The 60948-nt window shown below is 41.1% G+C and overlaps 4 protein-coding genes across 4 annotated transcripts; 3 read left to right on the top strand and 1 right to left on the bottom strand.

Moving 5' to 3' along the window:
• Positions 1-206: 206 nt before the first annotated feature.
• On the top strand, positions 207-1634 carry LOC121320160 (ammonium transporter Rh type B-like). Its single transcript, XM_041258418.1, has one exon. The coding sequence runs from the start codon at positions 207-209 to the stop codon at positions 1632-1634; it is 1428 nt and encodes a 475-aa protein (XP_041114352.1).
• Positions 1635-4425: 2791 nt separating this feature from the next.
• On the bottom strand, positions 4426-19621 carry LOC121320159. Its single transcript, XM_041258416.1, has 7 exons — positions 19535-19621; positions 19392-19446; positions 11293-11409; positions 9114-9150; positions 8331-8398; positions 7727-7791; positions 4426-6150 (listed from the first exon to the last, which is right to left on the bottom strand). Exons 1-7 carry the CDS (start codon positions 19619-19621, stop codon positions 5878-5880), a joined length of 702 nt encoding a protein of 233 aa, XP_041114350.1. The 3' UTR covers positions 4426-5877.
• Positions 19622-20507: 886 nt separating this feature from the next.
• Positions 20508-29404, top strand: LOC121319210 (translocon-associated protein subunit alpha-like). The gene is made up of 9 exons (XM_041256411.1): positions 20508-20645; positions 22012-22130; positions 24112-24202; positions 24876-25003; positions 25847-25981; positions 26408-26484; positions 26733-26811; positions 27165-27258; positions 28301-29404. The coding sequence occupies exons 1-9, from the start codon at positions 20573-20575 to the stop codon at positions 28363-28365; spliced, it is 861 nt and encodes a 286-aa protein (XP_041112345.1). The 5' UTR covers positions 20508-20572; the 3' UTR covers positions 28366-29404.
• Positions 29405-38660: 9256 nt separating this feature from the next.
• On the top strand, positions 38661-50934 carry LOC121319209 (neuritin-like). Its single transcript, XM_041256410.1, has 3 exons — positions 38661-39585; positions 44912-45056; positions 47388-50934. Exons 1-3 carry the CDS (start codon positions 39534-39536, stop codon positions 47617-47619), a joined length of 429 nt encoding a protein of 142 aa, XP_041112344.1. The 5' UTR covers positions 38661-39533; the 3' UTR covers positions 47620-50934.
• Positions 50935-60948: the final 10014 nt, after the last annotated feature.

Raw genomic sequence — 60948 nt, 5'->3', positions numbered from 1 at the left:
AAAATGTGTCTGTTATAATGTAAAACAAAAGATACTGTCTAGCTATCCATAAAACACTGAGTAGTACTCAAAGTTCAGAACAGGGTGGGTGTGCTTGTTCCCTGTGCCATTTTAACCAATAACAGCTGTCAAACTTATCAGGAAGGTAACATATTTTGTGAGATAAAGCTCATCTGAGACACATTCCCTATGAAATGGTCAGCAACATGGCCAAGATTTTTTCCAGCAGTTTGCGATGCCGGCTGCCAGTATTGGTGGCGATCTTTGAAGTTCTCCTTCTGGTGTTGTATGCCGTGTTTGTGACTTATGATGACAGCACAAACGCTGCTCTTCAAACCAACCAGACGGATCCTCTCCAGAACTCTGTGTACCACGTGTATCCTTTCTTTGTGGATGTGCAGGTCATGCTCTTCGTAGGATTTGGCTGCCTGCTTGCCTTCATGAAACGCTATGGCTTTGGAGGGATGGTCTTTAATTTCCTGACGGCCACGTTCGCCATCCAGTGGGCCGTCATCGTGCAAGGTTTCTTCCAGTTCTACCATGATGGAAAGATCCACGTGGGTGTCTTCAACCTTCTCAATGCAGAATTTGCATGCGCCGTGGTTCTCATTTCGTTTGGGGCCATCTTAGGTCGTACGAGTCCCATCCAGCTCCTGGTCATGGCTCTCCTAGAAGTCCCGATATTTGCAGTCACAGAATGGACCATCCTGAAATACCTGAAGATCAATGATGCTGGTGGCTCCATCTTGATCCATATCTTCGCTTGCTACTTTGGGCTTGGGGTGAGCGCCATCCTCTACCGGCCATGTCTTAATGAAGGCCATTCCAAAGAAGGCAGCACATATCAATCTGATCTCTTGTCGGTCTTGGGGACTCTCTTTCTGTGGGTCTTCTGGCCCTCCTTTAACTCTTCCCTGACCTTACCTGGAGATGACCAACACAGAGCCATCATCCACACCTTCATAGGACTCAGCTCTTCTACCCTGACAGCCTTCGCTCTTTCTGCACTGCTGAACAGAAGGGGCAAGCTAACCATGGCAGATATCCAGAATGTTACCCTAGCTGGTGGCGTCACAGTTGGAGCTTCTGTAGATATGATGATCAGTCCAGTAGGAGCGTTTGCATTAGGGATGATTGGATGTACAGCATGCATGCTGGGCTACAAATACCTGACACCCTTTATGGCCAAGAAGTTAAGAATCCAGGATCAATGTGGTATCCATAATCTGCATGGCTTGACTGGGTTAATTTCTACTATGGCTGTCATTATCTGCATCCTTATTGCTAGCGAAGATACTTACGGTCCAAGTCTATACCAGACATTCGCTCACCGCGCGCCAGTGGAAGGGGATCCCAGACTAAAGGAGCTGCAGGAGCTCATTCCTGGTTTGAACCCTGGGGAAGGTCGCAGTGCCTCGGAGCAGGCCCTTTATCAAGCCGCAGCACTGGGATTCTCGATTGGAGTGTCCGTTGCGGGGGGGCTACTGACCGGCCTGGTCCTGCGCTTACCTGTCCTTGCCCAGCCTCCTGATGAGTTCTGCTTTGACGACGCCCTTTACTTTGAGGTGCCTGAGGAGTTTGATAACAGTGTGCTGCCGACAAGTAACTATGACTTGGTGGCGATCAAAGACTGACACAGCGACTTTAGGGGAAGACAGTTGTATGATGAAGGTGTTATTTTAGTTTTTCTTACGTTTGATTGTGTTAAGTAACTTCTTACAAATGACAGTGTTGATTTGATCAACCTGTACCCCATCAGGATAAAGTGTGGACTTTTTAGAGCATTTTATAGTACTGGGGAAGCCACCCTGGATAACATCAACTGGCTATCCATAGTTATCCCTAAAAATAAGTGTTTGATGCAATCCAGGTGGATTCCTTGGTGCTGTAAAATGCTCTAATGAAACCCCACTGTGGCATGCTGTGTCGGTTAGTACCTTGAAGATTGACGTCTTTGTATATTGGTTAGAACTCTTGCACTTTGAATATTTTAAAATCTTTAATACTGCCTTTTATTACTATTATTAATACTTTAAAGGAGTTGTAATCAGTAAATATTAATTATTAGCATAATTAATATTACATTAGTTCTATCAGATATTTTTTAATCGATATTAAGAAATGTAAAAAGAAACTTCATGAATTTAATAACAAACATCTATTTTAGTATTTCTAAATTCAGCACTATCGACTCTTTGTTAGTTAAGGATAACTTACCTTTTATTTGCGTTATTAATAGGAGTTCTAAACAATATTTTAAAATGTATTGGCATTATTGATATGTTGTGCTGATAATCTTTCTGTTCTTAAATGTATTGTTGGAATATGCAAATATTTAAAAACAGCGCTAGAGTAAGATTGCAAGGATGTTGCAAATTCAATTTTAGTAATAAACTTAAAAGGGGAAAAAAAGTAAAAAAAAAAAAAAAATAAATAGTACTTTGCACCAGGTTTCATCAAAACTTTATTGCACCAAGTTTATTGCTTACATAGAATTGAATGACCCACACTCAGACTACCTTTGCTCCCTGAAAATCTTAACCTCCCTTAATCTTAACATCGTTTACAAAGGTTGATTTACTAAGAAGCTAAGTGTACTAGCAACTTCACTCAGGCGCCACCTCAGTTATTTTTTAGCTCTTTAAACCTGTTTAAACAATGTTGCTGCATTCTAAATTAAGACTACAGATTGTCCTTGCAGCCTTTTCAAACCCATTAGAAACTCTAAATGAATACTTCAAAAGAGCCGTATTGTGGACCTCAGTGAGCCATAAGTGGGTCAGCAGTGACCCGTTAGACCTTAGAGCAGAAACAGCAGAAGTCATATCATGTTAAAAATTATGATAATACTGTGGGCAGCGTTGGAGAAGTTACTTTTAAAAAGTAATCAATTACAGTTAGAAGTTACTAGAACAAAATTGTTACTAGCTACAGTTACAAATAGTTACTTCTCAGGCACAGTTTACATTTAACAGAGATGTATGTTTTTTGGTGTTGAGAGGCTGAAGCTCGAAAGATTCTGGCTATCCAAGATCCATATCCAACCCCCTTGCTCCTGTGACTGCATGGTCTAGCAAGATTATATGAAAGGGTGTTCCTGTAGGTTTGGCTGTTGAAGCACTTTCTGCTTCTCACGTTATGCATTAGCCATAGTCCCTTTTGTATGTAACTAAAGTAACTCTGACCCAATACAGTTACAGTTACAGGTTCATGCATAATGCAATTGAATAATGCATTATCTATTACTCCACAACACTGACTGTGTATTAAAAAGGGTCTAGTGACTTAGAATGCAGTACAATTGACATTTTATGAAGACCTGCTTATCAGATTAGTTTGGAATCATCATGATTTAGAGATTGATCATGTGCTGTGACATGTGATCCCTGCAGCATATACAGCTCTGGCCACAGGTTTAGCGTCACCCTATAGACTTAACACATGTTGCTTCATAAAGTCGAATGAAACCTGCTGAATAATGTTGCGTTGACATGTTGAATTACACGCCGCTTTGTAGTTCCCATATACTTAACAAAAAAACTGCCAAAAATTAAAAAATGTGGCATTAACAAACCTAACATGAAATCCTCTACTACTATCATAGCTTCCAGTGGATTTTTGCAATTTCATTTTGTAGTTTCTTTGTTTACATGATGTTAAATAAAATATCTAAATTATGTCCATATAGTTGTTGTTTTTTTTTTAAAATTATGTCTCAATCCTAAAATTCTAGATGATTAAACTTTTAGCCAGAGCTGTAAAGCTGCCTCAGTTTACTTAAGCATTGCTGTGGATCAGGCCCTCCTGTACCATGGTGGAGATGGCTGTCCCCATGGTGATAATGCACCCACTCACCTTGTCAGAGTGGCAGGCCAATAGGTTCAGGATCCTGAAAGAGACTTCAGGCACAAGTTCATTCCAAATAGTTAGTATGTTTGGGATGGACTTGAACTTGTCATCACAATCCTCTGTCTTCCTCTCTGCACCAGGGCTGTGTAACAGGAATGACTCAATAGATTAGCATCCCTAAAGACCAGCACCTTGTGGAGTCTATGCCAAGTCAAGGCTTAAATTAGTGTTTTTATTGCATAATACTGACACCGTGTGGTCAAATCTAGTTATGCAGTTTAATTTCACTAGATACTATTATATGCATTGTTTTAGACTTGCTAACAGATTATGATCAGCACTCAGATATTATTTACTTGTTTTGCGGTAGACCAGAAATAAAGGAATATGAAGAGGCAAGAGAGTAAACACAACAACTGCAGCAGAAACAGGTATATGATAGGAAACTGATTCAGTCTGTTTTTGTGATGTAAATCTGGACTCATATTTGATATTAGTTACTGTGTTTGTACAAAATCAAATGAAAACATATCTCTTCTGGCCAATGCAAATCTGATTATTTTGACTCCCCCCAGCACTACCTGATGGTCCCGTATTCTAATATACCGGCAGCACATGATTGGTGTGTGTTTTTTATTTTATTTTTCACTTTATTACTAGTTTTACATTTATATATACATTATTATAACAAGATGTAGGATGATGCTTTTAATGCCTGTATCATCAAATATATAGTGTAATATATGGGACAATAAAGAGCTGCTGCTTTTCATGTATTTATCACCATATTGAAATCCATACTTTTGAAATATATTTTGCAACATACTATATATTGTTTCTTGTATCGTACAATATATCTGGCAATCTCTGTGTACCGGTATGGTGACATCATATCATTTTCAATCTCCAGCATTCTTTTCCATATTAATTAACACTTCATTTTCTCAGGTTATAGTCAGATAACAGCTTTTCCTTTTTCATATTGAAATCAGGACGGGAGATTATGATCAATAATCTGTATGGGCCTCATAATAAAATGAGCTGCAGTTTATTTGCTCAGGTAATATAAGACACCTCAGTCGCCCTCTGCAGTTGAAAGGGTTTTGAAGTCAGTCCTGTTTGTTTCCATTCACGGCAGACAGACCAAGATGAAATTGCTTTGAAGTCTGTCAGTCAGCTAGAAACTCGTAACAGATAACTCTTCTCGGGTCAGTCAATATAAGAGTTGCGTGACTGCAGTCAATCCAGCATATGCTTGCAGCTCATATTCAGAGATTCATAATCATCAAGAAACAGCTTCACAGATTACAGAATATAATATAAAAGATGTATTGTGGCAGTCCATATCTGCAGTATCAGTTCAGTTTAAAAAAATCCAGTTCAGGTATATAAAAAGTGGTCTCAGACTACATGAAGATTGTAATATAAGAGAAGGCTGGTTCAGTTCATATCTACAGTGAGTAGCTGTGATCCATATTCAGCTGAGGTTGGTACTGTCCTCTTCTCTGTCTCACTGATGAATGTAATATAAGAGAAGATTGGTTGCCCTACTGTGGTCTATATTCAGATGTGCTTGACTAGCTGTGGTCAATATTCAGATGTGCTTGACTAGCTGTGGTCCCTATTCAGATGTGTTTGACTAGCTGTGGTCCCTATTCAGGTGTGCTTGACTAACTGTAGTCCATATTCAGATGTATATGACCAGCTGTGGTCCATATTCCGATGTATATGACCAGGTGTGGTCCATATTCAAATTTGCTTGACTAGCTGTGGTTCATATTCCGATGTGTATGACCAGCGGTGGTTCATATTCAGATGTGCTTGACTAGCTGTGGTCCATATTCAGATGTGCTTGACTAGCTGTGGTCCATATTCAGATGTGCTTGACTAGCTATGGTCCATATTCAGATGCGCTTGACTAGCTATGGTCCATATTCAGATGTGCTTGACTAGCTGTGGTCCCTATTCAGGTGTTCTTGACTAACTGTGGTCCATATTCAGATATATATGACCAGCTGTTGTTCATATTCAGATGCGGTTGGCGTAGTCCTTGTTCTCAGAGATGGCTTTGACCCTCTCAGACTCCACTGAGGCGTACAGGTCTGAGTGGAGGGAAGTAGTGTCTTCTGCTGGGTGGGCAGGCTCCTGGTTCTGGCTCCAACCAGACTCTGGGCCCAGTTTGACCCGTGGCAGAGTCATTACGTCAGAGTACTGGATCTGAGGAGAGTTGCGGCCGGACTGCGGTTTTGGAGCCTTCAGCTGCAGGTTGGCATAACAGTCCTGTCTTCTTCTAGAGTCCACCTGAGGAGGGAGAGAAATACGCACCTATTACGGTAAACTTGTTTTTAAAACTACGTCTCTTGACAACCAAACGTAGAGTGTAGTCTCAGCTGGGAATTGAGTATAAAAGCCCTATAATAAATGAGAGGAGTGCTACAGGTGAGCGAGTCTAGTATCAGGGTTAAACAGCGTTCAGATACTGAGGTCAGGCACAGGAAATGGAACAGTGCGGAGAGGGAAAGAGAGTTCTGAGAAACACACAACACCTGCAGCGCTTCTCATTTCCGCAGCATGCCACAGACACAATCCAGATCCTGAACAGACCACAAGCACTTATGTCACAAACACATATTTGTATCTAGGTCTTGAAACCCTCTTATCCAGTTGTGATTAAACTTTGTATGGGCCTCAACATTGAATTTGGTCATTTTTTTTAACAACAATCAACAATCAATTATCCACGGAGGAAATCTTCAAATTTCAGCTCAAAGAAATGTTTAAACCAGGTTTTCTAGTCAAGTTACAGGTGCATTGTTAAAAAAAAACAGCTGTAGACACCCTTAGAAAAGCATGCAGTTGTATGAGGACAAAGTTTAAAAAAGCATAGACAACCCAGAAATGATTTTTCCAAAGATTCAAGACGTGGGCCAAAACCCCCCCCCAAAAAAACTGTCCTCTAATGGGTGTGCGTTCGTTGTATCTACAGACACCGCCCCTCTCCCTCCCTCTCTCTGTCTCTCTCTCTTCCTCTCCCTCTCTGTCTCTCTACACACCTCAAACCCCACCTCAAAGTCGTTCTTTACTTTTTCAGTACCGCCTGCTCCAAAAGGAAATGAAACAGCTTCCTTCAGTGATACGAATTCAAACACAAACATCAAAAAGCCCTGAACATTCAAACGAAAACATCTTGTTGGAGATTGTGAATGAGACAGTCTTCATGTGTCTTCCCAGCACCTCCTCTAGCTCTGGGCTGTCTCTTAATTTACATCTCTGCTTCTCGCTTCGAGAGGCCTTTTTGACATATTTAGCTTAAACCTTCATTTATATAAAAAAAAAAAAAAAGGTAGAAAAAATATTTTACAAAGTTTTCGATATCTTCAGACTTTTAGTTGAAACATTTGTCAAAGTTTTTTTTTTTTTTAAGATTACTTTAGTATTGTTCCATTTTCTCAATGTCTTTCTATTGTAATGCAGTCCAGTGCTGCTTAATTATTAAGCTGTTCGTTACTGTTTGAACTAGTGGTATGTGTTTAGACACCAATGTAGAGGGAGGGAGTTAGAGAAAGTAGGTTGGCTTGGGGTAATATAACTTCAACTCTTTCAACACAGTTTCATAACTCTTTCAGAAACCTATAACTTGTATGGAACATGTCTACAAAAATTATACAGGGACGTGCCTGTCTGCTGTGTTGAGTGCAGTTGTTTTTCCTAGACTACACTAACATTCAGATTTTTCCTAGACCTCTTTAGCAGTCTCCAGTCTTGAAAGTATTACTCCCACTCCACCCTCTCCTCTCTTACCTGTATACAGGTGTAACTTTTTCCAGACAGACAAGTAAATGCTCTTTCCTAACTGAAGCAGGGACAGTGCTCTCACCTGTGGATTGGTTTTCTGCTGTTGTTGGCTATTAGTACTGGAGCTGTTCAGAGGGAATTCAGTCCCTGCAGATCAATAAGAAATAGTTAAGTCAACATGCACACATTCATTTATACAAATACCAGGACTGATGCAGTAGTGTGCAAATTTATAAGAACACCTCAAGATGTGTCATTTACATCCTTTATATACCTACTGGCATGAAAACCAATGGGGGTCAGAATTTCAATTCCCAGTCAGTAATCAATGATATAGAAACAATAGGCACTCATGTGTGAAAATGTTAGACCACTTTTACCATGTGTGGCTCTGTGTTCATTTTATCTTACTATTTTAAATGAATTGCATGTGTGGCCTATTAAAGTCATCAATTAAACAATGGGGTGTTGTAATGCATTTGCATGTGACTGTTTCTGAAAACTCAACACATTAGCCTGTTTTAAAAGTGCCCAGACTCATCACAGGTCTCTCTTTGCTCAACCTGGTTGGTTGCTAGCGATCTTACCTGCCGCAATCCACTACCAGGCAGAAATACTCTAATGATGCTTCTTAATAAACTGTGACAAGGTTATAGAGGTGTAAAGAAGAGCAGGCAGACACTCACGGCCCTGTGTGTAGTTGATGTTGCCATAGATGGGGTTCTCTTCCATGTCCTTCAGCTTCAGACTGAAACTGCAACCACAGCAGCAACATTGAGTAATTAGACAGGATGGGTAATATTCACTTGGGAAAAAATATTTGATTCACAGAGACAGTTGCTCATGATGTGCTCCACATTGTTAACTTCCCATGCTTCCTTTACTATACATTTTCTATAAATCAACAACGTTTTTTTTTGTTTTAATTTAGGCGTTGTCAATGATTTTACCCCATTTTTCTCCCCAATTTAGAATTGCCAATTGTGTTATTATTAATCCCGGTTCACTGCTGCAACCCTCTGGTGACTCGGGGAAATGATGGCTGACACACGTGTCCTCCGAAACGCGTTCCAAGCCGTCTTTTTCACATTGCAGATCCACAGGGAAGCCACTAGACCTATAGTGCCAGAGGACAACACAGATCTGAATGGCTCCACTGCAAACCTGTAGGTGCCCTATCAGCCACAGGGGTTGCTGGTGCATGGTGAACCGTGGATTACCCTGCCGACCTAAGCCCTCCCTACCAGGGCAATGACATAGCCTGGATTCGAACATGCCATCTCCAGGCTATAGGGCGTATCCTGCACTCCATGCGGAGCGCCTTTACTAGATGCGCCACTCGGGAACCCCCAATCAACAACCTTTTGATAGAAATTTTAGACAGTGAAACACTCTTCCTTAAAACAGTATTAGCGTCTTCAGGGAGCAGGGAATCCAAATGATACAGCAATCGATTATTAGGTACTGACCTCCTACGAAACCGAGGTAGGAATGTGTTGCCGCCCCCTAAAATGACAGAGAAAGAGAAAGTGGGCTTTATCACGGTTTATTAGTAGTGCAGTGCAGTGGGTGGAATTCACTGTAAGTGGGTTGCACGACTTGAGCGGTTTTAAAATAGACCCTGCTGTTTCTTTAAGAGATGTGAGCAGTCTGGCAGCACAATTTAGCTTGCATGTGAATCCATATCGGACGGTACTTTTTTATATGACTCCAGTCACGTTCTCTCTATCAAGCAATGACTAGTCAAAGACAGCACCATTACAATGAATACAGCGTTGTGTTTGAAAAATATGAATAACCTGAATCAAAGTGGAAGTTCAATTTGTTGAAAAATACAAATTTTCGTATGGTTATTTCGATTCACTTTTGTCATTTTGTATTTCACATCCTACTGTAGGCATCATTTGAACTTCTAAGGACACCCAGTACAGCAAGCTGCGATCGTTCGCCTGCCCTCCTGCCACACTCTGGTGGATGTAAAGCCTGGCCTACACAAGGAAATATTTTCTGGAGAAACGTTTCTTGGTGTCTGCTGCTTCAAGAAACAAAGAAGCATGTTTCCTGTACGAGACTTTGCATCCACTTTGAGAAACAGGATTCTGTAAACGTTTTGTGATTGACCAATCAGGAGAGACTTTTTGAGCAGAAGATGGCATTATGTGGACAGGTGCTAACTATATATAGATAAATCTTAGATAAATCTAGATAAATCTCCCACGTCCCAGGTCTCTTGCAGGTTTTCCTCCAGGATTTCTCTGTACTTTTCTGCATCCATTTTGCTCTATCTTCACAAGCTCCTGGCCCTGATGCAGAGAAGCATCCCCATAGCATGATGCTGCCACCAGCATGCTTCACGGTAGGGATGGTGTTCTCAGGACGACGTGCGGTATTAGGCTTGTGCCAAACATAGCACTTAGCGTTGAGGCCAAAAAGCTCTATTTTGGTCTCATCAGACCATAGAATCATCTTCTCCTTGGTTTCACATTCTCCCACATGCCTTCTGGCAAACTCTAGCCAAGATTTGATTTGGATTTTTTCAACAATGGCTTTCTTTTTGCCACCCGGGCTATTGTTGCCGTATGCAGTGTCTCCCAGCTCAGCCATGGAAGACTGTAACTCCTTTAGAGTTGCCATCGGCCTCTTGGTGGCCTCCCTGACTAGTGCCCTTCTTGCCCGGATACTAAGTTTTTGAGGACAGCCTGTTGTAGACAGATTCACAGTTGTGCCATATTCTCTCCATTTCTTAATAATGGACTTTACTATGCTCCGGGGGATATTCAGTGCCTTGGAAATGTTCTTATGTTTTACCCCTGATTGGTGCTTTTGAAGAACCTTATTCCGGATTTGCTTTGAATGTTCCTTTGTCTTCATGATGTAGTTTTTGTTCGGAAATGTACTAACCAACTGTGGGACCTCCCAGAGACAGGTGTATTTAACCTGAAAACACCTTAATTGCACACAGGTGGACTCCATTCAACTAATTATGTGACTTCTTAAGACAATTGGTTGCACCAGAGCTTATTTAGGTGTGTCATAGCAAAGGGGGTGAATATTTATGCAATCAATTGTTTTCTGTTTTACATTTGTAATTAATTTAGAACAATTTGTAGATTTTATTTTTCACTTTGACATTATGGACTTTTATTGTGTTGATCAGTGGCAAAAACTCCTAATTAAATCAATTTTGATACCGTGTTATAACACATTAAAATATGGAAAAGTTCAAGGGGGTGAATACGTTTGAGAGCCACTGTAGATAGATAGACAGACAGACAGATAGATAGGAATTGTCTTGCAATGTACACTGAAGGCTCTTCGTGTATGCTGGGCCTAGTGCATACACAAGTAAGAAATACCACATAGAACAGATAAACTTGTATAAAATCAACCATGGGTCTGATTGTGTAATGTTATTATTCGCCCTCAGTGTGACAGATGGACAGACAGGCATAATCAGTGCATAAGGGTCCATGAGGATGCTAAAAACAAGAACTGGAAGTTCTTCAGCACAATGACAGGGGGACTAGCTGTAATATTGCTTGTAATAATGAAGACAGTGGATTTTAAGCCTTGCCTAGGAATTCTTAAATACAAACACACTTGCTTTTGGACTCCTTTTGGTTGGATAATGAGATTGCTTTTCATTACCTGTGGTGCACTGGGAGAGACAGCACAAGATGTTCAAACACAGAGACAGGATTAGAAGACAGCCAATCACAGCTACCACTACCCACAGCTGATAGGATCCCAGGAAAGCCCCGTAACCTGGAGGATGAATCACAGAGTCAGGAATCGGAGAGAGAGCTAATCACACATTCGGGATCAGAAATGCACGTTTGTATTTGGAGTGGCACCAAATAGTCGGCTAGAAAAGTGAGAATTGACCTCAGAAACAGGTAGTGGAACGATCACACATTTCAATTTCAAAACAGCAGCAATGTAGCAAGAGCCAACTTATTACCAACTACAAACTGTGTGTGTGTGTGTTTAGAGTGTACACTAGTAGCAAACCAATAATGTCAATATTTGAATTGTATTCAGAAGTTTGAGTTGAAACAGAAAGTAGTTGTGAAGGGTTCAGATGGATGGACTAAGAATGTAATATATAAATGACAATTTAGCACACTAACAAATAGTTTGAAAGGATTCCATGCAGTTTTCAAAGTGCAGTGCAGTAAAGTGTTATAAAAGACATTCACAAATAGAGCATTATCAAATGCTTGGTTTATTAATATTTGTGAAAGTGACGACTGCTTGAATATTTTTACAAGGGGTTCTCAAGATAAATATAAGTACCGACAGACAGACAGACAAAACAGACAGACTAAAGCAAAATGGTTCTTCGCAAGTTTCATTGCAATTGGGCAAGCAGTTCTCTACATATATACAAAACTTAAATGACACAGAATGGTCAGACAGACTGGGTGACAAACTGACAGAATTATTACCATTGACAAACACAGGAGAACGTTCAAAAAGTACGCAAAAGCTGCACATTTTTCTTGCAATCGTTTTAATTGAATGATGGGGTCTGACTTTAGCGCAATAACAGGAGTCACAAACTGTGCACACTCACAGGCTGTCTGCAAGTCTTATGTGTACTGGAAAGACAACGCATGTTTAAAACTAATATTTAGTTCCTGGCTGAGACAAAAAAAACTGGACCTGTTGGCAGTACCTGATAACCAGAGCAATGCAAAAGCAGAATTTCCATAAAAGCAATCAAGGCTAAATCCAGGGAGTACAAAACACTTTGAATAAATTAGAAACACCCCTGTTTAAAAGATTGAAGTATCATACTTCTGTTTGCAGACCTCTATATATTTTTGTATTATTCTTTTTTTGTGTATATGGTGATGTGAACAGCTATGGAATAGTATTGAGTTCAAGGAAGCTCCAGCCACCGTGACTGAAGCAGACAATGCAGGGCTGCAGATGAGCTCTGTTCTGATCGGGTAGTTTAGCATTTGAAATGTGCACGTTGTCACTGTAGCAAACCCTGTGTAGCTGCTGCAGTTTGGTGTTTTTGCGGCACAAACATCCGGCGTTCATTTGGTAAAACCCTGTTGCTTGGTTGTGTTTTTATTTAAAAACTTGAAGATATGGTTATAAAAACACTTCACTGTAAAAGGAGCACAAGGGGCACACACAAAACTATAGCAAACCCTCTACTGTGAAAACTCTCTATAAAGGCCAGCTGAAGGACCAACCAAATGTGGCCTCAATAGCTGGATGACCTTCATACTGATGGTACAGAGGATTTTTCATAACAAACTTATAATACAACATTTTGATTGGGTAAAGCTTCTTAGTTTGACCATTTATTGAACTGGTGAACACTTTAATGCGGTCTGGTGAAGATATTGTATGCAAGCTGTTCTAATGTTCTAATTCTAGGGCCCTGCAGAACATACTCTACAGTGGGTGGCTCTTGAGTCTTATGAGCTCCATGCAAGGCTCTGAATGGTTTGAAAAGACTACGTGCAATCAGTACTCTGGTAAAAGCAAATACAGTGAAATGCAATGCAATACAGTGACATGCAGTGAAATACAGTGAAATGCACTGCAATGCAGCGAAATACAGTAAAACCAACACGTTTAAGAGGACCCGTTTAATGAGCACAAACGCACTGTCCTGAATATGTGTGTTGGGGTGACTGGAATAAACATCTATTTTGTATCTCTCTCTTTTTTAATTGCTGTTATTCAGTAAGCTATTGAGTTTTTGTAAACTTATTTTATGTCATAGTCCATATTTATATGAAAGTAATCTCTAAATCTCAAGTTACTTCAACACAATTGTAACTAGTTACAGCAACCTTTTATTTAGAAATTTTATTTCATTTGTTACAGTAACAAATAGTTATTTCGCAGCAGCTAGACATATATATATATATATAATTATATATATATAATAGTCATGTGTATATATATTAGAATATATATATATATATATATATATATATAGGGTTTGGTCAGGCTGCAGCTCGAAATATTCTGTGAAGATCCAGCAATCGAACCCCCTTGTTCCTCATCTGACACCCTTTTCCAGCAGGATGATATGAAAAGTGCGTTCGTGTGACATGCAGGGTTTGACTTGCACTGTTGAAGCGCTTTCTGATTTCCGCGTCATGCATTAACCACAGTACTTCTTATAACGTTAACTAAAAGTGACCTCATTACTGTTTTACATAAAATGTAATCTGTTACCACTTCTTGTTACTTGACCGAAAAGGATCCACTACAGTTGTAAGTTACTGGAAAATGTAATCAGATTACAGTAATGCATTACTTCCCAATAGTGAGTGTATTTGAGGGAACAATAGTGTTTTTTGACATTGCTTAATGTATTAAACCAGGGCCCTCTCTTTTACTGAAACAGACACCCTTAATGTTAGATGTTTGATTTGCAGAGCTGTGGTACACAAAGAACAGCCTGCCTTACAGGGATGGAAATAAGACTCCTATTGCATTTCAGTTTTCTCTTCTCAAAAGTATTCAAATTCACTGTTTTATTTTCTAATAGTTTGTTTTGTCTCAATCAAATATTCAAACAGGACAGTTTAAAACAAACAAAATGTTTGGCAGTTTACAGCATGTCGAAGTGTAATTTACCAGATGTTTGCTATGGTTGGGACAGCCCTTCTAAAAGCCCATGGTAAAAGCCCAACAACGTGTAATAAATCATAGATAAACCATAGCAAACCACAGAGGTATGGCAAACCAACACAAAACCATGGGAAAAGCATAATAAGGAAATAAAATTGAAGGTGATTTTACTTTGCCCTCAATAGGAGCAAATGTGGACTATAAATATGCGGCCTCAGTTGTAGTCTTTGGTGGTCTTTGAGATTATACTGTATTTGATTTCTCTTTTTTTGTTTGTTTGTTATTATATAATAGTTAGATTTGTTTTTGGTATCTGTTTATAAATTGCCTTACAAGTTTCTTGTAAAGGATCAACCGCAGGAGATAAAACACAAACAGACTGTTAATAATGTACTTGTCAGTACCATAAAACTCCATGTTCCATTGCACACCCTTTTTACATTTAGTGCTGAAAACGGTGTCAATAGAAATCATCCATGGGGAGCAAGCAAGCTGGATTCATTAAGTGCGGCGGTACTTAGTTCCGCCACTGTTAAGATTATTAAAATAGACCACCTTCGCCACAAGTAACGTTTTCATTACACTTATCCGCTGAAAGAGGATCAGTTGGTTGTTTAATGTTTGCAAATAGAGTTCACTCATCACTTACAGAAAACATTACCCGAGCCCAGGATAAAATAGCAGAAGTTTCACACACTTACCTGGACAGCAAGATGTGCAGTTGTTATTGACACCAGTTGCCATTTCATATACTGGCCCCGAACGATCTCCAAAAAGTTAGCCGGACCTTTTTGTAAAGGAGGCTAGCCACTCATACTTTCCTTAATGAATTGTTTTCAATATTTCAATACATATAGATATACATGTAAACATACAGTTATATAATGTGCTGGCTAAAGCTTTGCTCTACAGTGCTGAGACCCCAGAATGGTGGTGTCTTTTGCAGGTGCAGGCTTGGTTTTTTTTTTTCTTGCTGTCTTGCTCAATACAGTTTGAAGACTGAGCAAAACCAAAAACTGCAGCAAACCGCATCTCTTCCTGAGAGGGAGAGAGAGACAATAGGTTGCGGAAATGGATCATCGTATTGTTTTCTTCTTTCAAAATGCTGGCAGGCACACACTATGTGAACACCCGTTCACACTTCTGTGCACACCTGACCTGAACCACCTCTGCTAGCTACTCACTTCAGCCTGACTATCGTCTGAGTCGGACTGTGTGATGTGGGTTTTGTCCATAGTCTGGTGGGCTAGGTTGAGACCACTACAATTTTCCAGCGGGTCTCCCGAGTTAAAGGGTGTGCAAAATGAACTAATTTTCCCACCTACATTCATGTAATTAGTTTCCAGTTTTCTGTTTATCACATCCTTGAAAGTTTTGTTTGTAAATTTTCAGCTCAGCCTGGTTCATGGCAATTTTTCTCTATTAAAGTTCATCTCAAGATGCTTCCAGTTAGTTCCCCTCAGAGGCTTTTTGCATCATTACTGTGAGTCCCAAAGCACTGTTTAATAATCTAAGAGAGTATTTAGAAAACACACTTTAAAAACAGTCCTTAAGAAAACATTCCTTAAATCAATCTTTAAAGGTTTAATAATAGGGACCATTGTCTATCAATCTACACAGGTAAAACTAAGGAGCTGATTTGTTCATCCTATAGCCTGATTTTATTGGAGCATTGTACAACACTGATTGCATCAACTACCTGTCTGTGATGATTCCTTCGCTGATGTCCACATGGTGATTGTGTCAATATTTTGAACGTTAGTTTATTACCATAACCCTAGTTCCCTGAAAAGAATGACAACGATTACCAAATGAGAAGAGCCCTCTCTGACCGTCAGTCACTGAGCATATATAAAACAGCTGCCCTGTCAGGGCCCTGCTGTGAGGAGGAAGTCCCTCCCACCTCCTGTTGAAGAGGGTCATCCTCACACTAGCATATCACCATTTTCTTTCATTTTTCTTCGAGGTCAGCTGGGGACACAACCTCGATCGGTAATGGTTGTCATTCTCTTTCAGGGAACCAGGGTTATGGTAATAACCGAACACTCCCTTTCAATGGAATGACAACCATTACCAAATGGGAAGCTGTACCAAAGCTGTTGTGGCTTCAGATTACCAACAGTACAGCCTCACGGCAATAGCCACAGAGCCCTCATGATGCCTAAGGGCATGCTGCCTGCAACACCCTACAGCCCAGAGAGGGCCTTGCTCGGTTTGCAACATCAAGGCGGTAAAAACACGCAAATTTTTAACTACCTGTCCATTCAGTAGCATTGCAAAGCTCATCCAAGGAGGCGCCATGAACGAAAGCACACGAAGTCGCTTGGCCCCTGGTAGAATGGGCCGTAATGTCCCTCGGCGGGGGAGTCCATCTGTTCATACGCCAAGCGTTAGACGTTGCTTCATAGGGCCTGACCTCTAGAGCGGGACCCATAGCAGACAAACAGCTGGTTGGACTGTCTTGAGGACGCTGTTCTATCTAGGTAACAGCGCAGAGCCCGGACCGGGCAAAGCGTGTGCTGTCTACGGTCCTCCTCTGACTCGTGCGGGGGAGGTCTGAAAGTTTCCAAAACCACTGGTTGCTTAAACTATGGAATGATGAAACCACCTTTGGATTTGTTCTTAATGTTACCCGCGAGTCCTTCGCAGTGAAAGCCATACATGTGTCATCGATGGACAGCGCATGAAGCTCACTTACTCGTCTGGCAGATGTAATGGCTATTAAAAATGCCAACTTCAATGAAACAGGGCACAATTCTGCTGATGCTCTGGGCTCAAATGGGGGACCCATAAGGATCCGCAGTACCAGTTCCAGATCCCACTTGGGGACCATACTTTTTATGGGAAGACAAAGCCTCCGAGCCCCTTTAAGAAATTGCACTGCCAGGAAGTGTGCTCCAGGGGACACAGAGTCAATTTTATCGTGGCACACTGATATTGCTGCCAGGTATACCTTCAGAGTGGATGCAGATTTTCCCGCATCAAAGAGGTGTTGTAAGAAGGTTAGTATTGTCTCAATAGGGCAGGTTACCAGATTGTGACCTTCAGCAAGGCACCAGTCTTGGAAAACTTTCCATTTATATGTATCCTGGACTCTAGTGCTCGGCGCCCTAGCAGACTGTAGTGTCTCTACCACTGCATCTGGCAAACCTCGTCTGAATAGACGGCTCCATTCAACGGCCAGACCCAGAGTTGCATCTGGGCCATAATAACCCATCTGCTTGGCTCAGATGGTCCTTGTGCAACTGGTGCTGCCACGGTTGACCCAACAACTTGTTGGAGAGAAGAGCAAGCCAGGGGCACCTTGGCCATCTGGGTGCAACCAGCAAAGCCTGTGCTCTCTCCACCCTGATCCTTTCTAGTTTCAGGGGTAATAGTGGTAGCAGAGGAAATGCATACAAGAGCCCCTGTGGCCAGGGGTGAGCTAGCGCATCTACTCCCAGCGGGCCCCCCTCGTCTCTCTCCATGGAGAACCATAGGGGCAATGAGTGGACTCGGCTGTGGTGAAGAGGTCGACTCATGCCGGTCGAAACCTCTCCCAAATCTGTTTCACCACTTGAGGATGCAGTCTCCATTCTGTGCTGTCTGGAGCTCTTATGGACAGGAGGTCTGCTGCCTTGTTGTCCACACTGGGGAGGTGAACTGCCCTGATGGAACACAAGTTTCTGTGCGTCCAGGACAGGAGTCTGTGTGCTGCGTGGTGAAGGCCTGGCGAGTGCAGGCAGCCTTGGTGGTTTATGTAGGCTACCACTGTAGTATTGTCTGTCCAGACCAGCACATGTTTGTGCACTAACATGTTCTGGCGAAAATGAGATAACGCCAGGGCTACTGCCTGCAGCTTTTGGGTATTTATGTGTGCCTGCTGCCAATGTCCCTTCCACTGACCTCTTATTCCCCTCCCATTTCAGACCGCTCCCCAGCCCAGACTGGAGGTGTCCATAGTGACAACTTCCTTTCTGTGAGGGGATCTGAGGCGCAGATTGCCAGGACAGAGCCACCACTCCAGTGTCTTCCAGCATTGTCTGGACACTCGCACCAGCCGGTGTCGATCTGGGTATACCTTGAGTGTATGTATCCAGGGTTGAAGCAGACGTATTCTCAGCAGCCCTAAGGGAAGGATTCTCAAGGCGGCTGCCATCAGCCCCAACAACCTTTGAAATATCTTGACCTGTGGGAGAGCATCCTCTCTGAATAGGGAGAGTGTGACTTCCAACGACCGAATCCTGTCTTCCGACAGTGAGGCAAGCATGCTCACAGAGTTCAGTTTGATCCCCAGGAACACTGTGGACTGAGATGGTACGAAGTTGCTCTTCTGTTGATGCATGGAGACCCTAAACTTTATCAAATGATCTATGACCTGCTTGATGTGCGCCTCTGCGCGTGCTTTGGAACGCGTGCAAACTAGCCAATTGTCCAGATAGTTCAGGATCCGAATACCCCGCAGCCTGAGTGGAACCGGTGCTGCATCCATGCACTTTGAAAATGTGCGGGGCGCCAGCGAGAGGCCAAATGGCAGCAGGCAGAATTTGTATGCATTGCCTTGAAAGGCGAAGTGCAGATACTTTCTGTGCACGGGACAGATTGGAACATGGAAGTAGGCATCTTGCAGGTCGATCAATGTGAACCAGTCACCCAGCTGGACGTTCTAGAGGATACGCTGTGTGGTCAGCATGTTGAACTTCCTTTGTTTGAGGAACATGTTGAGGACCCTGAGGTCCAGAACAGGTCTGGGTGCAGCCTTGCCATGGGTCGTGTCCAGTGTTCAGCCAGCCAGGGAGGGGGAGGGGAGGGGGGGGGGGGGGGTTGTGAGGGGAGGGGAGGGGGGGGGGGGGGGTGGCAGCCGGGCCCCTCCTGGGCAGTCTCCCTTGGGCTTGGGAGGGAGCTCATCTTTCTTAGGCTCTGGCCTTGGTCTCCAGCCTTAGAACAGGTTCCCCCTGGCTGGCGGTGGTCCCTTACCGCCGGCTCTTCCTCTGCCTGCTTGAGTTGGAGGGCGGTGTTCAGGCCCAGTTGCCCCTGCAGGCTGTGAAGGCCACTTTGGGCACTGGTGGTAGGCAGGGAGGCGAGAGAACTTTGAAGCGACCTCTGTGGCCTTGTGGGACCTCTCAAGGCTGACATCAATGGTCATTCCAAAAGTTTGCCCCGGTGATTGGGGGCATCTAATAACGCCACCTTTTCGGTCTCCACAACCTTGGCCTGCATTAGCCATAGGTGTCAATGCCGCTAGAGACCTGCCTGATGCCTGACCTAACTCCCCCATTAGGTCGGTCATTGCCCTTGTTACTGCCTGTAGCTCCCCCGCGTCCATCTCAGTTGCCCATTCCTGCAGCCTCTCAGCCAGCTGCGACTGGTACAGGACCAGTATGGCCATTGCATTGGCCGTCCAGACTGATAATGCCGCTGACGCATATGCTTTCTTGAGCATAGCGTCAGTAGTCCTACAGGGCTTGGATGGGCAACCGCTGTGGCCTGCCCAACTGAAGTGGCGGGGTCAGATATGTCCGCCCTCGACGCTGTAAAATACAGCTTGTCTGGACTTGGGGGTCTGTGTGGGGCCGAGGATGGAGAGCGGGAGCGGGAGTGGGGAAGCTGGGGCTGCCCGGGGGAAGGGGGCAGTGTACCCTGCGACTTTAAGAGGGTATCCAACATGGCCTGCTGAGCCCTCACCATCTCCACTAGCTCTTGAAAGCACCGTTCAGTTGAGCTTTGGCGCCTCTGCAGCGATCCTGACGGAGAGCGCCTTATATATGCTCAGTGATTGACGGTCAGAGAGGGCTCTTCCCATTCGGTAATGGTTGTCATTCCACTTGAAAGGGAACAAGCAGTTCTCAAAATGAGACTGCTATTGGCAAAAGATGATCAGCATATGCAATACGTTTCAGGCGTCCCATAGGCTCCTCGTGGTCAGATTCAGCTAACAATGAAGTCACACAATAGCAGTGGAACTTCACTTGTCTGCTCTTGTTTGACCCCACCTAAACTACTATAGCAGGAGAGGGGAAAGACGAATTACAAATCGCTAACTTTGTGTCCAGTCTCTGTGTTATAAAAAGTAGGACAAATAATTATGCATGCATTAATCCACCAGACTGCACCTTTGGCCAATAAGTTTATAACTCAATCGAGTTACATGAATCCAACTTCTCATTGCAAACCACACAGAAACAGTTCAAATCCTTCGACCCGCCCGCCGGGACCTCTAACCCCTTAAGGGGCGTGGCCTGCAACTTTTCTCTTTGACTCGTCATCTAAACTCCTGCCTACTTTCTTCAGCTACAGAATACAGTACGAGTCGACTTTATTGCTCCACATAGCTGGTAAAATGTTTCAAATGGGACCAAAAGTCATCTTATTGCTTCTCCTTGCTTTCCCGGTTGCCCTCATCGGCTCAATAGGTAAAACCATATAGTTTTCTATTTCATTGTGTTCTTACTTGCAATAATACTTTGTTACTGTAACTTGTGGAGTTGATTGTAGATTTCTGTCTGAGAACCAAGTTACATAGACGTGGCACTAAAGAGTTCGACGTTCTTTAACATTAGGTACAGGAGACTTTAGAAATGTCAGTGGCTGTTTTGAGAAGTTGCATTCAAGAAGTGGTGCTTTGTTACTGAACGGTTTTTTTCTTTTTTTTAAAAATGTTCGGTTACTTCAAATCACTTGATCGTTAAGGGTTACGTGGCGTAAAAGTGCGTTCAATTCTGTTTAACACTGCAAACCAAAGGAGAGTTACAGACAAAGTTTTAAAAAGTCGTGTGTACTAGTATAACATTAGAAACAACAACGGCCGAGTTATGTATGAAAAACGTTTGGAAGCTGCAATGTAATTAATAGAACCATTTGTTTGGAATTTGAATAGCACCTCAAAAACAATTTAGACTACATTTTAAGTGTTTTAGCAGGTCATTTTTACATTTTTATTTTTAAATACTGCTTCTACGACTGTGTATGTCCATCCCGCTTTTTTTCTCATTGAAATGCGTTGTAGACTCTAATTAAATCTGAGAGCAGTTTGGTGACGTGTCCTGTCTGCTACTTACTGCTGCAAGTACTGACACAGAAGGGCAGGGAAATAGACAGAATCAGCCTATTGGTTTTAATCACTATTGTAGCGCTTTAGCTACACTTTTAAACATTTTGGTGCAATAATTGTAAAATGGCTACATACCACAGCTATGTTTTTCATTGCATGCAATACCGTTTATTTAAATCTGTGTTGTACACCCACATTTGATCGGATCATTGGAAATGGGTGACATTTACTGCAGTAATGTTCAGCAAAAAAAAAGTGTTTATTTTATTATGCTGTTTTACCAAGTATTAACACAAAATTAACAACATTTATTAACATGAACCTATAGTTTTATAAGCACATGCACAGTACGTTTTATATAGGTATTTCTATTACTATTGGAATACAGTTGTATTGGAAACTACAGGGAGTCAGGAGCTAAAAATAATAACTAGCACCAACTATCGAGTTTATATGGTGCATTTAGTGTGTTTTATTCAGTGGAGCATGCAAACAGCTGACAGAGAATCCAGATTTAAGAACTAATGATACAAAAAAAAGAAGTTTACAAGTACTTAAGTAGTACTGGATATCAAGTTGTAAAATGATTGAACATGTCTGTGTTTCTTTCAAAACTCCACATGTGAGGCCTGTGTAGCTATTGGAAGTGCGAGCTGATTTATGGAATCATGTTATCTCAATCTCATAAGTGTCTGACCTTAACCTAACTCTGTGTGTCTGTGTTTCAGGGACAGTATCTGCTCAGGAACAAGACGAGGATGTGGCCCCAGACTCTACTGTGGAGGAGGAAGATGAGGAGGAGGAGGATGAGGAGGCAATGACGGCTGAAGCCAGCGCCACAGAAACAGTAAGATTATGTGATTCGTCACAGAATGACCGTGCTCTGCCTTGCAGGAAGTACTGCAAGTAAGGGTTTGTAAAGGGTTAAACATTTAAACTAGGGATGCACCGAATCCAGGTTTTTGGGATTCGGCTGAATACCGAATCCATCTCAAAAGATTCGGCAGAGTACCGAACCAAATACCGAATCTACAAAAACTGTCAAGAAAACTGAAGGAAACGATTGAAAAAGACTAGCAGCTACTAACAAGGGACCCGCACAGTATGAGCCTTTTAGTTCATAGTATTTCTATTCCTGATTGGAAATATATCCCTGAATAAGATTTCAGATTGAAACGTACACAGTTTACCGCTAGACCCCCCCTCCCCCCAACAGAATCGTGAAAATACAGACCCGTTTTCTTCTCCATTACAAGAAAGGAGAGCTGCATCTTTGCCGTAACCCAGTACTTTCATTAGACATTTCAACCTGTGTCACCTGATCTGAGAGTAGGGATGCAAACATGCTCCAGAATCTCGGGATGCTAAGGTTTTGTAACTCTCCTGTCTAAAGTGCAATGTATTCAGTAAAATGAGTGTGAATTGTGCAAACTGTTGCTAAATTAATTCAGTTGTTTTACTTCATTGTTGCCAAAAGCACACACATGCCTGCAAGGATAGTTTCCATCAATCAGACCTCTACAGCAGCTGATTGGCTTTCTGAGTGTCTGACTGGGCGGGACTGTGTACAGCAAGAAATATTAAACAAACAGAAACTCTACTAGCTGTCACAAGGTTAAATGAAAGAGTGCAGAGTTATCTATAATAATGGTGTTGCACTATTTTGATAGATATTGTTTACTGTATAATTTTTTTTATTTTATTTTTTTTAAATCAAGCAATACGATGAATCGTTGTTACGAGGCTCTCCGGATCAAATTGCCACCACAATTAAATACATTTACTAAACTGCTGAAGCAATTCACACTCCCTTTACACTGAATGCATTGCAGTTTAGAGAGGCGAGTTAAACCTGACCTGCCTTAAAGTGTCCTGAGATTCTGGAGCCTGTTGCCAACCCTGTCTGAGAGCTGTGAGGAATAAATTACTGTGATGAGTGACCTTAATGTCCCTGCAAAATAAAACGCACGTTGATTTAAATGCACCGTATGTGTAACACATATCACATAGGCTACGAAATAGTTTTAAGATATTTTAGTAAAACACAGCAGTTCCCAAAGAAATCAACTTGTATTGACACCTTACAATAACGTACAACTGACATATTTAAATTTACAAAAATATGTATTTCTCTGCTCATTATTATTATTATTATTATTATTATTATTATTTATCTCAATAAGGTCTCTAGAACACATTTGACAGACAAAACAAAGCATACAACAGTTTGCTGTTACTGTATATTACAGATTTACTGCATTACTTTAGTCCAGGTGGGTGATGTGAAATGTGCTGTTGCATACGGGGTATGTTTGCATTCAGCAGCTGCCTGACTGTTTACTGCGTGCGCCATCAGTAATTTAGGGAGTTGAGAGCTGCGACAGAGTTCATCAAAGGTTTTCTTGTCATTAAATACAACAGTTACATTCAATATCAGATTTGTGTCTTTTATTTAAATAAGAACTGCACACATTGGAGGGATGTGTTAAAATGGGTGTGCGTAAAATTGATCCTAAGTATTCGGCCGAATCCAAACCCTGCTCAAAAAGTAGGTATCCGGGCCGAATCCAGGATTTGGTGCTCCCTAATTTAAACTGTAGACAACTAAAAATACTAATCGATATAGAATTTTGATTGGCCGGACATATCCTGATTTTGCATTGGTTTCACACTGTGTCCAAAGTGTATTTCTAGTATATTGATGCATTGCAAACTATATTTGAAGTCTATGTGTAAAACTGCAATAAAACGTTGTAGAGGATTGTTGTATTAAACATAGACGGTATAATCTGCATGCCCATGTTCTCTTGCTATGTTCTCCTGTACAGGAGAATGAGGACCTAGAAGATGACTCTGCCCCAGCAGAAGCTACCTCCCATCCCGATGCTGACACCACTATCGTCTTTGTGACTGGGGAAGGTGAGCGGCTGGAGACCTTGTGTGACTCGGACAGATTAGAGTTATCATAGGAGGACATTGCTGTCCTCGTAGCTTGTGTTTTTCCACATTCAGGAGCTGTTCTTCTCTGCTAGTTGCCTGCCATAGATATGTTACGTCGACCAAAGTGTTTTTAATTAGTGTGCAGCAGTGCCTTCTAGTGCTCAGGTGTGTACTGCCAGCAAGACAGAAGTAAACTGGATCCTACTTCTACAAACACGCTGGCTGATCTACCTTGTTATACTGAATTTGGGTTAAAGCGCACGGAGAAAGACTTCATGGGAAAAAAAGAACTTAGAATGATTGAAAACAGCAGAAAGAGTGAGAAGATAATAAATTATAAAATATAAATAAGTAACTTTTAGGACTAGCAGTATTTTCTACTATTTAAGATGCTTTGATACTCTGCTTGTATTTCATTCTTCAATCTGGTATATGCAGATATTTCAAAGAGCACGCTATAGATAAGGTGCTGCTGCTTCCAGGTACCTAATCACTTCCTTTGCTGCAGCCGTTTATTTACAGCCTGCCTTACAATATCTTGAATTTACATTGGTAATTGCATTTCATCTGGTGTGTGTCTGTTACTCGTGAACTTCCTGTGTTTTTTTTTTACATTTTTTTAATAACACTTGACTCCCTGTTTGTGTGACAGAGTTCCCAGCCAATCAGATTGTGAAGTTCCTGGTGGGCCTCACCAATAAGGGCAGCGAAGACTTCACTGTGCAGTCACTGGAAGCTTCCTTCCGCTACCCCCAGGATTTCCAGTTCTACATCCAGAACGTGAGTCTCACCACTCTTTCTGCGCTGCATGTTTCAGTTCATGTTTCTTTAGTGAATTTCATGATTGTGAAAGATGAGGGACAGTGGCACTGACTACAGTCAGGCGCCTTGAGATCTTATCCTCGCAGCTCTGAGACAGAGCGAGAAAGAGAGCACCTCAGTTCTGACCTGAACGCCCCCGTGCCTCCATTCAGTCCTGAGCCTCTCAAATAGTGACAATTGTGCTGGATTGTGCAGTGAGATGTAGATTACCCTAAAAAGAAACTTAAACCAAACTGAAACTTAAACATTATAAATAGGTCAGTAATTCGGTTCTTGTCTAAACTGAACAATGTGACATCTTGTATAATAACAGACATTCTACACACAGTTTATTAACTAATGTGGGTCATGCATGTTCTAGTGTGATGCACTGGGGTCAATTTCTTGGTTGTATTTACTTAAATGTACATTTGTAAATCTATATAGTGCTCCTCTTTATAAGGCTGTAGTCGGAAGCTATTGTAAGAAGACCGTGCTGTTTACAAGAAGAATGAAAATGCTAGTCGAATGGCATTATGGGGAAAATGGGAGCCAGGACAATGTATGGTTATAACTGGATCAGCAACATCAAACGCCGTCTTTGTAAAGGGGAGGGTCTCTATTAATCTGGTGATAATGGGGGTGATTTCCAGTTGGCAGTAATAGATCGTGTTATTCTCAACACTGTTGAATTGACCGCAGTGAAAGTGTCTTTCAGTCCAGTATCCCAGCACCTTGTCCTCTTATTGTGAAGGGCCGGAGTGGAGCTTTGTCGTGTCTAGTGTGTTCTCTGGTAGAATGAGCCTTGTTTGTGTGCTTCAGTTCACAGCCCTGCCTCTGAGCACTGTGGTGCAGCCAGAGAAACAAGCCACCTTTGAGTACTCCTTCATCCCTGCCGAGCCCATGGCTGGACGCGCCTTTGGACTGGTCATCGAGCTCCACTACCAGGACAGCAATGTGAGTGCAGGGCTCGCTCCTCACTCCCAGGCCCCAGCCCCATTCACAAAGCACAGTGCTATTCATGCTTTTTGCACAGCGCTGTATGTTTTGATTTGAAGTGATTGGTTTAGTTTCCGGTTCCAAAAATGTGCTTTTTCTGAAACAAAGTGTACAAATGGTCCTGTACAAGGAATGGGACACAGTCTTTGTCACAGTTCTAGTCCAGTTCCTTGTACAGGACAATTCTTTCACTTTGCTGTTTCAAAAAAACACTTTTTCGGAACAGTTTTTATAAATATGCGTCGTACACAAGCTATGTTGTGATTATATAGCGCGTCTGAACTGCAGGGAATGAGCTACATCAATATATAGAGGATACACTGTGAACCTTCCTAGAGTTCTGCAGTAAGCAGTATGTAACATTAATCCTGATTTACTCCTCAGGGAAATGTGTACCAAGATGCCGTCTTCAATCAGACTGTCACTATCGTCGAGCTGGACCAGGGGCTGGATGGAGAAACGTAAGCATCTGCAACAAAAGGGTTTACTTAGCCAAGATATATAATATACTCTTGCATCTTGATTTAACCATTAACTGCTTCTTCAGTTGCCACGGTACTTAATAGTAACACTGTTAGAGTATGATTCTGGTTTTGTTTGATTGGAGCCTTTTTCAAGAAAGCTTGATTCAGAACAGACACCCACTATGGTTGGATGCAAAAGGAAAAATGAAATTTGCGTTTGTGTAATTGTACTTCTGTTTTGACAGCGTGTTCCTGTACGTGTTCCTCACTGGACTTGTGATGTTGGTTCTCGTTGGAATTTACCAGGTTCTGGAATCACGAACGGTGAGACTCCTGGGCGTCTGAGGCTGTGGTGGGGGAGATGGGGTGGGCTGACCTACCAAACAGCTCTGTGGTTACAGAAAGTTGGGCTGCAGCTTAGAAAGTAGTTGGTCTGAGTAGCAAATTCTTAGAGAAAGAAAGGAAATGGTGGGCTGCAGTGTGAAAGATAGTAGGTTTTAGTGGTTAGAGGGTACTGGGCTGCAGTGTGTTCAGTAGCTGAGTGGTTAGTTAAAGGTGGTTTGGGTTGGAGCAGCTCAGTGACAGTGGATCCCATTGTACACACATTGAAAGGAGGTGAGCACAGTACAGGATCTGTGTTCTGGGGCTGTAACCCTCTCTCGTCCCTTGCTGTGCAGCGGAAGAGGTCAGCGGTGAAGGTGGAGACGGGCACAGGGACCATGAATGACGTGGATATCAGCTGGATTCCACAGGAGACTCTCAATGTCATGAGTAAGTTGGCTTAGAGCTTGACAACCTTTCCCTTTTTAATTAATTCACACTGAGTGGTAAAGGACATGGGTTGGTATAATACAAGACCGCACTGCATGGCAGAAACTTGCCCCATGTTTCTCTGTGTGGCTGTTCTGGGCAACAAGACAACTTTGTGTACCCCAGTTTAAAATATTGATATCATTGCTGGCAAATAAAGATGAGATGAGATAATGATCTAAAAAAAATTATTCATAATGATAAATTAGAGGTTTCCAACTGTAAGATGTTCTGTACAAGTTGAAATACACCACCAAAGTGTTTATAAAAAGGATCTGTAGAAAATGTTTAGTTGCATATTGATATAAAAGTAATTTAACTTTTAAAATAGAGTTTGAGTTGTAAATGCAATCCAGAATATATGAAATATTAATTAAGCTGGTTAGGTCATCCATCCATTCCCATCACTGTTGTGGCTGCATGATTTTGAATTGAGTTTCATTTTATGCCACTGGTTTGTGGAGCACATTTCTGCTTTTAAGATATCTGAATTATTGTATCCTGGTTTTGCAGAGTGGTTGAGAAAGTGTTCTTGTATGGTGGTGCCTTGTCCACCACTTTCAACGCAACGATAAGCGAGCGCTATAGCAACTCCTGAATGCATCATTGAGTCCCAGAACTGTTCCCAATATCCGTTTTTAAACTCACCTGTTTGAACTTGGGCAATTTGTTTTATTCAAATGTTTCTTCCATTGGGGGGGGGGGGGGGGGGGGGTGCGCTGCGCTCAAATAATTCACACAAACAGGAAATTAGTGTGATGTGAGCTGGTATCATAAGAATTTACAATAAGTGATTGTTACATTTTACCGGCTTGGGAAATTAGTTTCATCAGAGTTTGCCTTTGTGAGAATTGACTGTCTGAAATGCGCACTTGCCTTCACTCGTTCTAGCTGTCCTCAAGTTGTAACTGCTGCACATACCCTGTGGGTTGTACCATTGAGCTTTCTTGTTGCATAGAAAAGTCCATGTTTTTACTGACATTCCTTGTTTTGTGATTTGCAGACAGGGCATCCCCGAAAGCTTCTCCCAGGAAACGTACCAAGAGAGCAGCCGGCACTGACCAGTAAGCATCCCTCCCTCCGCGGGACCTAGGGTGTGGAGGCAGACGCCCCTGAACCCAGAGTCTATCCACACTCCCCTCATGGGACTTCATCTCCAGAACTCTGTGGACAGAGCTCCAGCCTGCACAGCACCAGCAGCTCTCTCATGTTCTTATTTTCAATTGAGACACACAGTCTGTGCGTACAAGGGGTATTGATTGATAGCTGGCAAATCCCTTGAGCTGTACTGTACAGGCACGTCAATTTAAAACTCTCATAACAATCCTAGAAACTAGAGACAAAGGTATCGTGAAACTCATTGGTGGAAGCAGATTTTCTGTTTGATTTCGTAAAGCTTCCCTCTGTGGGCTAGATTTATTAAGCTTGTTTTCATGTTTTTCCATTTGGTGTGTTTTTTTTTTTTTTACTGGTATGAAACACCTTTGGCGCATGCAGAAACCTCAAAATTAACATCGAGGTTTCTAGCAGTGAAACAAAAGAAATGCTCACAAAGGGAAGCACTGAAAACCAGTGTAATAAATCTGGCCCTTCTTGCTAAGGATCTGCTCTGGAATAAGATTGCCATGTGTGGTCAGACCCTTTCAATTCTGACCTGAACATTCCACTGTACATTATAGACACACACACACACGCGCGCGCACACACACACACACACACTGTTACACACACGGCTGGCAATATGTCCCTTGATTGGAAGTCATTGTCCTGTGTGTTTGTTCTTTTCTTTGGTTTGATATTTTAATTAGATCTGCAACAGCAGTTTTTTTTTTTTTTAACAAAAAAAACAAAAACAGCCTGTATTGCCAGCCATCATTAGACCTTCAGTCTATCTGTAGCGCTGTTACAGAGGAGGCAGCTATACACACTGTAAATACTGGTTATGTTGCTGTTACACTAGGCTATAGAGTCCTGAACGTCACATTACAGATGGCCTGGACTGGTCAGTCTGATTGACAGACTTACCCAACAAAACCATGTGAGATCTGTGCTTTATAAAGTACCTGAGTCCAAAGTGAGTCTGGATCAATAAAGAACTGTGATTTCACTGCCTGACTGTTAAGCTCTCAATCTCTGACCCCTCAGTGTGATGGTTAGTTGGACAAGTGCAGTCCCATGTCAAGTGCTGTTGTACTGTACTTTCAGCCCAAAATCCAGGACCAGCAGCCACACTGGAGTGTTGACACTCACTTGAGTGAGTGTTCGCTTGTTAAGTGAGCACCAGCACTCAAGGTTGTCTCTGAATATGGTTGTAAATGAATTCATAGAAAGATTAAGTTGCGTCGGTCGTGGTATTTAAATATTGAATTCAAATAGTGGTGTGCAAATTTATTACATCACCATGATTTGTAATTTGATATCCTTTATATACCTACTTGCATGGAAACCTCACAGTGTGAGAAGTTACATTTTCAGTTAGTAGTCGGTGATAGAGAAACAATAGGCACGTGTGTGAAAATGTTAGACCACTTTGTGCTTTTAATTAGGCATCTTAAACAACTTCTAAAAGGTCTCATGCATGTTACCACTTGTGGCTGTTGTGTTCCCTTTCTCTTACTGTTTTTTAATAATTGCATATGTGGCCTAAGTTATCAATTAAATTTAAACAATCACTATGTTTTCTATTTTGACAATTTCCCTAGAGTTTCAGTTCCAGTGGTTTGATTTCATATTAATAGCAAATCAAAACAACACAAGCAATGGGGTGATCTAATACATGTGCACACTGCTGTATTATATACACAAGCAATGGGGTGTTCTAATACATGTGCACGCTGCTGTATTATATACACAAGCAATGGGGTGATCTAATACATGTGCACGCTGCTGTATTATATACACAAGCAATGGGGTGATCTAATACATGTGCACACTGCTGTATTATAGACACAAGCAATGGGGTGTTCTAATACATGTGCACTCTGCTGTATTATACGTTGATTCAGAACAGAAGGAACTCTTATTATATTGTTGGTGTCAGGATTGTATATTTAATATTTAGTAAAGCTACAAGGGCATGTGAAATAAACCCCACTACCTTTTCAGCATGACAATCCAATGGTTTCCCAAGTGTAACCATCTGTCATTTACAGTATTTTAAGTTATTTTCTTTAAAAAAAAAAAGAAATGCTTTTCTTGCATATTTTTCCACAGTATGTCAGTTTTATATTTAGCTGCTAAGATCATCTGAAATCCAGTTTGATGCAAGATAGATTTTTTTGTTTTTTGTCTGGTATTATTGACACAGAAATGGACACAATAAAATTTTATAGAATTTTTTTTTTTTTTCAAAGCAGTAAAGTCACTATGTTTAGCACATAGTGGGCCATATAAAAATATGAAGACATTTCCATATCATGAACAGTAACTACCTAACTGCACATGCTGGGATGTCAACACTGATGTAATTTGACATCTTGTTGGCAGCTGATGACATCACAATAGTCATGTCCAGACAGACACACATGCTGTGATTGTGTCAATTGAACATACACACTAGAGCTGAAGTCTTTGTCATTGAATGTCTGTTTCTTTTAGCATTCCCATGCTGTGGTTTTTAATTTGCATTCAGTTTCTATAATGGGTGCTGTGACTTTTAATCATAGAGTGTGCGTGGTTATTTTTTCCTTTTATGTTCCCACGACATTAAAAGTCTGTCACTGTAATAGTGAAGTGCAGTTTTTCTATTTGCTATTCTCAGATTGTTAGCTACGGCAGATCGTAAGTTGTTCTGTCACTTGTATTTGATTTTTGAAAGAAAACATATGTCTTAAGCTCTTTTTAGCTTGTACTGTAGTTAAGATTTAAAAGTAATTTTCTGGCTGCTGGAATCATTGACTCAAAAAGGATAGATAAGCTTATAAAAAAAGTGTAGGTCAATTTGTGAGGCTTTTGGAAATCCATTCCAATCGTTGTGTCTCCCATCAGTCTCATGATGACATTAATGAATTAGAATGATAAACTACTTGGAATGATAACTGCTTTAAATGTCAATGAAGAAAGTTTTGTTTTCTAAACAAAGAATTTGAAAACAGAATTGTAAAAAGTCCTGCATTTCATGAGAATATTGATAAATGTAAGTATAATTTGAATCCTGCTGTTTTCCTTTGCAAGGATGCTGCCAGTACATATTTAAACCGCTTCCTGATCCTCTGCTAATATGGTAAGTGGTAGTGATGACATTTGGTTGTTGTCACTGTCTGTGACATCCTTATTACAGCGCTGAAACTCCTATAGGGGGCAACGGGGAGTCAAAATTACTCAATCCCACAAAATCCTCCTCCCGTACAGTCACGTTGTATAATGATAAACCGATACAAAAGAAGTCTGAGTTAGGAGATCCATTAGGCTAAGAACTCTGGAAAGGTCATTTGGTAAGAGAAGGACGTCATTTTATTTATTTATTTTTTTATCTTTGAAAATGATGTGTGCTAAGGTAGTTTTTAATTTGTAGTTCTCATTTCCTGGCATTCATGTCAGTAGGTGACTGACAGGAGACACAGCGAGTGGAATGGATTTACAAAGGCTGCTGGGAGATAGAATTCTTTGAAGCAGTCTCTTTTTTCATTTTGTTAAAATATGTAGCAAGGTCTTAAAATCTATTTACCAAAGATTTATAGTTCCATTTGCCATTGTCACTGTTCCCCTCAATATTGTGCAGCTGAAGTCTCATTTTATTTTGGTCTTCAGTGTGCGCTTTCTGTGTGGCTTTCCAGTTAGAACACAGCTTAACCTGTGATAAAATGCTGCTGTGGGGTTTCATGGTAAAAGATTAAAACAAAATGGAGTTAAGAAATAAAGCATGGGGGGATTAAACAACAGACTGATGATGAAACTTCCAGAAGCTACTGAGCTGGGACAGGGGATTGACAAGGACTTAAAGAGTAAGTAGCGGGGTTCTGAAAAATATAGCGTTACACATCCCCACGTGCTGCTACAACTGTTTAAATATAGCGTTACACATCCCCACGTGCTGCTACAACTGTTTAAATATAGCGTTACACATCCCCACGTGCTGCTACAACTGTTTAAATATAGCGTTACACATCCCCACGTGCTGCTACAACTGTTTAAATATAGCGTTACACATCCCCACGTGCTGCTACAACTGTTTAAATATAGCGTTACACATCCCCACGTGCTGCTACAACTGTTTAAATATAGCGTTACACATCCCCACGTGCTGCTACAACTGTTTAAATATAGCGTTACACATCCCCACGTGTTGATACAACTGTTTAAATATAGCGTTACCGTGGAGAGTTTAATAGCGTATTTCTGTACAGCACTGGACACCATGAAAGGAGTGTACAGTTCAACACAAATTCCCTGTTTCAACTGTAGGGGGCAGGACTCTTTACAACTACAACCATCTGGCATCTCAGCCCATTGAATTAAAAGCAAAAGCAAGGGCTGGATGTGAACAGCAAACTGTACAGTGTTATTACAACATTATTTTAGTGTTATCACTATGTTATTGTTGTGTAATTAAGTCTTCATAACCCTTAAACTAAAGGGCTAGCCCTTGTTCATAATGGTAATATTACTGATATTAGTGCCAGCTGTAAAGCCTAGGGTTCATTATCAGTTTTGCTTCTAGTTGTTTCAAAAAGCCTGTAGACATTGAAGGACCGGTGTGAAGGATTTCTTGCTGAATAGTTCAGTAAAAGCAGTAGAAATGTGCCAGGCAAAATGGCTTTCCTCCAGTGTGCTCCCTCAACATTGCGCATCATTCAATAGCATTTTCTTTCTGTTATCCATTACAAGAGGAAGGGTCGACTAGTGTGAACTATATTTTCTTTATATTTTGTAATGTTACGTGTGATTGTGAATGTAACAATCAAGACAAAAATGACCCTAAATAGAAATGGAAAATAAGCTATAAATCCAACAACTATTTTTGTAATGTTTTCATTAAGTATACAGAAAACTATAAAGTGGTATGTAATTCAATATGTTAACTTATGAAGCAAAATGAGTTAATTCTATAGGCTAATGCAAAATGTTTGGCCATAGCTGTACAGGGCTCAGATACTCCACTGCTGGAGATTGAAGTAGGGAAACTCTACTGGAGTTAGTGTATAGATGTAGGATATTGTTCTACATTAATTACAAATATAAAACCGAAAATAATTGATTGCATAAGTATTCACCCCCTTTGCTATGACACACCTAAATAAGCTCTGGTGCAACCAATTGTATTTAGAAGTCACATAATTAGTTGAATGGAGTCCACCTGTGTGCAATTAAGGTGTCTCGCATGCTTTCAGGTTAGTTACACCTGTCTCTGGGAGGTCCCACAGTTGGTTAGTACATTTCCTAACAAAAACTACATCATGAAGACGAAGCAACATTCAAAGCAAATCTGGAATAAGGGTCTTCAAAAGCACCAATCAGGGGTAGGATACAAGAACATTTCCAAGGCATTGAATATCCCCCAGAGCACAGTAAAGTCCATTATTAAGAAATGGAGAGAATATGGCACAACTGTGAATCTCTAGAACAGGCCGTTCTCAAAAACTGAGTATTGGTGAGAAGGGCACTAATCAGGAAGTCCACCAAGAGGCCTATGGCAACCCTAAAGGAGTTACAGTCTTCCACGGCTGAGCTGGGAGACACTGTGTATATAGCAACAATAGCCTGGGTGCTTCACAATACTGGCCTTTATGGGAGAGTGGCAAAAAGAAAGCCATTGTTGAAATAAAATCACATAAAATCTTGGCTAGAGTTTGCCAGAAGGCATGTGGGAGACTGAGACCAAGTGGAAGAAGATTCTATGGTCTGATGAGACCAAAATAGAGCTTTTTGGCCTCAACGCTAAGCGCTATGTTTGACGCAAGCCTAACCTGGGACCTGGGACTTGGGAGAAGATTCATCTTCCAGCAGGACAATGACCTCAAACATACAGCCAAAGACACACTGGAGTGGCTTAAAAACAAAAAGGTCAATGTCCTGGAGTGGCCCAGTCAAAGCCCACACCTCAATCCAATTGAGAATATGTGGAAAGAGTTGAAAATTGCTGTTCACCAAAGGTCCCCGTCCAACTTGATGGAGCTTGAGCAATTTTGCAAAGAAGAATGGGCAAAAATTGCAGTGTCCAGATGTGCAAAGCTGGTAGAGACTTATCCAAATAGATTCATGGCTGTAATTGCTGCCAAAGGTGCCTCTACCAAATACTGACTCAAGGGGGTGAATACTTATGCAATCAATTATTTTCTGTTTTGTATTTATAATTAATTTAGAACAATTTGTAGATTTAATTTTGACTTTGACATTATGGACTTTTTTTGTGTTGATCAGTGGCAAAAACTCCTAATTAAATCCATGTTGTAACACAATAAAATGTGGAAAAGTCCAAGGGGGGTTGAATACTTTTGAGAGCCACTGTACCTGTAGACGTTCATGTGACTGCATGTAGTCCAGGCTAGACACCCCTGTCCAGCCACTATGCTGTGTTACTCTTTTTCTGTGTAACAGCCTGCATCGCTTTGCGATTGCAGTCTACTTAAACCTTACAGCGCTTGTTATTTTTTGTTTTCCTCTGCTATTGCAGTTTAAAAGAAAGAGACGCGTGATCCTCCATCGGACCCTGGCTCTGCCGTGCTCCTCTGTAGAGCTGACTCTGCTGGACTGCCTCAGCTGTCTACTCGGCACGCCATTTTTAATTGGATGTGTATGTATGTGTTTTCTTTAGTGAGTGGCTCAATGCGTTCCATCTGCATCCCAAGTGTGTCTTGCTTGCTCGCCGGCCCTGCACTGGTGGAGGGTTACCCCTCCCCTGCGCCAAGGAGCTCAAATGGGAGTTGTTTCCAATCGGATGCCTCCAACTCAGGTTGGGGCACGATCTGTGAAGGCATTGGACTCTGCGGATCCTGGTCGGGCCATTGTATGTCCCTGCATATCAACATGCTGGAGCTGCAAGCAGTGTTACTTGCCCTTCAGCACTTCCTACCTGTGGTGCGGAACAGACATTTGCTGATCCGCACAGACAATACATCAGTGCTGGCGTATGTCAACCACCAGGGTGGCCTTCGGTCCCCGGGGTTGCACCGCCTAGCCTTCAGGTTGCTGATTTGGGCTCAACAGAAGTTGCTGTCCCTTCGGGCGATGCATGTTCTGGGTGTGGAGAATCGGGCAGCGGACCTCCTCTCAAGGGAGGGCTCGCATCCATCGGCGTGGCGGCACCACCCTCAGGTGGTGGAGCGCATTTGGGAATGTTTCGGGAAGGCGCAGGTTGATCTGCTGCAATGGTTCACTCGGCGTCGATGCCCTAGTCCACGTATGGACCAGAGCGATCCTTTACGCGTTCCAGCTTGTGCCATTGCTCCCAGCCTTTCTCGAAAAGGTCAGGTCGGAGAAGGCGGCAGTTTTCCTAGTGGCCCCCAGGTGGCCCAAGAGAATCTGGTTTTCATCCCTGTGTCAGCTATTGAGCGGCCCGCCCTGGAAAATCCTGCTTCGCCCGAATCTTCTCAGTCAGACGAGAGGCACACTTTGGCACCTGGAGCCGGGCAGGCTCCAACTAGGGATCTGGCCCCTGAAAGGGACTGCTGGTCAGCCTTAGGGCTGTCAGACGCAGTCGTGGGTACATTGCAGAATGCTACGGCGCATTCCCCTAGGTCGCTGTACGCCTATAAGTGGAAATATTTTCGAGATTGGTGCCATTGGTCATGATCCAATCTCCTGTCCCATGCCTGTCATCTTGCAGTTTCTGCAAGATCTGCTTGAGGCTGGCAGATCACCTTCCACTCTGAAAGTTTACCTAGCGGCTATCTCTGTGTGCCCAGGCACACATTTTTTGTCTACCTGGTTTTTCCGAGGCGCTCAGTGATTGCACCCTCCTAGGAGGGCCACTCTCCCCGAATGGAGCCTTGAGATTGTACTGGAAGCACTCATGCAGGCTCCGTTTGAGCCTATATACTCCATCGAATTGAAGCACCTATCCATGAAGACAGCCTTCCTCTTGGCTATCATCTCCGCAAAGTGGTTAGTGAGCTGCAGGCGCTGTCTGTGCATAGCTCCTGTATGCATATTTGAGATGATGGCAGCAGAGTGTCACTGCGTGCAAACCCTGCTTTTCTCTCCAAGGTGGTTATAGCCTTCTACATGAATCAATCTGTGGAACTGGAGTCCTTTCATCCTCCACTGTTGAACAAGTTGAACCTTCTCTGCCCAGTTCGGGCATTGATATGTTATGTGGATAGGACGAGAACGCTGCGTCATTCTGACCAGCTCTTCGTCTGCCATGGAACATGGACCCTGGGACAGCCCCTTTCAAAGCAGCGTCTGTCGCATTGGATTGAGGACACAGTCTCAACTGCTTATGATGGTGCTGGCTTGGTAGATCTCTCATTGCCCTCTGTGCGCACTAGGGTCCTCGAGGGTGCAAGCTCACGCCGCTGAACTTGGTCAGGCAGGATATAGCGACCCTCATATGCTGCCGTTCTTTCTTCCCTCACGCTGGCTCTGGTACATGTTTCCCATAAAGATGTTTGGTGGCCATCTTCAAATTGAAAGGGAACGTTAGTACTAGCATGCACTACCTGTATTCATCTATGGTATTTATTGTGTATAGTGATATGTTTTTATGTGGACAGGCATGCATACCTGCAGCCCTGCATACAAGTGTTGTCTTTGACTGCTAGTCCATTAAACTCAACTTTAAGGGTGCAGTTCTCAAAAATGGACGCCAGATGGCATTAAATCCAAATACTGTACTGAACTGTTCTTTCCTCTGTGTTTGTTGAGGCTTCAGTAGTTTGAGGATCGCAAGCGATGTCACTTTGTGGGAATTAACGATCTTGATAGAATAACAAGAATAGAGGGAGCTAGCAAGTGTTCCAACCTGTACAGATACGTCACCACACGAGCACAGCTTGTGAACGTTCCTGATTTCCTGAAAACCCATTCACTTTGCAATGGGAGCTGCCACTTAATTACTGCAGCAACACTAACACACGCCAGGTCGTACAGATGTACTCCAGCCCGCAGGCTTGGGCAACTAACACTTCAGATTCATTATTTTTAGATTTACCGTATTTCTAAATGTGAGTTGCACAAAATGGATGTGTCGGTTTTCCCTGACAGTTCTTTCCACTTCTGTTAAGTTGCAGCTCGTTATTCTTAATTAGCGCTTATTAATTGGATGCGTACATTGATTTATTCAGCGCTAAACCGCGGCTTTATAATTAGAAGTTCTGACACATCCGCGTCTGTACCTCCACACGAAAGCGCTCCGAGGGAACAGGAAACGCGGTTCATATTTTATCTGAATCTATCTGAAAAGTGTTGACTGATACTTACATTAAGTGGGAAATTCTCTTATATAATATTTAAATATATATATTATATATATATGCCATATATTATATATATATATATATATATATATAATATATATTGCCCATATACCGTTATTCCGTTATTATCCAATAACCCCAGGCAGAATAATTAGGACAGCATTATCTGCTATGGCTAATGGAAAGAAACGGCACAATAGCATGCTGTACATTCTGACAGTACCGGCAACACTGCCTGGTTGATAAATCAGTATACTGTATCAAAATATGAAAATGTTGTCGCTGTTGGAAAGGCCTAATTTTACCAACTGCACCTCATCGGTAGAGCTACAGTTGACCTTTAGCAGCCTACATTTAGAATCAATAAGAATATTATTGCGAAGGTGGGAGAGGGACATTTGCTAATTATCATTAACTGAATAAGATGAAACCGAATGCTGCGTCCTGCGCGGTTCTTTAATCGTATCACTGCACTGACGCATTTGATAATGGGACAATTACATATCGGGATACTAATTAATACAGTGAGTAAGAAAGTGGTCTGAGGTGGGTAAAACAGACAACATAAATAGATACTTAATCCGCACTGTGTCCAAAAGAATATAGGCATTAAGACGTGTATTTTTCTCATCGGAGTTTCTACACTATTATCACGGCGTAGGCTTGTTGGTAATATTTTATATTAGTGCACACTGGCGTAGCTGGCGCTAAGCACTGCTGGAGAAAGATAAATCATTCGGCTGCAGTTTTAACAGTGTTGTGAGATTTGAACTTCAGTTCCCCCAAAAGTTGAAGTGATTTGAGCTGGCACACGATTACCTCAGCGCCGCCTTTACCCTGCACACCGACACAGGTGAGGGCCGGACAGGTCACACCTGGTCGGCAGGAGAGCGGGCGGCCCACGCTCCGATACGCGCCCTCACTCAAAACTTCTAGGAATAGCAAAGGGTTACTGCCCGCCCCCTTACTCGTGATATGACATGTAGTGGTATGGTAGACTGACAGTGCTTCTGCTGCGTCTGCACTGTGGAGAAGACGGAATTAATTATTAAAAACGAAGGGATCAGTCTGGTAGAGTAGCGCATCAGGGAGGGGCAGAGAGACGGAGAGCACGACAGAAAGAAAGGGAAAGTGCAGCCCTGAGTTTCTATACACGCCTAAAAATACTGTGACTCGATGCTATAAAAGGATAACGCGCCTCCTCTGTGTCATCTGTAGGTAAAGTGATCTACTCCGCCGTCCAGAATTGAAAAGAAGCGCATCACGGAGACATGTAATACAATATTAACCTTGAAGCAGCACGTTGGGTTTATATCTCTGGTCCAAGATTAGGGTTCTTGAAGCAAAAAAGAGATTACTTAGTTATACATATTGTTTACAGTTTGTTTTTAAATACACAGCTTATGGGCATGCATATATGTATGTGTATATTTATTTTCCTAAGACAGAGATGACACTGCAATGTTGATTGGGTATAAGAGAAACGACGGGTGAATTGCAAAGGGTAAACTTATTTCAAGGTTCTGTCTGTTGACTTTATAGGCCTCTACATGAAAGATAGTAGCGCGCCCTGATATTGAAACTCGGGAGAGAACACAGGCGAGTTCACCCTGCAAGAAAGCCAGCATTTAAAAAATCAGCTGCAGCGCTTTTTATAAAAGTGTACCCGGAGATGTAAGACTTGAACTGCGTCGAAGATTTCTTAGAAAATGGAGCATATATTTCGTTTTACCAGTGAGTGATATCGCCAGATCAGTGCATTAAACAGCGGCTGCTTGTGTAACCGACGTCTTCTAAGTGATCTGAACAAACATGTTTGATTTTGTTGAAATCCTGGCGATGGAGCCCTGCAGCCCGCGTTGGGTTTAAGGAGAGGAGGATATGGGAAAGAGCGTACCGGAGACACCCATTCACATCGCAGTCACCGCACTGGGTAAGAAAAGAAGCCTTCCTGTCGCTTTGCGGTCTTCAGAATATACTTTTATTAATACGTTATTGTATACGTTCAATCTATCTATCTATCTATTTTATTGTATTAACTAAATAAAATATGCATTTCAGGTTGTTTCCACAGAGAAACCTGACTAAACGATGCATTTATTTTCTTGTAAATTATGTCATTATTTACGAATATCGTTTAAAACCTACTTTAATCAAACCGCCACAGAAAAAAGACCGGCACACCGTTTTAAATTCGGGATTTTTCTGCATTCTATTCTGAAAGAGAACGCCGACTCCTATAGTACAGGGAATGCTTTCTTTACTAGAAAACTATACCTGAGTGTTTGATTTTTATTATCCCTACAGATTTGAAAAGCCCGTACTTCTATAATTGCGATATCTAATCCTCGCATTAGATTGTTTATTGCATTATGAATAAGACCCTTTTCTCCCATCAGTTGAATTCGTTTGTACTTCTTAACAATAACACCTCGGCCGAGCTGGATCTGCACACTAGCACTCATTTTAGTAAGTCCTCCACAAGACATACTGGCTGCACGGGCACGAAATAACATCAATACATATTGGGCATGGTTCTTGGAAATATTAAATATGAAATCAAATGACTGTTTGCATATCAAAGCAAATATAAACGACAAAACTATGTCGTCTATGTATTTGAAAATAAAATAAAATAATAAATAAAATAAAATAAATAAAAAAACTATAAATACTATAATAATAATAATAATAATAATAATAATAATAATAATAATAATAATAATAATAACTTGAGGAATCACTCATTAATAAGACCACCTTTGGACATTCCTGTTATTAAAAGATGTAGCCCAATGTGGTGTGATGCAGATGTACAGAACATTGCTTTTATCATTCAAATACGAGGTTTAAATACGCATTGTACCGTTTTCAATAGTTAACATTCGCACAAGCCGTGCACATTGTTTTACTGCATTTACCATTGTTCCATTAGCAGTCGTGAAGGGTGTAAATCTGCCTGTGAAAGAAATGCAATTATTTAAGCTACAGCTATGAACTGGAAGATGGTTTGTCATCGCCAAACAGCTTTTGTGAAATGTTGTGGGTTCATGGGCTGCAGAAAATATATATATATATATATATATATATATATATATATATATATATATGTATGTATGGTGTGTGTGTGTGCTGCGTGTGCATCATTTTCATACATTAATTGTATATATGAGTGTGTGTATAATTATATTCGTATTTTACTGTAATCTTATTAAATCAACAAAGTGACATAATGGAAATGTAATGGCACGACACGAGTATGTGCAGTTATAGACTAATAATTTAATAATAATCGTTACACGCAACTATAGACCAAGGCTATTGGCAAAATATTGAGAATATTCATAAACAGGCGTGCAGTTTGAGTCGACTTTGCGCCAAGTCAAGTTCATCCTTCACACTTTTTAATTTACCTACCCTTGCACCCAATGCTTTTACTAATATTATTATTATTATTATTATTATTATTATTATTATTATTATTATAAACAGTATTTAAGCAGAGCATATAAGCAATGGTAAACCTGGGCGATGAAAATCTCTTATAAACGCACTATTGCTAATATTAAAGAAACAGAGTATGCGCAAAATGGAACGCCGGTTTCCGTCTTGTTTGTTCAACCCTAAATCTTTTAGTCACATCGGGGGGTGTCTGAAAGGGGTGTGCCCGTTTTAAACCCCACGGTTCCTGGTCTCTTCCAAAGGTTTATGCATCTGCCACCTGTCATTTTTATAAGACACTGGAGATTGTAATTGTTTCTGCATGCGCGCGTCTATATCTACAGCCAGTCCTTTCTGAGTGCTGTTAATTTACTGCCCTGTAATAACGGGTGGAGACCTGCCGTTTAAAATAGAGTTGAGGTTGGTGGCATTCCGTTGATATTCAGGATAGAGCTCGCAAGCAGGCCGGCGAGGTCAGGATTTGTGCAGCTCTGATTTGGAAGATTGGTAGGCGAGAGGATTTTGAACATATGGCGTGTTTTTGATCGCTATGGGTTTCTCCACGCTGACTGCCCACGGCCCCAAGAGGACGTTTCCGTGTCAAATTAGAGCACACGAGCTTGTCCACAGCTGCTATTCATTGCTTAATTCAGTGTACTGGGCCGGCCTTGAGAACAGCATGTAATTTATATTGCTCTGCAGTTCAATACCATATGTAACGCGTGTAGACTTTAGCAGTATCTTAACGGTATGAATGTTTCTTATTCAAAGCGTTTCTTTAATGCGGTGTTTTTAAAGTGTTTCATTGTGTGTTTCAATGTGTTTATTAGGAATAATACTGAATCTGTCTCATAGTGTGCATAGTATGGAAATAAATAATAATAATAATAATAATTAATAATAATAATATAATAATAAATTATCTGGTATATAATAAGATGTTATACTTGACAATAATAATCTTCAATAAATTATATGTTTATATTTGCTTATATTAAATATAAGATCATATAATATAATATGGAGTATTATAATTAATAGAGCTCGTCATATGTATCGATTTATATAATAAATAATAAACCTTAGTTTCGGAATCAAGCCAAATAAGTCTTAATTATTATTAATATGTTATTATTATTATTATTATAATAATAATAATTATTATTATATTATAAAAAAAATGAAGAGATAGAACATAAACAACTACATCTATCTTGTATTTCTTGATGTAGCCCAGAATATTAAACAGAACATTTATAACATATAAATATCATTCAGTTAGATAATAATTCTTATTTGTTTTATAGTCTGATATTATTATTATTTTTACACACTAAAGAGGAACAACAACAAAAAAGATAAAAATGTTGAGGGGATATACTGCAAGGCTTTAGAGTGCAAGTTATAAATTTATATATATATATATATATATATATATATATATATATATATATATATATATATATATTTATATATGATATATATATATATTATATAAGATAGATACCCAGGACGTTTTTCCTGCAAAAATACTTTGTCCAAAATTCTGAATCAACACTGCAATGACACAAGTACTACGGTGTTTAAGTTAGCCATTCTGTGTATTTGTGTAAGTTATTATAGTACAGTGCTGAACAGTTATAGGCATGTACACATTTGTAAAAGCTTATCATTTGTGACATAATAATAATAATAATAATAATAATAATAATAATAATAATAATAATAATAATAATAATAATAATAAATGCGTTTTATAGACCACATAACATTTATTAAACGAATTCTGAGACGGCTAACATAAATGTTACATTGACTTGTTAAAGTTTCGGCAATAAAAAAGCAAAAAAACAAAATCATCATCTCTGTACTCGGCTAAATGGCCGATCATTTTGAACACATATTTTCGTAGCCTATTGCATGCATGTTCCAAGGGCAGATTTGAAATTAAATTCGATTTTTCCAATTAAAAAGCGGGAGCAGTTGGCACATGGTCTCTAGGTGTGTGTCAGATGTACAGGGCACCAATTGCAATATGGGTTTAAACGCTGAGGCTCGAACTTTAATGAAAAACACAAGAAAGTGTGTAGAATAGCGAGGGACGTTTATCTCATGCTGGGTGCAGTAGCTCGTAGGCCGGCCGTGTGCTTTTCTAAGCGCAGTGTCCCCCGCTCTGGGTGTCTCCCTGTGAGCCCGTTTGAGTCCGCGGCTCGGCGCTGGGTTGTGAGCGCTGCTCCTGTGCGGTCTCTGGGGAGCGCAGGGTCACGCCTGCGCTGGTACCAGCTGCTGTAGAACAGGACTGATTAAGCCCCTGTGTGTTCACGCTGACAGCCAAGTCACAAATCACAGGATGATTTATTCATATCAGACAGACAGAAGAAGAGCCTCCATCGGAAATATGTCAGCTGGATAAATCTTCATCTCGCTAATTGGTAAATTAAGATACGTGGCTGTGTTATACCAATTATATTAATACAGACAACATTGTGTCGATAAACTATATAGTAGACCTACACTTAGAAGTGTGTTTGCATGGAAGGGGTATTAACCAATAAAAACCTTAATTATGTAACAAAAAAAAAAAAAAAAAAAAAAAAACGTTTTGTTCGTGATGTGATTTATCAAGTTCTGTACCACAAAAATAATGGCACACAGCTGCTTCCTGATTCCTAATGACTTCCTGTGCTACAGGTCACGTGGTCGAACTGCCTGGACCACAGGAGTGAAGAGGAATCGACTGCAGTTTTAGCCCATGGCATTATAGTTGTCCAAAAATCTCCAGTTAAATTATACAAAATCAAGCAAGGAACCAAAACATCTTCAGCGCAAGAAAAGGGGGACCAGTGATAAAGAACTGGTTAGCACTCCTTTAATGAAATGTGAAGACTGTGGTTTGTTTGCCTTTTTACGGCTCATTTCCCTGTATTTTGATGATGTTGAGTATTGTTAGTGGGTCTGTAAAATCACTGGGGGACAACACTGGCAGAATTAATACTCAGTTAAAGAGTGGAGCAATTTAGATCCATTACTGTGTGGATCATTAAAATTGCGCCCACTGTCAGTGCTGATATGTTGCAGACCTAAAGACAGGTCTTAGTCTAGCAGACAAACATTTCAACGTGTGAGACAGTAGAAGGCAATGGCTGAAGAGGACATTTAAAATGCAAGGAATTACACAGGAAGAACCCTGTCGAGAACGACTACAAAAAGCTAGGGGTGCCCACTGTTTCATTTTAACCACATTGTATTAATACACAGCAACAATGGGGGAAAAAAATCTTCCAAAAATAACAATAAGACACGGTAAGTATTTCCCAGTACTAAACTGCTTCAGTTAAATTCATTTTAGTGCAAGAACGGCTGACAATAATTCAGGAGTCAGCGCTTCCTTAATTAGTGTGGTTTAATTGAGCTGCACGAGCCCAAAGGCTACAAGACAGAGAGTGAGAGAGATGAAATGCAGGTTATTATTTGGTGGATATTAATCATGACCAGCACATGTGACTGCTGCTCGGAGTCCTGAGCACTGATAGAGTTGGGGGCCAGGGGAGGGAGGCGCGGCTAGAGAGGAGATGGGGCTGGGGAGAGAGGTGGGCTAGAAAGGAGGCGGGGCTGGGGAAAGAGGCAGGGCTAAATAGCGGGTTGGGCTGGTGAGGGAGGCAGAACTAGCTAGGAGGTGGGACCGGGGAAAGAGGCGGGGCTAGAGAGGAAGCAGGAAGAAAATTGTGCCTATTTGGGGTAAAAAGCTTTGAAATGCAATGTCGGGATTGGAGTTGCAGTTTTTGCCCCTGTCGTAGTTTACTGCTCTCTCCCCACAGTGCTCCTCGCAGCGGCCGTCTCAGCGGAGGTGAAATGCGGGAATATTTACAAGGGCTTCTCGGACTGCGTTCTGAAACTGGGGGAGAACATGGCGGCCTACCAAGAGGAGCAGGAGTCAGAGCAGGGGTTGCAAGCGGTTTGCAGGTGAGGAGGGGAGTGGGGAGAGGAGACCTGTGACTCCAGGCTAATCCAGGCCACAGGTAAGATAAAAGACTGCAGGCACTTCATTTCATATTTCAGTACTATAAATCACTGAGAAACAATCTGTCAAAATGCAAGTGCATCTTATCTTGTGTGCAGATACCATGCATACAACATGTGGCATCGTTCTAAAACTGAACAAGCACTCTTTCTGCTTCTTGGTATGTCATGAGTATAATCTTTGTTCTGTTGTTATCAGAGACGTCATCTTGCGCAGATTGGGGAGAGGAAGCTGTAAAGCTGATTGGCTGTTTCTGTTCAAACTGTGTGAAATCATTTGTGTTATAATAAGAGAAAACCTGCACAAGAAGCATTCCTTTATCAGCATTACCTTCTGCATCATTGCTGTGGCAATACACGCTCCTACCACAAGGGGAAAATAGGCAAAAAGGGCAACTAGTTGCCACTTTAAAAAATATGAATGCGTGGTATTATTAATTGTTATAATATCTGATAATGTCTTGTGCTGCATTTGTGAATGTACTGCTTCCTAACACTTTAAAATGACTTCACAATCAGGTGATTAGTAGACTAGCAGTTTCTGAGTTCCACTGTCACCTTTCTATTTGACTAATTGACTATTTGGTGGTACCCGGTTAGTTTGGATATTATCGCTACAACTAGTAACTAGTCAGTGTATAATTATTAACGCATGCTGTCTCTCTTGTGGCAAAATAATGTCTTCTCATGAGCACTGCTTGCTTTTATGAATTCTAAATACCTCCTTAGTTTCCACTTTAGGATTCAATCAAATGCTCAATACCATATTCTATAGAGAGAGAGAATCTATCAGTGTTTTCAGAGACAGACGTGTTTTTTAAATGAAGGGCTTATGGACTGAAAACTGTGGTTGTTTACAGTGCTGTGTTCTGGAAATTTGACTGAAAAGCTCATTTACATAGAAAAATGTGTGCTAGATTGCTGGTGCTAATTCTTTATTTTGTTGTTGTTCAGTTGCTACTGCTTCACTCAGGAGAAGACCACTGCTAGAATGTACCATTGAGGTTGGGGGGGGGGGGGGGGGGTCACGTAATGCGTAATCAACTCGCAAGGGCTATACCAAGTCAGGGCAGGGGTGGCTCGAAACCAGCCGTGTGGTGAGCAGTAGCCTGGGTATTTAATAGGTAATTACAGTGGGTGGGAATACTAAATAGGGTATTTGTGTGAGAGGCATGGCCAGGTTTGCTGCAGGGAGAGCAGGGGAAGCAGATTATGTTGAAATCTGAAGAGCTACTGTAAATCCTCAGGGCAGGAACACAGGCACGGCAGAATAATTGATGTGTTTCTCGCTGCACGACATAATGAAATTCATAGCATTCATATGTGTGTGCTTGTTCTTCATTGCAGTGGAATATTTCCCTGGAGTGCTGGAGAATAGCGCGTACCTGTAACTTAATCACAGATCGAATGGAGGCTGGCTTATCATGTGTGTGTGTGTGTGAACAGCGTCAGATGACTGCAAAATAACTGTCATGCAGCAAAGGACTTCACAAAGAGGCACAGTGCACATTACACCCAGACAGTCTTGTGGAAACCTCTGTTTAAATTAGGAGCGCTCAAACACATTCCACTAAATCTTACCTGATATGTATTGCCATGGCATGGGTTTCACAGATATATTAAATGTGTATTTATTTTTTTTAATAATAATAAAATTAATAATATATATAAATGTTTTTTTTTTTTCTCTTACTACAACCCACAGAAGCAACTCTGATTGGTCTGTCAGTAACCAATTGCTGCTTTCCTTATGACTTGTTTTTGATATTCACTGCATTCCCACACGATGGAAAGTTTGGCATTAGAAGATGTGTTGGAACACCTGTAACAGCTAATATCTCAAACTATTTCAAGAAACTCCCACAGACAAATCTAATGGTCCCCTTCACTTTGACCTCTGACCCAGGACGGAGCCATGTGGCTTTTTGGTTTCCGGATGATAAATACCTAACTCTTTAAGATACTGGCTTCATACTCAGCACACAGCTCACAGTCAAGTTCAATCCTGTGCTTCATGCTGATTATTTTATAAAGCTGCCCTAGCTACAGTTACTGTTTTCAGAAACTCTTTCACTGCCACATGACCTTATTAATGATGTACAGATCACACTGTTTGATATAGTGTCTTTATAGTTGGTCCACAGCTGTATTCTATGATTCTCTCATTAATATCATTCTGTTTCAGGGGTGGTGAGATCATAATTTTTACCACCATTGTACAATTTACATAAAAGAAAGTCATGTTGATGCCGATTGTTGCTGTTCTCTTTTCAGCCACTGGGAGGCGTTCCACGTATGTGCCACCACGGCCCTATCAGAGTGCCAGGAGGAGGCGGGGCGTATCTGGGAGACCTTGAAGGAAGAGTCCAAGAAGATCCGCTTCCAAGGCAGCCTCTTCGACCTGTGCAGCCCGAACGGGGCTCAGCGACTGGGGCTACTAACAAACTACCTGTCCCTCCTGCTGCTGGTGCTCCTCCCCACTGCAATCACCTGGCTTTCTCTATAGAGACTGCAGCAGCCAGCACATACAGACCCAGCCTTGAGAATGGAAGAACACCCCCAGATTCAAAGTGGAATCTTCCTTTCCCCCATAGTGGCTGGGCAGCACAGCTTACTCAGCATAGCCCGAGAGGGGTCATTCGGATTCATTCCGCTGTAAACAGGTTCACTCCCAGACAATCAGTGTCCATTTGAGAAAATACTATTGTATACTATAGGACTGGCAAATACTGTAGCCCACTCATTACAATGATAAATATGCATTCTGTAGATGTTTGCCATTGCTGTAGCATACTCTAGTGTTTTGTTTAGACTGTTGGGGAATTTGGTTAGGGACGAAGGGGGGAGCAGGGCATTTAGTTTTTCCCAAGTGGTATGAGCCTGCATGAGGTGATCTTCTTAATGAGAAAGCGAGAGAGTGAGATAACCCTTTGTCTGTGATGGAATGGTAGTTTAGGATAGAAAAAAAGTCTATATATTTATTTATAAATGTATTGTTGTGGAAGTAATTGTTATATTGCCATTATAAGTTGCCAGAGCATATTTATTTATTTTTGTATTTAGGAAAAACGAGCTGTTTTGCCTTTCGGTCTTAAGTGCTCTCCTTGTTAGCATATGGCCATGATTGAAAAAAAAAAAAAAAAAGCTTTGCTAAACATGATTACTATTGGTAGATGTTACCTTTGTGAGAGTAGATGTATTTATGGAGGCCAGTCTTATGAGTTTTTCTATATTTAAAAAGTGGGACTTGTCAAGTACTCGCACTTCCAGTGTTTACTGATGAGGAGGCTGATTGAGGCACATCATTCTACACAATGTCACTGACATTAAAGGCTTAACAGTATATTTGACAGAAAGGAAATTAGAGTTCAGCTTGGAGTATGAAGAATAAATATTTCAGTCTTCGACAGATTCAGAGATCACACACTCTTCATTCTTCAACCACCAAACAAGACCAACATGTCAGCTTTACATTTTTGTAACAAAAACGTAATTAAGAAGAATTAAGGAGAATTTAGACATCTTTGTAAATCAGTCACTGCTACTTCAAAAGCTCATGTTGTTGAAGATAGGGACCTCCGACATATTTTCAGTGTTATATAAACTTAAAGCCGTACCCATGTCTTTGACCTGTGACCTAATTAGAGATGTAAGGATACGATACCTATCATAATATGCAGGTCACGATGCATATGATGGTCCTGATGGGTCACTTGTATGATGCTTTAATAAGATCACATGATCACTCAATGATGGTTTTCTTAAAAGACATCAGTGAAGACAGATGGGGAGAGTATGTATTCATACCACCTGTGAAACACTTGCTCTTCATTCAAGAACCATGTGGTGAGCTATGTTGTGCTTTTAGGTTTCTGGATAAATAAATACAAAATGAAAAAAGCTGTGAGAGATTGGCTTTCCATTGTGAAATTAAGTGTACTAGAATGTAGTGATTCTCTGAGTTCCATTAGGGGTGTTGTCCAGTAAACATGACCGTCCGTAACGTCAGGGCATCACACAACACTTCCCCTTTAATTTTGTCGATCTATGAGATTCAAGGCACAATGTAAGAGGGTAGAGCCTGGGAGCAAACCCACGACCTCGCACACCACAAGCGAGCATCTCAACCGCTATGCAAAAGAACCAGGCTGGTCTGCATTTGTGATCATAGAGTTTTTAATCTCATCAACCCGACAGGGGGCAGAAACCTATACCAGCTGTGCATCACACTAGATGGAGCCCAGCAGCATGATGTCACAAAGCAGTTTAAGAAAGCGGCTGCAGCATTGATCTGGAGATTATTATGAGTGGCAACAGAGATCAAGATCACTTGCTAATCTCAATACCTGCCACTTCGTCAATGGAAAATTATTACAAGAACGTTACTGTTAACTTCTGTTTGCAGCACATTAATAAAAAGCATGTTGCAGATCTATGTATTCTCTGATCCAAGTGGTATCTTATTAGTTTTGTTAATTCATAAAATCCATCGAATAAAGTGATCCGCTATGGCCACACTTGCCTAACAAACTTTATAACAAATATGAAGTCTGAATATAAAATCGTTAACAGACCACAGCATTACCAGCACGGCAACACCATGGATCTGGAACCAATATTCCACAAGAGTCTTGATACACTGTCTGGTATTGATGTGACCTAGAATAGGTTTGCAGTATTTATTTGCTCATACCATTGTCATGTCAAAATATGAAAATGTTACCATTGTGATACCAACCCCTAAAATGGAACCCATGCATTGCCATTGTAGTTTCATATTCATTGCTGTAAAAACACACCCTGTTTCTTCATAGTTACCCTGAATGTGGTCAGAGAAGCAATCCACTGGACTCCCTCACCCTGATCCATTCTATGACATGAAGATACACTTTGGGGGTCCATAATAATCCATTATGTCAAGTACCCTGGTCTAATCTCATGCAGATTGTAAAAAAAACAAAACAATAGGACCCAAAATGTATTATTTTACTTTATTATTTGTTGAATCTGTGTTCTTTAAAAACGTGGACTAATGCATGGTTTGTCTTGAAAAGTATTAGAAACATAGAGATCTTTTGTTGCAGTATCCTTTCCAGAAATGCGCTGGCACGGCAAACAGAGAAATCTGCAGGCACTCCACAAGGACAGGCTTGTCCAGGCCGCCCAGACATTCGGTAAAGTACACTGATCATGATTGTTTCAACCATGCTGCAACACTGGCCTGACAAACTTAACAGTAAGCTGAACGCTGAGACAGAATCCCAAGGTAAAGGTATAAGACACTAAGTCAAGCAGTGTGAGTGCACAAGCCAAGCCGTTTGTGTATGTGCCGTTCACCTTCACATTACAGCATAGAGGCTGTTGTCTGCTTTCTATCTTCACATTCAGTTTAGATATGAAATGATGATGATGGCTGCGTCTACGTTAATGATCCAAACCGTGGTGGAGCTTGATACCGCTAATCTTGAACTCTTGTTTGACCTTCCAGAGCTGACATACAGTGTTAACACACTTTATAACATTGCTATATACAGTGCAATTACGGTGACAGGCATTTCAATTCTGCCACTGTTTGGATTATTAAAATAGAACTACTGTGTCTTTGGAAAGGATGAAGCACCTTGCCAAGGAAAACAAACTTCTTCTGGTTACTATTGAAAATAATATTACAAAACGAAATCTTTATGGAAAAATTCTAATGAATATAATGTAAAAGGTATATGCAGTCCTAAACAAAATGTATTTATTAAATATTTATATTACACATGGATTTGTGGTAAACATGGGCAGAGGCTAAACACAACATATACAGTAAGCTCTTCTGGTGTGCAGGACAGCCTTTATAAATGTCAACTCTGACGCAACAATTTTGTTTTAGATATATTAATGTAGAGAAAATTCTATTGAAGATTGTTGATATCAACGGATAGAATTAAACTATATATATATATTATATATATATATATATATAATATTATATATATAGATATATATATATATATAATATATATTCTAATGAGGTATCAGTAATAGAACTTTATATAAGAAATTGAATATTACATGCTAAACAGCTTGCCTTAGCTTTAAGGTTGTTCGCTGTAGTTTGTGATCTACTGAAATGTAAAAATTAGAAAACATAACAGGGTGTCCCAATACAGATTTTTATTTTTTTAAGTTATATCAATGACAATGACATTTTCTGTATTTAGATACCATAAACACGTTTTATTTGTCTATGATAAATAAGGTTATCAGAAAATGTAATATGCATCTCTCCTCATTAAACTAGCAAGGAGACAGTATGTTTTAGTTTTTAATTATTTGAGGAAAATAATCCAAAAAATACAGCGTTATACACCCACACGCACTGCTACAACTGTTTAAATATAGCGTTACACCCATACACCCTGTTTAAATTGCTACAGCTGTTTAAATATAGCGTTATACATCCACACGCGCTGCTACAACTGTTTAAATATAGCGTTATACACCCACACGCACTGCTACAACTGTTTAAATATAGCATTACACATCCCCACGCATTGCTACAACTGTTTAAATATAGCGTTATACACCCACACGCACTGCTACAACTGTTTAAATATAGCGTTATACACCCACACGCACTGCTACAACTGTTTAAATATAGCGTTATACACCCACACGCACTGCTACAACTGTTTAAATATAGCGTTATACACCCACACGCATTGCTACAGCTGTTTAAATATAGCGTTATACACCCACACGCATTGCTACAACTGTTTAAATATAGCGTTATACACCCACACGCATTGCTACAACTGTTTAAATATAGCGTTATACACCCACACTGTTTAAATATAGCGTTACACACCCAAGCTGCTACAACTGTTTACGTTATACACCCACACGCATTGCTACAACTGTTTAAATATAGCGTTATACACCCACACGCACTGCTACAACTGTTTAAATATAGCGTTATACACCCACACGCACTGCTACAACTGTTTAAATATAGCGTTACACCACACCCCACTGCTACAGCTGTTTAAATATAGCGTTATACACCCACACGCACTGCTACAACTGTTTAAATATAGCGTTATACACCCACACGCATTGCTACAACTGTTTAAATATAGCGTTATACACCCACACGCGCTGCTACAACTGTTTAAATATAGCGTTATACACCCACACGCGTGCTGCTACAACTGTTTAAATATAGCGTTTACATCCCCACGCATTGCTACAACTGTTTAAATATAGCGTTATACACCCACACGCATTGCTACAACTGTTTAAATATAGCGTTACACATCCCCACGCATTGCTACAACTGTTTAAATATAGCGTTATACACCCACACGCATTGCTACAACTGTTTAAATATAGCGTTATACACCCACACGCATTGCTACAACTGTTTAAATATAGCGTTATACATCCTGCATTGCTACACCTGTTTACATATAGCGTTAATTTAACACGCACTGCTACAACTGTTTCAAAGCTCTTTTCAAAATGTTATACACCCTCTACTGCTACAACTGTTTAAATAGTGTAAGTTTAAATTATTTCCCCACATTGTCAAGCAGTTTAAATACAGCAATACACGCATTCCATGATGTGGTACAGAACAGTTTAAATATAGCGTTACAGATCCACACGCATTGCTACAGCTGTTTAAATATTTAACAATCCTGCTACAACTGTTTAAATATAGCGTTATAGGACAGATTGCTACAGCTGTTTAAATATAGCGTTATACACCCACACGCATTGCTACAGCTGTTTAAATATAGCGTTTACACCCACACGCACTTATTGCTACAAAAGTTTTCAGGATGTTAACAATGCTAAACTGTTTAAAATAGCGTTATGACAGCTGCTACAACTGTTTAAACAGCGTTGTAGCACAACATGGGACTGTTTAAATAACGTACTATTTTTTCTTTTCATTGTTAACATCCTGACAACCTTTTACGCTTGCAATTTTAAAGCCTGTTTCACAGCTCTTTTCAAAATGTGTGTGTGTGTGATAGTGTGCATTTCCCACATTGTCTGCTAGTAACACAGCATTAATGTTATTAGGGGCTATGTTTGTGCAGTGCAATGATGAATCCTGCTAGTGATTCATGAAGGACAGATCTCAAACCCCAGTGGAATACAGAGACCGCTTTGAAACTGACTTTAAAGTTATAAGTGTGTTGCAGTGCAATGATGAATCCTGCTAGTTTGATTAATGTTATTAGGGGCTATGTTTGTGCAGTGCAATGATGAATCCTGCTAGTTTCATGAATGTTATTAGGAGATGTGTGTGTGTGTGTGTGTGTGCAGTGCAATGATGTGTGTGTGTTTGTGCAGTGCAATGATGAATCCTGCTAGTTTCATGAATGTTATTAGGAGGTGTGTGTGTGTGTGTGTGCAGTGCAATGATGAATCCTGCTAGTTTCATTAATGTTATTAGGAGGTGTGTGTGTGTGTGTGTGCAGTGCAATGATGAATCCTGCTAGTTTGATTAATGTTATTAGGAGATGTGTGTGTGTGTGTGTGCAGTGCAATGATGAATCCTGCTAGTTTCATGAATGTTATTAGGAGATGTGTGTGTGTGTGTGTGTGCAGTGCAATGATGAATCCTGCTAGTTTGATTAATGTTATTAGGGGCTATGTTTGTGCAGTGCAATGATGAATCCTGCTAGTTTCATGAATGTTGTTAGGAGATCAGTGTGACTCACAACAGGAGCGGGATATTTTATAAATCGCACAGTTGCAATCTCACGAGAGTCGGTTAGTAGTGGGAAAGCATTAGAAGCTTGTATACAGCAGAACGGTTATTGAAAATGTCCCAAAAAAGAACAGCAGATTTTTTTGTAAATTTTCAGCGGCACCACATGCTAAAATCACAAATCGTCACAAATGCAGGAGGGGGGGGGGGGGGGGGGGGGGGGGGGGGGGGGTGCTGCTCTGTGGAGCAATACTTCAAACACACGACACATTTGGGACACATTAGATGTCCATTCACTCATGAAAAAAAATAATCAGCATGACTCAGGAGAGCAAGTCGATCTTTTTAACCCTTGAGACTGTGGTTGAAGATTTTTTTACTTAACATGTTCAACATAATAGCAACTGAATGCATGTCTTCCATCATACACAGAGGTTACAGTTTTGCTCAATGGCTTCCAGCACTCCCACTATAAAAATTGTTCCAGCACCACTGGTTGGAACAAAGACCAGGAGTGGCATGGCCAACTTTGTACACCCCTCCTCTGATGCAAAAGCCCTTGTGGAAAACTGTACTGAAGCTAGTTAAAAAGTTCTTCAATAGATAGGCTTGTGGATGTGAATCTCGCTGAGATTAAACTTTCTATTCTACCTCTGCGCCTGCTGGAGCGGGACGAGATCAATGCTGTCCTGTTCTAAGGACTCAGTGAACCCCCTCCATTTCATAATGTTTTTGGAAAATGCTTCGCTCACCATTTCAATTTCACACATCAGCTTTTCAACAGGGATTGATTGCGCGACTCCTGGGTTAATGCTTCAGACAGCCCAATGGCAGCGTTTGATGTATGAATTTAGGGAATGGCCACAATCAGCAGCAAGCTATTAATCTTCATTGCAGATCGAGATCAGCAAATAAACAGGTGCTGTCAGATAAATGTGTCGTTGCTTCTCTGCATGCAGAAATTTAGCCAGTCTTCCAAGACCATATTCAGGGGCGGCTGGTTAACAGTGTTCGCTTGCTCGCTGAACCCCCAGTCTCTTACTAATGAATTGCGCTTCCCTTCTGAGTGATATGTGTTTCAGTTCAGCCCTGTCACAATGCCGGGCTGTGCTCACTCAGAAGTGCAAGCGTCCAAAACTGTGGTGCACGTGCGCAGTAGCAGTCAGCCATCAGCCAGGACTGGCTATGATTGACATAAAAAAGTCTGGATGGAGCGCAGCCGATTAGAGAACACGGTATGTGCATCAGGTATGAGGCCCCTAGGTCCAGATAGAATCTGTGTTGCTTAGAATTTGGGTGAGAGGAACAGGTGGGGGCCTAATACTTGTTGCAGAGGAAATACATTTAGTTGTAAGAGCCGTGTTTAAGTGCTGTGCCAGTCAGTGAATAGATGTTCTGGAAAATGATGAAAAACAAAAAAAAGTAAAGAACTTTTACAGATTTTTTTTAATAAAATGTAGTCATAGTGTGCCAATATAATATTAGTGGAGGTTCAAGGTTGAAGAATTAATTATACAAGTACTATGCATTCCAATTAATTGTATACATGATAATTGCATATTTTAAAAAAGTGAAACACATTTCCTATCAAAATGCACATGCAGCAGATTCCTGTGAATGCATATGCTGTGTGCCTGACAGATTTTGCATTTAATCAGAATAAGGAACATACTTTTTCAAATGAAACGCACTTTGCAATTATCAGGTAAACAATTAAATGCATTATACTGTATATACGTTATTGATAATTGCATATGCTGGTGTAATTGCAATTAACAAGAATCTACTGTAATAGGGCTTGATATGGTGTGCTTCTGAGAGATTATATATATGTTGGCTTTCAGTGCTACTTGCAGTGTCTCTTAATAAATTCAGTGTATATTGAACATTTCACCAGCCTAATTGTTTCTCTTGAGAACTCATACTAATTTTTTTTTCCTTAGAGGTACTAGAGGCAAATCTAGAGGGTTTTTTGGGGAGGATTTTGTTACTGTGTTTGTAGCTGATCAGTCTTTTATTAGGTCTATATAAATAATTGGACACCAAAAATGAAACGGCGGTCTAAAGCTCAAAGTAAGACCTCTTAAAGAAACTCCTGGAGATGGATGTTCCCAGAACCATTTGCACTGGGTGAACTGCTTGTATTAATGGTTTCTTTCCTGTTTATACACAATCTGATTGATATCTGCTACCGCACCTACAGAGGTGCACCGATGATTCATATAATAGAACTGGGGGCATTGCTATTATTTGAATAGACATTCTTATCTGAGAAATGTTTGAAATATACTCACTGAATGATTTGGTAAAGCAATGTTAATCACACAATGCCCCCACATCACCACACATAATAAGGGCAGCCCTTAAAGTTCAGTAGCAATGCACACAGAGAGACAGGCAGTGGCACTACAATTACAATGCTATGGGTAGTATAAACCTATACATCCTGCTAGTCAACCTTTGCTGTGCCACATTACTACGACATACTAACGGTATGAGCACTGTACACTCGAATGTCATGTTGTTTACTTAGGGTGATACTGGCACTGGGATCTCTCAAACATTCCTCTCCCTTTCTCTCTTCCTGGCCCCCCACACCTGCCCCAGCAGTTTCCAGTCCGCAGTAATTATCCCTCAGCAGCATTAGCAGCCCTCATTCTCAGTAGCTTCTTAGGCAAACAGTGGGGCTCCCTGACCACTGAGGCAGAAAACAAGATCTCTATCCCCTCACCAGGGGGAAAAATAACGAAAGACAACAGCTTAACAAGCCCCCGCTGGCTGGCTAACAAAGCGCGACTGGTTATGGGATGCGGGCGATTGCCTCCCTGTCTACTCGTCATCACTCCTCATTAGGGAGACAGCGAGGAGAGGCAGGCAGGCTGGACTGGACTGAGAGCTTTCCAGGGGGAGAAGCAGGATGACTGCACTGAGAGCTTCCCAGGGGGAGAGGCAGGCAGGCTCTGTACTGAGAGCTTCCCAGGGGGGCAGGCAGGGTGACTGCACTGAGAGCTTCCCAGGGGGAGAGGCAGGCAGGCTCTGTACTGAGAGCTTTCCAGGGGGAGAGGCAGGGTGACTGCACTGAGAGCTTCCCAGGGGGAGAAGCAGGCAGGCTCTGTACTGAGAGCTTCCCTGGGGGAGAGGCAGGCAGGCTCTGTACTGAGAGCTTCCCAGGGGGGCAGGCAGGGTGACTGCACTGAGAGCTTCCCAGGGGGAGAGGCAGGCAGGCTCTGTACTGAGAGCTTTCCAGGGGGAGAGGCAGGGTGACTGCACTGAGAGCTTCCCAGGGGGAGAAGCAGGCAAGCTCTGTACTGAGAGCTTCCCAGGGGGAGAGGCATACTCTGATCTGATAGCTTCCCAGGTCGCACTGCTCCCACACCAGGATTGCAGCGGTTATTAAAGTGATGACCTACCAGCGCTGCTATACCATTTGTGAAGTCTTTAAAATCATAAATGGTTGAGGTAAAGTTAACCCAAGACACGACTTCAAATGTAGCATAGAGAGAAGAATAAGAGGATTTGCATGGAAGCTGAGTAAAAGTAAGTTTAGAACAGAAGGTAGGAAGCACTTTTTTACACAGGGAGTTATAAATGCATGGAGTAGCCTGCCAGGTGAGGTAAATTACCTGCCTACATTATTGAACTAGACTGAGTTAACCTCCTTCCAGGTTTTAATAAGCAAACCATTTAGTAAAAATCAGTGAAAACGAATGGATGGCTAAGGTAAGGAAACTGGGCTGGGTTGGGTGGGGGTGGAGGGGAGTGGTGCTGGGACTCCAGCATCATTGTCTAGCCTTCCTGAGATGTTGTGGGCTAGTTGACGAAACACTCAAGACGGGAGGTCCTGCCTGAATACCAGTACATAGTGCCCCACCCAGCTCATTCCAGACTGTTGCCATGCTGAGGCACTAGGGAAGCAGCACTTTGGCTGATCCCTGGAGCCAGCATTACACTTCAGCCATCAACACCAGGCCAATAGGAAATCCACACGGAGGAAAAGCGCTGAAGGCTCACATATTACAGCAAAGCTACATCTTGGTTGGTCCCCACCACTGCTATGTCATTTTATCTGGGCGAAAGCCGAGTCCAATATTAGCATGAAGTAAATAACAGATCCTCTCACGTAATGAAAATCATTATACCTATAAAACCTGGAGGACACTGGACACAGAGCGCACCCTTGTACTACGGCCTCTTCAAGGGGAGATTACTATAAGAACATTTACAAATGAGTGGAGGCCATTCAGCCCATCTCTGCTCATCCGGTTCCTAGTTATTGATTGATCTAAAAAACATTTTCAATTTAAAAAGCGATTCAGCATCAACAGCACGACTAAGCAACCCATTCCATGACCACTGTGTGAGGAAGTGCCTCCTTCACTATGTCCTAAAGTCTACATCCACTTCATTTCCAGCTAGGTTCTCTGGTCCTGGTTTCTGTGCAGCACTTATAGTATTAGTTTGGGTTAACTCTGTGAACTGCTTTTAAGATTTCAAAGACTTCAGTCACGCCCCCTCTTATTCTTCTTTGATCCAGGCTGACAAATTCAGTTTTTTCATCTTCATAAGTCATTCCTTTAAAAGCTCTGTGATTAGTTTGGTTGGTGTTCGGTTGACTCTCTCCAGGGCCATATCTCTTTTGGTCCTGAGCAGAAATGGACAGAAATGTACCCTAAATGCAGTCTCACCAGTACATTATTCAAACCCCTCATAACCCCCTTTTATTAGAACACCCATTGCTTCTGAAGTTGTGATGTGTTGTGCATATGAAATCAAACCACTGGAACTGCAAATCTTAGAAAATAGTCAAAATAGTTAAATCAGTGATTGCACAATTTAATTGATGACACATGCAGTTAATTTAAAATACTAAGAGAAAAGGAACACACAGCCTCACATTGTAACATGCAATATACGTTTTAGAAGTTGTTTAAGATGCCTAATTAAAGCACAAAGTGGTCTGACACTTTGACACATGAGTACCTATTGTTTCTATATCACAGATTACTGACCGCAAATTGAAATTCTCACCCCCAGAGGTTTTCATGCAAGTAGGATATACATGACAAATCTTTAGGTGATCTCATACATTTGCACACAATTGTATTTTGTGCATTTTCAGTACAGAACACTATATAAAGTCTGGTTTGCAATAATAATTCAAAGAGATGGGTTTTTACTGCGGGTATCCTGGAGATAAATAGCTTTATGAAATAAAGTAAATCTGGAAAGAAAAACCAATAAAAACCTGTGCAGCAAAATCACATTAGAGACACAGTAACGAAGAGGCTGTGATATTGCACTTCTAACTGCTTTAGCATGACTGTCCTTCTTGCTTGCTTTTTGTAATATCAAGCTTTCTTATTCCTTTCAAGGAGACTTAGCCACATAGCCTAAAGCACCAGCCTTCACTCTGAGCTCAAATGAAAGCTTCTCATAATCCACTCTGCACTAATAGCACCCTCAACTATTACATCCTCAAAAACATTGGTTACAATAGCCAAGCAATTGACGGGTGTCAATTATTTCTGACACTGTCCTATTGTTGACCTTGGATACCAGTATCTCCGCCCCTCTCAGGCACGGCATGACATCAGCTCAGCTGGTGTTGCAGTGAAGAACCCCGGTCCAACATATAGTCTGAAAAGGGATGCATTACAGTATTTTATGAGCTGTGAAAATAAATGCTGGAAAGGAGCAAGCCAATATATAAGAATAATTAAACAGTATAGTTAACTTCAATGTGACATCCTCTCCACCTGATACAAGCTATACGACACAAAGAAATCTCTGATGGGTGTATCACAAAACTGACCCTGTTTCAATCTCAAGCGCCCATCCTCAGCGTTTAACATATTGCACATTCCCAGGGATATTTATACACAAACAATATAATTATTACATTTTTCTGACTAGAAGACTTCTTTAATGTCTAAGTAAAGAAACTGTGTGAAAGAAACTTATCAGCCATGCTCACTGGTTATAATGATTTCACTACACATTTATTTTGCTTTTAAGACTAGAGTCTTAAATATTCTGCAAAATTCTTAAAACATGTTCACGGTTATACTTTCAGGTCAGGTGGTAATAAATGGTTAACACATTCAAATTCTTGTGAAAAAAAGAAGGGACTATTTTATTAGGACTAATGCAGAGCTGGAAGATGAATTGAAATCTCTCATAGCTCCCAGCAGGTTACTATAAATCAGATTACAGAGGAGAGATTTATGAGAAGACCTCAGGGCTGCTCCATTAAAGACATGCATTTCAAGCAGGTCAGCCTGACAGCATGGCGGGCTCCCAGGCAGGGCAACACAAATATTACTTTCTTTTCTTGGAGTTTTGATATTTCAGAATCTTTTTGTTTGTGTTTTGACCTCAGGAGTCCTGAATTCAAACTCTGCCGCTCGCACGCACACACATTGACTGATACACACTCACTGGCCATTCAGCCCATCAATGCTTGTTCCTAGCAGATTGATCCCGAAATGTTATCAAGTTGGGTCTTAAAAAAGCTCAATGATTCAACAGCAACAACATGACTAAGTAACCATTTCCATATTCTCATCAAATCTCAAAGAGGTTTAAAGAATTGAATTAATTTCCTTTTAAAATAATCCTGAATTGAGCTGTATTTGCTTTTGGCTTTACCTTATGACTCAGAGATAATTATAAAGCATTAATCTTTTTCTTGTATATCAATCTGAAATCATTACGTTGATGCCCGCATCACTCTAAAACAGGTAGGATGTTGTAATTAGTTTAAATTTGAAGGCAAAGCACCACCTTAGTGAATAACCATGTATGCTCAAGCAAAAAAGAGATGACAGGCACTTGAAACAACGAAATAGACAGAAGATAAGCTTTTGCACCTTTATGCAGACCACCCAAGGAACCTGCATTTCAGTTTTTCTACATCACTGTGACAAGGTTGCTGAGTGGATACAGGTGCAGAGGTGATGCAGTGCAGGAATAAACAGAAACTGTTTTTATTTATTTACAAGATCAAATGAATACCCAGCAAGTAGTATCGTAAAGAGGGAGTAGCCCATTTGATGGCCAAACACTCCTCTTTGACTACGGAATAGTTGCGTTCCCAAGGTAGCATTTTTTTCACTGATGTAC

Source organism: Polyodon spathula, chromosome 8 (assembly GCF_017654505.1).
Source record: "Polyodon spathula isolate WHYD16114869_AA chromosome 8, ASM1765450v1, whole genome shotgun sequence".
Lineage (NCBI taxonomy): Eukaryota > Metazoa > Chordata > Actinopteri > Acipenseriformes > Polyodontidae > Polyodon > Polyodon spathula.
Note: the sequence above shows the minus strand (reverse complement) of the source record. Positions and strands in the feature narration are given on the sequence as shown.

Bases quoted from the DNA above. Each gene is read 5' to 3' on its own strand.
- LOC121320160 (XM_041258418.1), top strand. From the start codon at position 207: ATGGCCAAGATTTTTTCCAGCAGTTTGCGATGCCGGCTGCCAGTATTG.
- LOC121320159 (XM_041258416.1), bottom strand. From the start codon at position 19,621: ATGGCCATACTGGTCCTGTACCAGTCGCAGCTGGCTGAGAGGCTGCAG. The intron at 11,410-19,391 runs GCAAACTTTTGG...TTCATCCTCCAG, and splicing joins AGATGCCCCCAATCACCGGG to GTTACGGGGCTTTCCTGGGA. The intron at 9,151-11,292 runs GTAATGAAAAGC...CTGTCATTTTAG, and splicing joins TCTCTCCCAGTGCACCACAG to GGGGCGGCAACACATTCCTA.
- LOC121319210 (XM_041256411.1), top strand. From the start codon at position 20,573: ATGTTTCAAATGGGACCAAAAGTCATCTTATTGCTTCTCCTTGCTTTC. The intron at 25,004-25,846 runs GTGAGTCTCACC...TGTGTGCTTCAG, and splicing joins TCCAGTTCTACATCCAGAAC to TTCACAGCCCTGCCTCTGAG. The intron at 27,259-28,300 runs GTAAGTTGGCTT...TGTGATTTGCAG, and splicing joins GGAGACTCTCAATGTCATGA to ACAGGGCATCCCCGAAAGCT.
- LOC121319209 (XM_041256410.1), top strand. From the start codon at position 39,534: ATGGGAAAGAGCGTACCGGAGACACCCATTCACATCGCAGTCACCGCA. The intron at 39,586-44,911 runs GTAAGAAAAGAA...CTCTCCCCACAG, and splicing joins CATCGCAGTCACCGCACTGG to TGCTCCTCGCAGCGGCCGTC. The intron at 45,057-47,387 runs GTGAGGAGGGGA...TTCTCTTTTCAG, and splicing joins GGGTTGCAAGCGGTTTGCAG to CCACTGGGAGGCGTTCCACG.